At 35.5% G+C, this 72,089-nt stretch overlaps 1 protein-coding gene across 2 annotated transcripts; it reads left to right on the top strand.

Moving 5' to 3' along the window:
* The first annotated feature begins 15,483 nt into the window (after window positions 1–15,483).
* ankrd50 (ankyrin repeat domain 50) lies at window positions 15,484–57,106 on the top strand. Of its 2 annotated transcripts, none has more exons than XM_088637474.1 (5): window positions 15,484–15,776; window positions 17,150–18,013; window positions 32,263–32,492; window positions 50,170–53,726; window positions 54,481–57,106. In XM_088637474.1, the coding sequence occupies exons 2-4, from the start codon at window positions 17,526–17,528 to the stop codon at window positions 53,721–53,723; spliced, it is 4,272 nt and encodes a 1,423-aa protein (XP_088493600.1). In that variant the 5' UTR covers window positions 15,484–15,776; window positions 17,150–17,525; the 3' UTR covers window positions 53,724–53,726; window positions 54,481–57,106. The 2 variants fall into 2 exon arrangements, with proteins under 2 accessions (XP_088493600.1, XP_088493589.1); XM_088637463.1 differs by having other exon boundaries at window positions 16,740–18,013.
* Window positions 57,107–72,089: the final 14,983 nt, after the last annotated feature.

The following is a 72,089-nucleotide window of genomic DNA, read 5'->3' as shown; positions in this document are numbered from 1 at the left end:
AGATAGTGTAAAGTACTGGCAAATCTTAAAGGAAAACCTGCTACAGACTTAACACTGGGTCAGTTTACCTTTCACCAGGACAATAACCCAAAGTACAAGAGCAAAGCTACACTGGAGTGGCTTAAGAATAAGAAAGTAAATGTCTTTGAGTGAGCCAGTCAAAGTCTTTACTTTAGAATAAGTGAAAAATCTTAAGCTGCTGTTCATAAGTGATTCCCAAGCCACTTAAGAGTAAATCTGCCGAGGAGACTAGACAAAATGTGCACTAAGCCAGAGTGCAAGGCAGGTACAGATTTACCCAAAGGGAAATTTGGCTTTAATTGGTGCCAGACTTATTTTATCCTTAGAAGCCTTTGCTTGAGCATTCAGGTTTTAAATTAAATACTAAATTTAAAAATGTGTATACATCAATTCAAAAGATAGGACAACATAGAACATTCTGACAAGTTTTCTAAAGCACTGTGTAAACACTATGATGATTTCTTCATCAGTTGAGTAGAGGCTATGTATCTGTATATCTCTTGACATCTAAACATGTGGGACCTTTCTTGGATAATTAATATTTTAAAATGCAGTTGTTAGTTACAGTCTATTGGACTCCCCTATATGAAAAAGCAGACGAGACCAGCTGGCAATTGTGTGTAGACTCATCAGTAAAAATGTCCACCTCTTCATTCATAGTTGCTGTGTTAATACTGTAGCATTCAATCAACATTTATGAAATGTTTATTATGGTAAATACAATGATGTTGGCAATGGACCAAAATATCCACTAGATCCAAATTTGAGAATTAATTCAAAGAGATCTAAGTATTGCTTTAGTAATTACACAATAACATATGTGAGAGTTTACAGCTGAACACTAATTGCTTCTTATTTATTTAAATCACGACCATTCAGCTTCTCAGTGAAATGCTTTGCAGTGCTTTGTCCATTGTATGAAACTGATAATTTTGCTACAATGTTTTAGGAATATTTATATTTTAGTTTACTTAATTTAGTTAAATCATGCAAGTTTAATTTAGCTTTCATTGTCCATCTACTCTAGTACCATTACTTTGCATTATAAGTCAGGTATTATTCTAACTGCAACTGCACTTGTTTGAATTATTTTCAGAGAAGCATTACAGTGCCACTAAATTGTAGTCTATTGATGAACATTTTCAGAGGGGCTGCAGTAGAACAGGAACTGTCAAGTAGGACATCTTGCTTTCAATAAAATCAATTGATATAGTACAAAAGACTCTTCATTGAAGTGATAATGTCATTAGCAAGACCTTTACAAGGGCACAATAATAATTACCAGAAGTCTTGTGCTATATTAGCATGTCTGTTAAGTTATTGGGAGCTTATCCAGAATGGAAGTTCAGAAAAGGCTCTTTCTTTCATAGCCAGGTGTTGCCCAGTGTGTCAAGGACGTCCAAAGGGACTAACCGTGGGGAGCAGGAGAGCGGAAAAAGACCCATATGCGTAGCGGCGAGACGGGAAAAAGGCCCGGGCTCATTAGTGCAAAGAGTTCAGGAATGCCGTATAGAAACCTATGCCCTCAGGGAGCGGACGTGGGGCGCCCTGGTGCTAGGCGGGTCTCAGGACATCCGAACGTCAATGCTGAACGAGGACAGAGTGCAAGACCCGGAAATATATAGCCCAAGGGAAAGAGAGGGACAAGAAGGACAGCAGACCGGAAACTAGGGACAGGACAGAGAAGGAGCGCCCTCTGGCTGCAGAGGGCGTGACACAGTGTCTTTAAACATACCGGTCAAAACTATACAGGTATATGCCATTTTTGTCTAGGTGGTTTACCTTTCTGGTGTTTTAAACTGTTGGCTTAGAATTCCTTTTGCATTGCATCACTCTTGAGAGTCAATTACTGACCCAGTGTGAAGGACACTCCAATGTGAGAAATTATGCTTATGTTTTTTTTAGATTCTGAAAGCCGCAAGGCTTGTTCAATGCATAACAATTTCTTTGGAGAAGGTAGCAGTACTAATGAATAATGTTTAAATACACTACTTTACTCATATAACTGGTTTATCTTGGTCCACACCCTTAGGGGATCATACAACTGTGGCTTTGCCAGCCCTTCTTTGCAATGAATACTGGACGCTTTGTGATAAGTATGCACCTGCTGAGGGACAGCAGGGCATTTCTGACATTTGATACCCACTATTCATTTCCTATGGATAACAAACATTTCCTCCATTCACTCTTTGCTTTTTGCACAAATGTTTATAAATGCATTAGAATTTTTATTTTCACATTTCTGAAATCTTTTTCAGAAAAGTCTTTATAACTGTAGCAATACTTTATAAATGCAGTAATAAGTGTCACCACTTAACAATAATACTAGTATTAAGCATATAAATAGAAGAATTTGTGTTAACTTTATGTTTAGTTTTAACAACATTACTGAGTGAGTATGCTGTTAGAAGAGCATGTCAGACATTTCAAAATGCAAAACACATGGTTATATTGATCTTATCACCTCCATGCATAATACAGACTGTCTTGGTAATTTTGCCAAATGTTTCAGCCCAGAACAGCACTTAACAAAATTTATTTTCTCCAAGATTAACTGGATGTGCTTATAAACCTGTACATAAACTATAATAAGTTATTTCTACAGATGCACATTAAATTATTATTATTACTACTTTTCTGTTTGCAGTTTTTCCGCTAGAACAGTGACAGTTCCATTCCTCTAGATGTCCCTTTAGAAAAAAAAATCACTTTTGGAGGCTGTTCTTCAGTTTTATCCAATAAAACTGATAAAATAAGTTATATGCTTTTTCAAATCTAAATTGGCATTAGTATGCAAAATACATTTTTATCTATCACTAATTTTGGTGAATAACCCTAAATGAGACAATTTGAAAACAAAAAATGTTCCTGGAAGCCTGCAATGAGATTGGCGCTTCATTTTAAGAAATAGCTCAATAAGGACACAAAGTGTTATTTGTTGCTCTGTAAGTAGATTCACAGTTTGTATCTTTTGATCATAATTTAAAGAAGAATCAATTCTAAACTGTCAAGGACTTCAAACCTACAATAGTATTTGCTGGGAATCCTATTCTTTCTGGTGCTGCAATTGCTGATTGGCAATTTGATTTTCAGAAACTTTTCACAAAAATTAATTGGATTCAGATGGAGCAGACTCAATTGCTTATGAAACATAACTATGTTACATATGATCATGTGCTCCATCCATGCAATTTATTTTGCATATAATAAATATTAGAAATCTGCTCCATGAATTCTCACAATAAAAGAAAAAGATGAACATTTTAAATTGCAGCATTTGAATTTTATTTATTACTTAAACACATATTGGTGATATGCATAGTAATGGTGTAGTCTCAATGGAGAAAAACCTAGACCCAAGGAGAGGGTAAATTTTGTCATAATGCCAACAGAAAATGAAAGTCTTTCAGAGACTTTCCCCCTACTGGAAGTTTTAAATCTCATTTGAAAGTATGTATATGTAAATTTCCTAATTTAATTTTAGTTCAATACTTTTATTAATCATTTTGAAGTTTTCTCATTTTATTTTGTGTTTTATTTTGTAGCTTTCTTTTTTATTTTATGTGAAACACTTTCAGTTGCTTTGGCATATGAAACTGTAGAATAAATATTATTTTTTTTGTTATTACATTATAGCCAACTAAGAGCCATTTCCCAGAATATTATAGAGATATTCTCGAGAATGTCTAATAACAAAAATCAAAGGAATGTGGATATTAGTAAAAAGAAATTCAATTTTTACAAATTTACAGTTTTAATTTAATATTTTAGTCTATGAATCCAATCTGCAGTATGAATCAGAAAAGGTGTGTATTTTTTAAAAACATTTCGTCCCTGAATGCCATAGTAATGAAAGGACAATAAGGGTTTTAAAACCAGTATTCATATACAGAAGCTTGTATAATAGAAAAAAATGAACATGATAAAACTAATGTCACCCTAGTATTTTGTGTTTCCACTCTTTGCTTCACTTACAGCATGCAATTTGTATTAGTTTTTAGAAAATTCTTCCTGGCATCTTTCCAGGAATATCTTTGCCCTTTCTTCAACACATACAGCATTGAGTTGACTTCTTTGCAATGGGAGCCCTTAAGTCAATATGCCACACCTACCGTAAGTGGGATTTAAGCTGGGGCACAGACATGGGCAATGTGGAACTGGAATCTTACTTTTTTGCAGAACTCCTTTCATACACTTTAAAGATTTGCAGTCTTGTCCTGCTAGAATATCTTCTAACACTAGATACAATTTTAATATACAGTGACTTAATTCCACTATAATCTACAAATATTACTAATGCCCAAAGAAGAGAAAACAATCACACAACTACTACACAGCCTTCCCCTTAAAAACATCTATCCACTTTCCTCCTTTTCTTGGAGAAAATGTGTTTTATTATTTTGGATTTCTCTGACTACATTATTTGCTTAAAAAAGTCAGGGGAAAATTTCAATCCCTTTCTTTTGTGTAATGCTTTAAACAAAAAGTTAGTATCTTGATTTATCTTGTGGCTGTTAAAGGTGGCAGAGTGCCTGGGTTCAGTTCCAGAAAGCAGCACCTGTACCATCTTTATGGAGTTTGTATGTCCATCCCATGTAGGTTTCGCAGGCTGCTCTGGTTTTCTCCTGCCTTCCAAAGACACACTGGATGATTAGTGTCTCCAAACTGTTCATGCGTACTTGTTTGAGTACAATACCTACTGTAGTGAGGGACTGGTGTCCCATCCAAGGTGTAGTCACCTCTTTTGTCCTACAGTAAGCTTCTGCGATAGGCTCCTGACTGCTGTCACACTTGTAAGAATAACAAGCTTTCTGGTGATGGATGGATCTTTGGAGCAATCTGAGGATTTTGTCAGGCTGTTTGAACATTTCTTCTTCTACATTTTAGAGAAATTATTGGTTTTTCTTGGTTTTCCACTCCTGAAACAGGCTGGTTGCAGCAAGTGTTTTCTCCTGAGTTTGTCAGCAATAGTCCAGTCATAGTTTGTTAGCAAACTGAGTCATTCTGATAATTGTGCACATTGTCGTTTGGTTAGGATTTGTTATTTTAACACTATTAAGATTGTTACTCCTTAGTGCTTACCACCTTTGCCATTTTATAATTACAATTTTCCATTTTTTTAATATATGTTAGGAATGAAATGAATATAATTGAATCCAAAATGGCTAAATTCTATAGTGACTTGCAATAATTAACAATAAATGACTGTCACACAAAATACTGCATGATGATTTTCCCAAACATACTGTATTTGTCCAAATCTTTTACCACCATTCATCTATCCATTTACTAACCACTTCATCCAAGTCATGGTCACGGGAGAGCTGGAGCATCTTTAGACTGTGGGAAGCAACATGAGCACCTGGAGAAAACCCACATGAACACAGGGAGAACATACAAACTCCATGCAGATAGCAGCCCAAGAATTGAACTGAGAGCTCCAGTGCTGCAAAGCAGCAATACTAACCACTGCACCACTGTATTGTAAATCTGTGCTGGTTATTTTTACATTTATTCCACAGCTGTTTGCTCAATATTAAATCCAATAGTCATTTCATGATAAATTTGTACTCTCAATAGAACATTTAGCAAATACAGTCATTTTTTTAACACTCCAAATAGTTTTATATATGCCTGTATATTGTATCAGCTCTGTCTTTGTTATGGCAAAAATAAACAAAAAAGTAAAAAGGCTTAATATGTTCCTGTGAATCTAAATTTTAACCCAAAGGGGCAGAGCACTTACCAGAATAATTGAGGTTCACCATGTCACATTCTGAAATACACAAAATAAGGAAAATAATACTTTTGAAATACTTGCAAAAATAAAAGTAATAAAAAAAAATATTTTTCCAAGATGCATTTTTGTTTTGGCTAGCAAAATCATCCTTTTATCTGTAGACACTCCTTTAGTGTGTAGATTCTGCTGTAAAACCACGATTACAGAGAACTAATGGCCTGTTAGTTTTAAAAATATATTGACTGATAAGTGATGTTGCAGTACATATGGCATGCATCCATATTTGCATGTTTGAAAAGGCCCATAATTATTGCACTTTTAAATGACCCCAAATCCATTTTATTTTATAGGCTGAGATTTTTCCAGTTGGTATTTAGCTGGCATGAAGAAAATTGCTGCAATTATCCAAATTTGCTTGATTTGCTAGGATGATTTAGTTCCTCTTGAGCTGTCACGTTTAGTAAAACTGCCAGCTATTGCTTTAGTTTAAAATATATTTGTAGCACAAACTAAAGCTAGAAGGCACAAATGAGGAACAGCTTGTTTCTGTTAAATAATGTTGACTATACCTATGGAAATTGCTTGGAATTTAAATTTGTTTGTAAGTAATGACCTTTTGCTGGTTGCTAAGGTACTAAATTAAAACTGTGCTCTATAAATTCTATTTACCACCAAGCATCTTTATCTGTTACCTTTTGTCATCTACGTACACGCTATTCACAGCTAAGTGTTTTGTCAATCTTAAAGCTTAACTGCATTGAGCACTTAACTGTCAAACTGATAAATGGATGAAATTCAAGATAATCCCAGAGCAAAACCTGTACCTATTTTTGCAAAAAAAAAAAGGCTTCATGCTGATGCCACATTTCTTTTTAGTACCATAGTCATCACAATATCCTGTATAACTGAAAAAAAAAACAGATATTTTGTTTATTGGAAGAGGAAGGGAGCATACAGTAGGTAAATTCAAGTCAAACCTTTACAAGATTAGAGGAACATAGAATTTCTTTCAAAACAATTGTAAGTCACCATTTCAGGATCACTTTCTCTTAAGGCTATGAATTCCATCATACTGTAGTTGTTCCACTACTGAATATACTGTACACCCTACAGACTTTCTAAACATACTGGTACAAAATACACAGAAAGGGAGTGACATAAAGATGCAAAACACATTACTTAATTTATTTCGGGTATGATGTCTAGGAGGTGTAAGCAGAGGGCCTCTGACAGGTCGCCTTGCTCTAAGGCCAGCAGCATGGAGCCTCACTGTCCTGTCACTGATGTGGGCATTGTGTCTGCCGGCAGTTTCAGCAGCAGTACAGGTGGCAGATCTGAAGCGATCTCTCAGATGGACCAGTCTGATGTGTCAGTCCTGCTCTGGTGTGGCACTCTAGAGGCGACCGAATCTTGGATGATTGTCTGTCCTGCCGGTCTGCTGAAACCTTCTCTGAGTCAGGACACAGTGTAGCGGTTTACTCCATAGTGTCTGGCAACGCTGGCACATGACACGCCTGCCTGCAGCATGCCAATGGCCCTCTCTCTTGCTTCTGGTGACATTCGAGGCATTATGGAATGCACAGAAAACTGACTAAGTGTGGCCTTTTTCTTGCAGTGAACTAAGCTTTGAATTAAGATCCTTTTTGAAAGGTGACCTGATCAGGCATTGTTCCACCTGGACCTCGTTGGGTAAAAGTGCACCTAACAAGCTTTTGTCTGATTGGCAAGTTGCAATGCCTTACTGCACAAGCTGTATTGCTTTCATTTATTGTGAAGGTACGTAAGCTATAACTATAATATTTCCATTCCAAAAAATGTTGCATTTCATTTTTCCATCTGTACATATTAAACTATGAGCTTCATATGCATATATCAAGATCCATTGCATTTTCTTTGTAAAATAATGTGCCAAAAATGTTTTGTTTTTTAAATAATATAATTGTAAAGAAAACTCCCTTGTGATAAAATACCCTCAAAGAGGGTATCTGTAAGACTTCCAAGATGTTTCAATTTCAAATTAAGCTTGCCAGCACATTGATGGGTATGTTTAGTTAGTCTAATGTGAATCCTCACACATTGTGATCACACAAGACTTATTGAACTAGATGTGGTAAAATGTTTCAGTCTCAATTACAACTTTTTGTTGGTCCTTTTTTTCCATTTTGTTTGTTTTTAATTGATAGTCTTACAATGTCCTTTTTTGGATGTTTCCTCCAAACCTGATAGAATACAATGATTGGTTTCAGAAACATTGTGACCATATATGGTTATTCTTAATCTGATCAGAGTATTTTAAATATTGTTTTCTACAATGCTTAGCTTCAACACCATGCATACTGCCCATACTTACCTAGTAACAGAGCTTAAGTTTGTTTATCAAGACAGCACTCTTGAAATATTCAGAAAAGGGATTTAGAAGTGACTTTTGAAATGTGGAACTATCATGAATGGAGGAGAGAGATTTTTCCCTCTTTCTAATTAACAGTATTCTTACAAATGGCATTTAAAAACATAAGTGGGATTTTTAGCATTTTAAATTGTCCAGTCCTAACCCCTCATCATAACACATTCTTTTTCTCGCAGAGATACTGGGGCTATTTTGGCAAGATTCATAGAGAAAATTAATTCCACTTTTAGTTGTCAGGAGCAGTCTAACTTTAGTAGATATACTTTACTGGAAAAAAGCTTACATTAGGTTTTAGGTCCAGTCACACAGCAATAATGAACAGCCAGTTTACATAAAAGATTTATAAAGCTGAAGAGCTGCCAAGAAAGGATCACAGTGCCATTCACTAATGGAGAGACAAATCAATACCTAAGGTAGTATCAAGCAAAGACAAACTAACAAGACTGCTGTAAAGATTTTAATACTGCAAGTATATTAATATATTAACTTATAGAACCCTGGCTTTTCTTAAATTACATATCTTGACCATTCCTAATGCTAGCTATTGTATAAGATAGCTGATGACCTAGATTTTGCAAAGATGATAAAGATTTAGAAATTCAGAATGTTGGGTATTTGAAATTTCTACCCAATATTTAACAGTCGGGTTCTTTTGGGTGCATTTTTCTTAAAATAACTGAAAGTGAAAAACTGAGTCTATAACAAGTAAATGTACTATTGCTTTTGAGTTTTTAGAAGAGAATTATGCATCAACCAATGATTATTCTACGTTTGAACATAAAGCAATCACTGAGATCTACCTTTAAGACAGGTGCTATTTTTTGTTATATAGCAATAAATAGGTGCTACTATGCTGTACTAATCCGTGGTTACTGGTTCACTTATCCTCAGAAACAAAGGCATACAGGCTGACAATAAGTTTCAGTCTTATTATATGTCTATGAAAACTAAGAAAAAAATCACTTTTATTGAGTCTTTATTTGTTGGGATGTCTGAGACCCTAAAATTCCCAATATATTTTATAGAACTCCATATCTCAAGAGGTGCATTACTACCTACCGCTGTTTATGTGTCTCTAAATGTTGTTTGCCTATGGTTTAAAACCAGGACTTTGCACCTAAGCCAACAAATAGTATACACAACCCTTGAGAAAACAGAAGAGTTCCAACTTCAGATCCTTGACCAATTTTACTTAATCAGCTCAAACTGTCACTTTAAACCCTCCATCTCAGACTTTTATTTGTCATGGTGTTGAAAGAGTTTAAGGACAGGTGCAGACCTGAGCTCAGATTAACTAACAAATTCACTTGGATATACTGACAGTAACAATTAGGTAAAGAAGATAAAGCTGGATAAGTTTGCTATGAAAAAATTAAATTAGTCTATTTACAGGGTGTGGAGTTAAGTGGCATTGAATAAAGACATAACAATGTGCTATTTCAGAATATGTTTTATACAACAGGTATTTAACGTTTTACAAGGGCCAAATTACAGATAATTTATGGCTACAGTTTCCTGCAACACATGGGCGAGTTAATGAGACAAAAAAGAGATAAAGTTAAAGGTTTTTTTTTTCATTGAAATTGGTTAGGGTGACATCAGAAACAACCGAGATGTTTATTACATAAAAAGTATTTGAAGTAAGTAGCAGTGTCAGCATGTGTAGGCTGCAAAGGAACAAGTAAGGGTTTATTACTGTACATGCTGAAAAGAGAAGGAAATAAACACAACTTTTCGGCTGTGGAACATTCTTCTTTGACTACTAATGTTAGAACATGAAAAGTTTCTTTCTGAAAATGTCCTCTTATCCAGCTTCTTATCCATATGCTGCCATTGAGTAAAGTATCAATGTATATTAGAATATGGAGTGTGAAGAGCCTTTTCTAATATTGTGCATGTAGTTCTTATAATTTCTAGGTGTTATTTTCTGCATTATTATTGTCTTTTTTAACTGTGTGCAATTATTTGCCAGGCCTATTTAACCATTACTTCTGCTCATGGTTTTGCCTGGAGACAGTTAACTGACTAACCTGCACAAGAACATGGCATTATGGCTCCTAGGCATTGTATGGTCAGTCAGTGAATTAGCCCTGTAAAGAAGACACTACATATAAAAGCTGAAGAAACTTTGAAGAGTCAGGTTTATTTATGCCTAATTAAAAAAGCACAATATTTTAAAATAAAATTTACCAAAAATGTTATTCTTATTTTTAGACAATATTTATGAGTTCTTCAACACATCTTTAAAGATTTTATTTATTTATACAAGCACCTTCATTTTAGAACAAGGCCATTTTTTTTGTAACATACAAAAGATTTTAAGGACAGGAGGTTGTTAATGTTTTGATAGTATGTATTCATATCATATGCTCTTATGAATGATATAGGGATATTAATATTTCACAGAAAAAAGAACACCACCTTTTTCAGCCAGCTGAAACATATTGGTATGCTGATGGATATTATGACTCAGTTTATCGAGCAATTATTGAGAGTATGCCTAAGTTCCAAGGTTTGATATTACATTACAAAATGATAAATATCAGCTCAAGGAAACTGTTAAGTCAGCATCTAGGCTGTGCAATGCCTGTGATTTTGTATCTCTCATCACCCTGCATAGTGAAAGTCTTTTAGAACATCTTGGTGTAGTGTTGATCATTTTCCTCCAAATTACTACCTGCATCAGCTTTTACAACCTGGTAGGAATTCTAAATCAATTAAAAAAAAACTGGTAATTTCAGATATTTTTAACCTTAAGCTATATAAACTATTTCTTGTAAGTCCTTGTTAAAGGCTTGAAAGGTGTCGTGTAATGTAAAATTTGTATATGAATGATTTTGTGCAACTTCAAGGCACATTACTGGTGCATTGTGTGTCACTTGGCAGATATACTGTAGTATTTGCACTTGTCCATGTATCTGTACCTGTTGTGTGGTGGTGTCTATGTGTGGTTGTTATTTGTATCTTTTATGTTTTTCTATTATTTGTCCTTAATTTCAATTCAAGCCATTGCTAAGGATAAAGCAAAGGCTATGATAATACATTTAAAAGCTGTGCTTTACATTATCAGCAAAACAAATAAGAATTTCATTGCACTTGTGCATATGACAGATGAACTGAATTGAACAGTTTTCATAGGATCTTTTCAGAAAATTGCTGGATGACATCCTTGAATAAAATAAGGCAATCAAATCAGCAACAAAGAATAAATGTCCTGTCATTTCTAATATTTCTTATAATTTCATTATCCTTTTTAAATATATATATAACAGAAGATACAATATACACTATCCAGAAATATAAAAATTAAGAAGATGTTATTTTTAAATGCTGTTCACAAGACTTCAATTGCTACAAATTTAGATATTTTAAATATATTTTTAGATGCTTCATTCCTGTGTATATGCACTACTGAAACACTTACTATTACACCCGATCATAATAACACAGTAGTCTCATGTGTTTTATAATTACTGTAATCCTAGCTTTTCAAACTACTAGGTCTACTATAGAAGTCTTCCCTTTTATTTTAGTCTCTGGTTGGCACACTTCTCAGTTTGTAGAATTTTGTTACCAATATGCAACACAAAAATAAATATTTTCATAGAAAGTGTGAATAATTACAGTATATTTAAGTTTATTTTAACATTCCGAGCTTTACAAAAGTGAAGAATACTGTATACTTTGTATTTTGCTGTTTTATAACTTACAGAATTCAGTATCTACAGTGTAGGCCCGATGTTTCACAATGTTGTAAAAAGATATTAATTTAAAATCATAAAAATACAATAATTTTATGTAGTAACTAAATTGTTAAAGCAAAGCTAGATATTAAGTGCCAAGTTAAATAAAGATGATGAAATATTTTCTTTTTTAACTTATTGAGTTTAATTTTGAGTGATTATAAAATATGCAAAAACACTTTTTGTTTAGAAGCAGAGATATACTGCACAATCCATTGTACAAATGTAGACTATGTGAAATGTTTGTCTGCTTCTTAATGTGTTCTATGGGAAATACAGAGAGAGAATGATTTTAACATTTAAGAAAATCTTTTCAAAATGTGTTTTAGAATGCAAGAACTGCAGCTGAGTAGAAAGGAAATGCTCACTGATTTCATTCACTAACAGGATATTTAACAGACATACAGTAAAATATTCTAAGAGTTTCTTTTTATACAATGCCTCAACATTTGATTTTCTTCTAGAAACTGTTTGATGTATGTTTTGCGTCAGTTAAGAAGGACATTCTTAATAATATTTTATCAGTGTACCTCACAAAACATGTTCTTCAAAAGTGGAAGAAACTGGGTGTATATTTGGTCAATATGACCCAAACAAAGGAAAGTTTACAGGCACTTAAAATATAAGTTAGAGAACACCTGTAGAGAAATATATACAATGCACACATAAATATCTACACCTTATCCCATGTCAAGACTTTGGATGTGGCATATCATTAGTGATCTGTTTTTTCTCTAGATTAGAATCACTTGTTTTAATGTCCCCTGTTAAAACGTAATAATGACACTAATATTATTTATATATTCTGTCAATCTATGTAGTTGGTATGCATCTAAATTATTCTAAATTGAAACATTTTTTCACATAGTAGAAACAATACAAATGTGGATGTAGTACAGTAGGTACTGTATAATGGAGACAAAAATGTGTAATCAGGCAGCCAGATCATAGACTGATGAGAGAGGTTTTATCATTTTAACTTGAATGTCTATACCAGTGGTTGCCGATGCTGTTGGATTTTTTTCCCGCCATGCTCTCAGTTGCACAATCAAACCCTTCATTAATTTGATAATAAGATTAATCTGAAGTGTTTCTTCCCAGCTCTTAAATATCTTGGAGCTTCAAATGTTGTTTTTTCTAAGTTAAATCAAATCCAAAGCTTCTGGCTTGAAACAAAATGCAAATATTCCAATGAAGCAACTTCTTAGGTTAATTAAAGCTTATTTATTATCTTATTAAGATGGAACGGAGTGATATCCACCAGGTGTATGGGCCATCAAGACCATTGGGAAGCACTGTTCTATAAACATGCTCAGGTACAACAGATGCGGTCATGGTATGGATATGAAATGCAGCCCCAAAAAGCATTCAAACACATCTTCATCTATTCAAACCATATAGCCCAAAACACAACCTAATCCACTACCCCAGAAGACAAGTCATGTGGCATAGGGGAGTCAAACGCTCTTAAATTAGAGGAATTTCATCAACATACAGTAGCAGGCTGGTTAGACATTATGAGTCCTGTTACACAAGCAAGACACAAGCAGGACAAGGCACATTTCACATACATGTAGTTATTGAGAGTGTTGTTTTTTCCCTGTAGATATTTTTTTATCAATATGTGCAGTTCAAAGAAAAATATTGTATTCCCTTTCATCAAAATCAAATTCAGTAATGGTTAATAAAACAAACTCTTTCACTTTCTCCAAACTTGTTTTTTTTTTTTACAAACAACACCCACAGCTCTTTTCTTATCGGGTCTTAAGGCCAACCTGTTATAGTGAAACCATACTATTTTAACTAACCCTGTCACTATACAGTAAATGTATATTGGATTGACAGTGTGACACACGCAGCTCTCCCCACCCCTGCCGGGCTCCGAACATGCACAGCGCTACTCAGTAGACTCCGCCACACCAAAAGTTTGGGTTCTCTGCCGTGGTACAGCTCTGCTGCACTGTCTAGATTTTAGAAGGGAGTGACGTTACTTCTGCAACTAACTCTAGATAAACTAGAAAAACGCTCTACATAAACTAGAAAAGGATTAGAAAGAAAAAAGGGATGAATGATGTGATTTGGAAATGCATTGTAAAACAGGCTTCATGGGTTAAGGATGCAAAATGTCCCTTGTAATGAAGTCTTGAAAGGACCATTAGTTCAAACATTAATGTTTGAAGTGACCCCATTAGGTTATTATATGTACAGTTTCTGGATAACTCTATTTTGCAAACACACAAATTCATAACACTGTATTTCTCTGCCAAGATGGCTATATGAGATTCTCGGGTCATTTTGCTTCTAACAACCAGCTACAGTAAATGGGCTGAATTGCTTCCTCTGACATGCACCCATTCCTATGTTTTATATGCTAAGTAACATTTTAAAGATCATTTGGTTTTGGATCATACTCGTTTGGAGATGGTGATAACTATTTACGTTCATGTAGAAGGAATACATGTAAAGAAATGCCAATCTAAAAAAAACAGGAAACTCAAGAGAGCACCACAAGGCTAGTTTTAACTTGCATGAAGTTTATGTAACACTAAGCATGCTTGTGTTGATCTTTGTAAACTAATTGCTGTTTTGAGATGTCTATAATAAGGCACCTGCATTTCAGCATTGAATATACTGTATGGTATTCACAATCCAAAGCTAAGAGCTTTTTTAGCTTCTCTCTGAACTAACTTCTCACATGGAAGTGTGAATTACTATCCCTAAGTATAGACTGTGGTAATTCTAAACTATCGGACAATTATGGTTAACCGAAGAAGTGGATAGAGGAACTACAGTATGTGCAATGTTATAAAAGATAAACTTGAGCTCTAAGCAAGAAACTAGAGAGAAAAATGCTGCAAGCTGTTCAAAAAGGCATAGAACAATCTATCCTCAGAAAGAGTGACTAAGATGTTTGGGTGCGTTTGTCAAAGAATGCGTTTGACGAATCAAGGCAGTGACCAAGAGGAGCTATAATGAAAAGGTCAGGACAGATGTTAAGAGGCCATAGTTATGATGATGTTGTACATTTTGAATTTAAAAAAGCACTTTGTACGAGATGGAAACAGGCTTCATTCAGCAGTGAAATAATAATGACTGTAGCTGTTCATATAACGTATAATATTTTAGTTCTGTTTCGTATAATCTATTTTAGTTAAAGGTAAGTTTATTTCACTAAACGCACTCATTTTACTTCATTAATATAAAACACACCAAGATAATGACAGTAGTGTGTCTTAAGCGTATTATTATTGCATATTATTATTAGTATATTATTATAATATACCTTAGTATATTTTTATTTTGTGTATTAAAGCCATTAAGAGCCATGTTTTGCAGTTTAAGTTAAGATCGGTGACATGAGATGATCCAAAATTAACAACACTCTTGTTTACTGAAGAAAACTGCTACGAAAATAAATAAAAAGTTCCACGTCAACAGAAGAATAAAAACATTAAATGACTTTTTTTTTCCTGAGTCAAACGTTAAAACGGAACTACATTTCCCACAATCCCAAGAGCCCGTTGTTCTGCATCTGTGTCTGCGGTCAGTCAGTAAGGGAGCTGCTTTGGATGTTTGGAGGAGGAGACATCGGCTCAGTCCAGGGCTGTGTTTGATGGCAGGAGGAGCTCCAGCGAGAGAAACAGAAAAGACGGGCACAGACGAACCAAACAGAAAAAGAGGGCTGAATTTGTTACTACCGAGCGCAGAAAAGGAGCATTTGCTTATAAATGGTTTGTAATAAGCGCAACAGAAGCAACGGAACTCCTGATGGTTTTCCAGACCCAAATGAAACAGACCGCTGATTTGTGAACAGAGACGATAAAAGAACTAAAAAAAAAAACAGAAAAGGCAACCGCGGTTAGAGGTGAGAACCATTACAATTTTATCATCCCGAAAGTAGAAGGGAAGCAGTTGTAACAAAGGCTGTGTATTCGAATAATGTGAGATGGTTGTCTAGGGAGACTGTGCTATTGCAATTTAAATACCAATAATGAAGCCTTATAGTATATAAAGAAATTCAGGATGATAGGTGGTTGGCTAATGCAAAATAAAAAAGGGGTGAGGTTTGCCAAATTAATGTATTTCATACCCCTTTGCCTTGTAATACAACATCCAGTAGTTTGGCATTTGTAATATTTTGCGACAGTTCTAGGGAGGGGAAAACTCTTTGTTTACGGGTGGAAACAAATGGTAAAGTCTTATGATTGTTTTTTATTCCTTTTTAGCCATTCCTTCCATACCGTACAAAGCTGATTATGAACCTCATAAAATAATACTTATTCCTAAATTCGATAAGGCGTAAGGCATCTTACTGGTTGACCAAGACATGTTATAAATTACTGTATAGCTGCAGGCTTTTAGAAACACTAGGAAATAATTGCTTTTTCGTTTTTTTTTTGTATCTATTCATTAAAGTAAATCCAAGTGGGAGAACATCAGTGAGGGCAAAATGTGTAGGCGGAGGAAAACGGGTCTCTTTCTGGTTTTTGAGGTTAAACCTCGGTCCATGCAGGACGGATGTGAATGTGAATTATTTAAAATTTAAAGCCACATAGGAAGGAAAGGGCAAGATCAGCGGAGGGAGAGAGAAAGGGGGCGAGACCAGGAGACGAACCCTTTTTCATCCGCAAGAGTGTATGAGGACTGAATAATTAATTATTCAGCACTTGGAACGGAAAATAAAAGGCAAAGGGTGTCATCAGCAATAGCGTGCTTTGTTTTAATATAATCAACGTTTGAAAAATGAACACGTTTCGACCCTGTTTGATGCAAAGAATAACATTCAAAAGCATTTCATGAAGGGTGATGTTTTTTTTTTCTTTTTCAGTGGATTACTTTTCGTTTTGAGGACGGCACCCTTTTAAACGTGAGGAAGATTGTAGGGCAGGGAGCACACACAGATGTCATTTGGGAGATTGCCGATTCATGGGCAGAAGTTTCCGAACTGAACTGTCCAACACAACGTTATGTTATTCCTAAAACAATGCAGACAGTATATCTGTTGTGTGGTATCTTTGCAGCTGTGAGTTACCCACTAGTCGAAGACAAGAACTTTCAGTTGTAACTAAGCCCTGCACCAACTGGCAACATATTTTAGCATTCGCTGGTGCCCTTGCTAATGTAAAGATTCCAGATGTGCAGCATTTTATAAGGACTGAAAACTAAGGTTTGGAATAAAACTGAGCTTTCGGCATACATTGAAGGGCTGATGTCACACATGATATGATTTTTTTCCAGATGCATTGTCTGCATTTAAGGTGATACTCAGAGCAATGGAATTGAGAAAGCCATAAGAAAAACAGCATCTTACAGATGGGAGTCAGCAGCACTTTTACAGAATTTGAACCTCTGCCATAAGTCACCTCAAGGAAACAGCTTTGCACTTTATCAGTTTTCCCATTTACCAAGAGAGAAGCAAATCCAGTTCTGGCATAAGTCAGCAACAAACCAGGTCGTGTGGAGTGAGCAATAATCAGCCTTGGCAGCATATGTGGAGCCAAAGTGGGAATGAGATCAAAATGCAGGCCTGAAATTGAGACAAGCTCGCTTCAGTTCACAGCACTGGAGATGAAGAGAGCCATATGAGGAATTGCTGGAACAGCAGGTTTTCACAATGGCACAAACCAGTTTGCTGCAGGGGAAGAGGTTTTACTGCAGGGAGTGGGTCTTCCACAAGCTCCAGCACTGCCTCCAGGAGAAAACGAACAGCATCCTCGGCGCTAACAGCATTCCCACCAAGCAGGCCTGTGTGGCGAGCCCCCTGAGCAGCGCCAGCCCTTCCTCCAGTAAAGGCACTGCCTGGGGAGTGTTGCTGGTCGGGGGTCCAGGCAGCGGGAAGACAGCCCTCTGCACAGAGCTGCTGTGGCCTAGCTCGCCTCAAGGAGCCCACAGGGGGCTGCACCACCAAGGCCTGGCCTTCCACTTCTGTCGGGCCGAGGACTCCGACACCCTCTGCGTGAGCGGGTTTATTCGGACTCTGGTGGCCCAGATTTGCCACAGCGGACTGATCCCGGGCTACGAGGAGAAAGTTAGAGACCCCGCGGTTCAAAGTGCACTGAGACCCGGCGAGTGCGAAAGGAACCCTGCTGAGGCTTTCAAAAGGTATTTTTACACTTCACTTGCTTGTCTCCCGGGTCTTCCGCAGTCTGTTGGCCGTCTGTTCTAACGCATATCCAAGCCAGGATCATTTTCATGGTTATCAGCTAGGTCTGAAATATTAAAAAGGGGTTTCGCTTAAATTGGTCACTTCAGTTTAATATTAATATTAATCCTTGTGTAGTGTAAGTCATGAGCCCTTATAGACACACTCTTAAAATCTTTCATTTTGATTTTATTCACACCAGTGGTTGGATTAGCTACTTAAATACCTTTTATTGACTAGATATAGGTTGGCTGATTGACTTCTGGTTTAAGTACTTCTACTACTAATAATAACAGATGAAGTTTTTCTCAGAATAACATTTAGATAAAAGTAAGTTTTCTAGTTAGATTTTATGATTATGTATCTATAAAATCAGGAACAAACTAAAACACTTTCCAGTCTGTCAACATATTTGGACATTTACATTTTTTTTTAGGTACTGTTAGGTCTTGGTCTTTTAAAGATGGGTTGTATTAAGATGGGAGGGACTTCTATTTGAAAACCAAATGTCAACATTGTATCAGTAGTACAACCACTTTGGTGTGTGTGTGTGTGGGGGGGACTGTAACAGACAGTTATTCAAATTTGGTGGTTTAAGAACGTTATCCCTCAGCAAAGCAGTCTTCTAGGTGGGTAAATATGTAATATGTAAAATCTGGATGAGGATAAAAGCTTGTCACAAGACCTTTCTACGTTGGTTACTTTCTTTAATAGCAAACTGTTCCCTAGTAGTTCCACATATTACTTAGTGGTTTGATACTGTAGACAAGTCTGAATCCAATATGAGTCTCCAAAGTCTGTTGTTCAGCGTTTTGTAGAAAATGAATAGAAATTGGGTTTTGCGGTTGATTAAAGACGTATTGAAATATTGAAAAAGTTAATTTGCTTTTGAGAATTTTGTGTGATTCTGTAGTTATTTTATGCCAGATGCTGAAAAAATAGTAATAATGTTTCAATATTAGCAACTTGTTTGTCAAGCCATTATCACAGAACCCTCACAAATATTGGTTAGATATGTTTTGTGGCTGTTGTGAACAGCCTTAACATAATTTCCTTTCTTTACCTTTCAGCGTGAAATTAACCTTTACCTGTTGCTTTATAGTAAATGATGCACCGCTCTTGGATGTTTAATTCCTGAAGTAACAATTGTGCTTTCTGGAACATTCTATTCCTTTCTATCCTATATTCCATTACTTCCATGCTATAGTGCCACATGGCTTTAGAAGGTTATTTTTTATGTATCAGCCTAAAATGATCCAAGTTCTAGCTTCTCAGACTTCCAAAATGAATTGATAGAATGCATGTAGATTTACACTTCTGTGTAAAATGCAACTGCTGTGTAATGAAAAAGGTTGCCAATGAGAGGCAGAATAAGCTTTCCCCCGTCTAGGTTGCCAGAAGCTAATTCATCTGAAGCTCTGAACAACCTGATTCCACAATGTGTCACCTTGAGAAACATGGTTGGCAAGGTTGTTCCTGGTTAAAATAACCTGTGAAAGGAGTCAGATTTTACTTGGGAGGGAAAATAAAACACATGTAATTTTGGTGTTGACTGATAACAAGAAGCTGATTAGTATGTGTGTATCCAAAAGAAAAACCCAAAGCAATACTATATAAAAAAAGTCTGAAGAAGATTGATTCACTAATGGTGGCAGCAGAGTATACTATCCTTGCCCATCTACCCAGCCTTTACCATGTGGGTCTCACTAAGACATGAAAGAAAAGTGAAAAGCATTAACACGTCTTTACCACCTCGTCCCACAAGGTGCTAGGCAGTGACCCAGGTTGACCATGATGATGTGGCAACAGTGGTAAATCAGCAAAAAATAAACTAGATTGGGGATTGGAAGTAATGGCAGTTAATTTCTGGGAGGGAAATGTGACTTTTGGTGTTCATTAGGTTCTAAAATAGAAGTGGACATGTTGCACTGTGCACACCCCAGACCAGGGATGCAGTAACTTTAAAAAGGCTGATTTGAATTCAATCCCTCTTGCTGTCAATGTTTTTTTTCTTATTAAATAAGCACCTGGAAGAGATTTGTAATAAAATTTTAGCATTATAGTTTTTTCAAAAGTTACATTTTAGGGTTTGAAGGAGACCACTTCAGGTGTTTATGTCTTGACACCATGCAAATATTTTCTCCTGAGACAAAATCATTGAGGGCTTTGAGGGTCAATCGTACACAGACAAACAAAAATGCGCACAGGTCCTTAAATATCACAGATGCATGGAGGATAAACTTGATTTATCCAAGTGCCTCCAGCAGTATGGCATTTAATAAGCATTCTTCTCTTATCAGGAGAAGTGGACAGATTTGTATCCGAATTTAAATACCTCACAAAAAGCGCTTCAATTTTATAGCACAATAACGGTTTACACTGTTCTTGAATTTCTCTTAAAATTGTCAACACATTGAAGTACCCACTTGTGAGATTTGTAGTTTGAAGAAAATCAAATATGTTTTTAATGGTTTTCAAACATGTTAGCACATGTAGTAATGCATTAGCATTACACGTATTGCAACCTGTGTTTAGCTCTGCAGGTCTGCTAATGCTAAACTACACAGGGGACTACACTCTTGGCTTCTAAATTGGTCACACAATGATTGTTTTCACTGATGATCTGTGATGTGCTAGTCCTTTAAAAATGAAGCAGAATTTACTGTGCTTCCTACATACTTTATTATGCTTCTTTCCACAACCGTTTCCTGTGGCTGAATTTAACCGAGGTGAAGCGCTGTTAAATGGATTATAATTAGTTTTTCATTGTACGTCTCAGTGAACATGTCTTGATCCACACCATGGACATAAAGGGTGGTGACGTTTTTTGTCTTTCAGTGACAAAAAAAAAAGGAAGCCCAGTATATGGCTGCACTCAAAAATGTTATGACTACCTCCAGGGTGTAATTAATTTACCTTGGAAGTCTTGCTTTTGTTGTGTAGAATAATCTTACAGCAGTCCCTTTATGATCCATTATGTCTTTTCTTCTGTATTTTCAGTGAGCACTTAAATGATGTGGGTTTTACCCTGCATATATGGGTGTACGAATAGTTGCCGGTCTTGAGATTTGCTGAGAGTGCACATTTTCAAACCGCTTCTTGCACTCAGTGGTAGGTGTAGAGGCTCACTGTCTTTCCCTAATCTGTGGTTAACGTCTGAAACACAATGCACAGTATAGTCTTAGTGCAAACCAGTTTTTTAAGTGAGTTTTCTTTGGAATGGTTTCGTGCAGTCAAGGTAATCACTGTCAAATTGGCTAAGTCTTCATTCGGGAAGTGTCAATAGTTTATTGCACAGATGAGATCTGAGATGACAAACAAAAAGTCTTTTAAGACTAAACTTGGAATTCATTTACTAAAAATCATACAGTCTAATAACTTATGTCTCAGATTTAATATAGGCCTGCGCATCACAGAAACTAAACTAATAAATGAGTTCACCATATATTCCTGGAATTAACTGCAGCAACCTAGAGCCCATCCTGGAATCCTAACATTAACAAATGTAATTGTGTGGTTCAAAAATGAATAGAAAATATTGAAAGTACCTTGTAGTTCAGTATTATTAGATACACAATTTCTGTGGTACGTGTGTTTCCCCTTTGTTGCTATTGCTTTTGGGAGCGATCAGAATGAAAAAGGCTCAAAGAACATAAATACAGGATCAAAAGGTCCCTGTAGCCTTCATCTGGAGCACAGCTGTGGAAGGTTCAGGGAGGATTAAACCACTCTTTCTGTGACGTGTGCAATACAAAGAACAGCAGTACTCCCAAGTACTCTAGTACTCCATTATTGAGTAGGATCCTGATGTTTATAGTCAGTTTTATTTCAAAGGCCAAAAGCTTAGTACAATAAAGTGTTTGTACTATGATCTTGTTCCTTGATAAAGATGTGGACCATTAATGTTTATATTCGTCTTACTTACTAATTTGCTGTGGAAAAAAGGAAAATGGTTATGTTTAGGGACTGGTTCGTTCCAATCTCGGAAATCAAGGTATTCATGAATCTAAGCTGTACCATCTGCTGGGACTGAATTAGGTACAGTAAGGATTCTTAAGTCTGTTGTGCCACACATACCCACTAGGGGAGTGGAACTAGCCCACAGTTTATATTTGTGGATTTTTAAATGGATTTTTTAGGGATTAACGAGGTGAGATTTTAGACTGGTGAGGGAATCCCCAAGATGCACAGTTCAGCATAATAGTTAAAACTCTATCGTTTTAAATCTGTTTAATTTGCTGTATTAATTTATGTATGCCGGTCTCCGTTATCTTATCATGAAATTTCCTGAGATGATGCATCATAAGAGGTCTTATATCAAATATCATTATAGTTCAGTTTTTCAATTTATTAATTCATGTTCATTATTAGCGAAATATGCAAATTCAAATGACAGAAAAATGTATTGCTCCCTAACAGTAAAGTATAATTTACACCAAGCTGCTTAAAGAGGTTAAAGGTAACATTTTCTGTTTCCATTCTCACTATAAAACTGGACTTTTTCATTAAGTGATTGAAGACGGCTTATATAATGGATTCTTATCAGCTGAATATCGATAATTTTGAATGTGTGCCTTCGATTTAATAAAAGGTAGTATAGATTGTTGAACAAACTCCATGATAGATATATTAAGAAATTCTGAGACTGAATTATTAACACTGTACAGGTTTAGACGAGCATTACAGCTTAACTAGATTGATCATGGATCACAGATACATTATAGAATTTTTTTTTAAAAAGAATCCTGATTAATTTTGTTGTAAAAACATCACAATAAACTCCCATCTAACCTGTAAAATGAGAAGATCTGTTTTTGTTTGGAAGCCATTTATGAATGTTTGCATTGTAGAAGTTAGTTGATGATCCCATATCTGCAGCAATGTAACATTTTGATGTAACTGTAATTATTAATGACATATGTGATAAGTTATCACAAGCAAATTAACCTTTGGGGGTGGGAAATCAGGAACTGACAAGTCGGACTTGTACTTATGAATCTATGATTATTTTTAAATAATGTTCTTTTCTTTAGCATAATGCCTTTACTATGGAAGATTTCGCCCAGTGATGAGGTTTAACTTCATTAACCCCTGACTAATGTATAGTACATTGGCTGAATGATATCGGAGGCTAGAAGCTGCTTACTGCGTTGTCTGCAGTAACTTAATAGCCTGTGACTTCTGAAGTAAAATAGAATATGTGCTTGCTGCGTTGTTCAGTATGTAGTTTGGGTCAATCATGGACCACTGCAAAATAAGAATGGTTTTGATTGCCTCCATTGCTATGAGACCATGCAGCAATTGTTTATGATTAGAGGTGTGAAATGTGGGTCAAATAGTTTCTTGTTTGGGAAAATCTTGATAAAAGTTCAGTTGTGCCACAGTTGACATCGAATGTTCTTCTAGGAATGAAATGTTAATCTTTTTGAGAATTTTGAGTAAAAGAACCCCAGCTTTTTTTATTGCGTGTTTCAAAGCATTCATTTTAAGCATTAGTTTGTTCCTCATTTACAACATGGCTGATGTAAAACTTATTCAGAGTCTTCGTGAATGTTAAATGAGAACACAATTATAACAATAAAAGTATGTTTTTAACTTATTTCTGTAAACAAAAACGTAGTTGAGAAGTTTTAAAAAATCATTTCGTAGCATTCCAAAGTTTGCATCCACTTGCTCTGCCTCTTTTTTTAGTTGAGCAGTGCCATTAATAAACTGAAAGATTAGTAGTTGATTAAAATGTTTCTGTAAAGTAAGTTTTATAACTGATATGGATTAATCAAACCTTGCTTATTGTGTTTCATGCCAGACTTCATCCCTATGAAGTACTATGTTAAGGGTGTAAGCTCTGATAGAGATTTAATGGGAGACATAATAGTTATCAATATTATATGCTGGTTTAAAAATGGATTTTGGCTGGTAATATTTGGTATTATATGTTGAAATATCTATTACAGCATTTAAATAAAACCCTTGAACAATCATGAATATATTGAATAAATGCAGTATTTTGGGCATTGAGTGTTCTTCAGCTGTCCCCACATAAACTAAAATCCTTCTTTTCAACATGGAATTGACCTTTACCTGTGCCTTTTCAGCCAGTGCATGCTGACACAGTTCCCCACTCAACCTTAATAAATATTTTCTGGTCTCTTTTAAAATGAAGTTTATTTCATGGAAATCTGTAGTGAAAGATAAAAGATTTTGCATCTCTCCAGAGATTACTATAAATAAATAAATAAAATTATTACATTATAAGATTTATAGATCTAAGCCGTACACATAAGAATGTATTGAGTGGCCATAGTTTTATTTCTTGAAAACAATTTGAAAAACTTATTTCCGACTTTCTTAAATTTTAAATTGATCAGGGCGCCTTTTCAGTTATCTAAAGTGGGGGAAAAAATCTATCTGAAAATTAATTCACATGAATATGCAGAGAAATATATTATATTCTGTTCTTTCCTAGGCAGTGTTGTATTATCAGCAATGAAATAACTCACTCATATGGCTGATGCATGTGGGAAATAATCTATTAATTTGTGAAGTTTTCCTGGGGATTATCTGACTTTTCCCAATTTAAATGTTCGCTTTTTGTTGGAGTGAAGAAAAGTCTTGAACCCAGCTCAATCCAGATGCCGTTAGCCATGAAGCTATGCAATGAAGAGCAGCAAGTGTATGATTCAGTAAAAAGACCCTTTCGGATATTTTGGGATTAATTTCGGAGTACATAATTTTAGCATGTAATGAGCTGTGTGATTTATCAGCTTTTATCGTTGTAATTTTAATATTGCACATGTTTTTTTCATAATAAAGTTGCAGTAGCAAATTTTACACGACTGAAATTTTTCAACTACGAGGGAACCAAAATGGGTTGAACTAGTCTGAATGTACTCCACTGCAAGTCAGTGTCACAGGAGGCAAAAAGCTCAAGTGTCTTCTATCAGTATTTGCTGAGCAGTATTTTTTGTTGGTCGAAAGAGAATCAAATAGTAACTGCATTTGCTGTGTATCAAAAACTAAAAATAAATCTATAATACTGACAACTTATAGCACATAGTTTTCTAACATTTTACCTTGAACCTATGGACAGTTTCTCTGCAATACTGATGGTCAGATCTTACAATCTTACTTTTAGATCGGTAAGATTAGTCATCAATGATGGCGAAAAAAAGACAATACTATTGCGGTAAAATAATCTAGTTGGAAAGTGGAAAGGAGCACAACCTATTTATGTATTCTGATTTTTAATATATCTTTGTATTTTTTTAACTTCCCCCAGATTAAGAGCTCTCTGAGTTGGTTGATACTTTTTTTTTTCTTGACATCTCATAGGATGTGTGCAGTATTAGTCCTTTTCTTACAGTTTCTACTGATATAATGAAGCATTTAAGAATTTGTCACCTGCTGTTTTTATGTACAGTAGTTACAAAATGGTGTCGTGGCTTGACACATACTGAGTCTTAGCCTTGCTGTCTTTTTCGCTGTGGGTGAATTTTAGGCAAAGTGCCCACTTTGTAAACTTAACTCTGTAAAATGTAAGAGATGGGCATCTTGCCCAGAAAGAAAAATCAGTCCCCGATGTCTTTATATAATATCATAGTGAAATGTATTTTGTGCTCCATTCTCAGCAGTGTCAAATGCTACACAGCAGATGGTTTGTATGCAAGACACCACATTTTTTTTGCTTAATGTGGCTAATTGAACAGTTCAGATTATTAAATAGGATTGTAAACGTATGTTCAGTGGATCAGAACTCTTTCTGCAGAGATGTTGGTATTATCTAGACTTTAAAAAATCTGTGAAACAGCTGTATCCCTTACTTTACCTAGAGGAAGATATTATTCCCCTCTTTTTTCTTAGAGGTAGAATTCATATGAAGCGTTGCAGGCCACTTACTGTTTTGAGTTTGGACCAGGTGAAGTATATGAATGTTTTGTTACTGTAAGCATGGAGTGTTTGCAAAGAATTGTTGCTTGTTCTTGTTGTCATCAGCTCCAGATGGAAAATTTGGCTTGTCTTCTGTTTATTGCAAACCTTCTGACGTCCGTGTCAGAAGACATCTGATACATTGGTTTTGATTGAATGTAATTTGAATGCAGATGCTTTTCAAAGGAAGAATCTGTCTTTGTTTCCATAAGGAGCACAGTGCTGTCAAAATAAATTTAGCTTTCAGAATTTGCTGGGTTATTGCTGATGCTCAATATGTAGCACAAAGCAAGAAAAACAGACTAATGAAAACATTTTCTAGTGGCTTTTCAGAACATTTGTGCTATGGGCGCTAAATCCGTCTTGCCTCTCTCTGGCATTTACATGATTGCTCTCAAGGCTCTTGGGATTCAAGCAGTGTAATGATTAAGTGCACAGGTTGCAGATTCCTCTTATCACACTCTTTCCTACTGCAGCTTGGACATGGAGTAAAATTCCATATGGTTCACATTGAAAGTGCTGAGGTCGTGTTCTCATTTAGCAAGATTGCACAAGAAAACAAAGCTAAGCATGTGTGGAGTTAGCCTTAAAGATCTAGTGAAATATGCATTCTTATTCATTATGATTTATATGATTTTCTTCTATGAGCCATGTTGAGCACCACATAGGCTAGTTAACTCAGAATCAGAGAGTGCTGTTGTAATGGAAGTGAAAGGGTTGATCATTAGAGGGTAGATCTTGTAGGACAGTGGAATGGAGTAGTAGTCAATACTCCAGATTTACAGCTAGAAAATTGTCTGTTAAAAAAATCCAGGTGGGGTGCCACTGTTGTACTTTTGAGGACGGTAGCTTTCTGAGATTTCTTCAGGTAAATGCTTCTCTGTATTCCAATAGAAACCTTCTGCCAAAGAGCAGCTTTAATTATATTTGTTACCTTTCCATACCCTTTCAATTTTCACTGCTTAGGCAAAGTATGGCAGATGATGTGGAAAAAATAATCTGTTAAATTAATTTTTAGGAATAACATTTTATCTGAAATGGTCTGCTTTTAATTGTGGGCCTGAGTTACAATACAAGCCTTAAACATCAACAACAAAAATGTCACATGTGCCGATAGTTTTACAGATTTATCTAAGGCTTTTGGTACTGTGGATCACTCTGTTCTTCTGAAAATGTTGTGTAGTATAAATCTTGGTAAGAACTCCAATCCACGGTGTCAGAATTGCTATTATCACTGTCCAGTGTGTTAAATCTGATTTAACAATCCTTTCCAATTAGTAAAGGAGTCCCCCAAAGTTCTGGCCAGGGCACATTGTTTTTCTTTGTTTTAACTGTGGTGGTCAGACGACCGGCAACTCTCATATCATATAGTTGTGATATGAGATGACCTTCCTTTGTGAAGAACAAATAAAAGTCAATTTATACTGTTCCATACGTTATCCCTTAGTAACAATCCTAAAAAATTCACTTTAAGATACAGTTGTACCATTAATGAATGTCAAAACATCTGGTTGTATAATTCTCAAACTTTCTAGTCTCACAAATTAAAAGCTGAAGTTAAAACTTAGTTTCCTTTATAACTGCAAATCCTGTTTTACATATTCCTCTACAGATGTGCTTGGTGGTGATTTTGATGATGTTTGGAAAGCATGATGTTTTATATCATTCAGCTCAAAACTTTGCCACTGGAAACCCTTATACTCATCTTCGTGATTCTATGATGATTGGCTTTCTCTGGATGCTTGGAAGAATGCTTCATTAGTACATTTTAATTATGAAACCTTTACTGGGAAAACATCTAATGTTTAAAATTTGTTTTCTGCGCCTTCTTGGAATTTAATTGCATTTTTTTGCATTCATCAGATTGAACCTCCTCATAGTAATTACCTACTTCATGATTTAACTCAAGTGCTGATACCCTTCACAGGGAGCAATAAAGTCTGTTGCCCAAGAATGACTCTCCACACCCATAAATGGAAAGTTAAGGTGGTTCAAAAACATCTCCAAAATGTCTTAGCACATCCTTGTGAAAGCCATCTTATGTATGTGTGCAACTCCAGATTCTCTTAACTGTTATAAAACTTCCTCACACAAAAACTAAAATTGCTGCCGGTTCTTTGTCTACGGCCTGACATAATTGAACGATTCAACTGCTGTTATACTGTTGTGGAGTTTGTCAGGTACACAAAATCCTGAAAAGAAAATGCTGCATTGTTCTAACTAAAAGAACTATTAGGTCAATTTAAATTACTACCCAGGTTGGAATAAGAGAAGATACTTGACACTAGATAGATTGAGTTTGAGACTGTTTCTAGAGGTTTATTCATATCTTTTCCTAACTTTCAACAGAGTGCTGACAGGGTCATGGTTATTGTCATGGTTATTGTGTAAAACATACAGGAAACCATAAGTGCTCTATACAAACATGTACTAATCTATGACCATTGACCTTTTGTGAAGGTCAAATAAAAAACTGCATCTTAGTTCCTTAAAGAGTGTATATGTAGTCAGGGTTACTCCAGAGCACATGTAGGAACCCTGTAAATGCTCAATCCATAAAATATTTTGGCCTTCAACCCTTCCTTAAGGTAAAATACAAAACTGCTGTCAAAACAGTTGCAGCAATAGTTCAAATTAAGGTTATTAAGTTATTTTTATGTTTGCCTATACAAGTGCATAAATGTTTTCTGAAAAGTTTACTTTGTTGTAATCCAAGTGTTACAGCCTCCTATAATCTCCATTCCTGGTTTGGTCATTTTAGTTTTAAATAATTCTATTTAAACCTATAAGAACTATAAGGACTGTGTGAGTGCAAAGCAAACTTACTTTAAAGGGCAAGTTATCTAAAAAGAAAAAGAAAACGTGATAGTAAGCAAATTTATGACTACAAATAACTTCTCATGGTTTCAGGTTTTTATTGATTCATCCCATGTCCCCATGTTTCAGTTGTTGAACCCAGTAAACCTTGTGAGTTTTACCTTTGTCCATTATTTGTGTAATTGATTAGTAACAGCTGGGTTGTAAAGTGAAGGAAAACTGGTTTCTGCAACAATTTCAATCTGCATAGGTGGGGGAGGGATGAATCTTTGACTCTGAGTCACACCCCTTCATGCGCAGAATTTGTCGTTAGTTACAGTTATGTGACTTTTGGGGAATCTTGCTTTTGATAATTAAGATGAGAAAGATTCTAAATGAGCAACTGCAGTTCAAATAATCCCCAATCTGTTGCATTGCAGTGGTGCCAGCAGCATATGCACTGTGAATAATGTCACTTGTCTAAGAGAATTCAGTCTACCCTACACGTATCGCAGGAGCAACTTGCTGTAGCAATTAGTAATAGGAGAACAACAGCAGCAGTACCAAAAATAATCTCCATTTCATGGAGAATGCTTGCTCAGTCAAAACATTTGCGTGGCACAGAATATATTGTATATATTGTAGGCCTTTTGAGAAAAGAAAAAAAAGCATATACAGTACATGTATGTAATACCCTCATTTTTTATTTGATTTTAATTTTTTTGAATGTATTGTACTATATTTAAGTATAGCCACTGTCTGCAACTTTTGATAATTTATATCCATTTCAGAATCATTGTGAAAAGTCTTCCCAGCATTGTTAGGAAAGAGAAAGGTACAAAGAGTCACCTTATCTTAATTATCTCCCCATGCGGAGACTTGGAAATAAATCCTAAATATTGGGGCAGTTGATAAATTCAGAAAATTAGTTAATGGAACTTTGAAGTTCTCAAGAACTGTATATTATTTTACTATTTATTGTGTGAGCTGGTTTTATCTGTTTGTAAATGTTCAGATTATGAAAAGGCTGAACTTTACCCATTGGGAATAGGTTTGTGCTGGTCACTATATTGTATGTAGTGGTTTCAGATTTATACATTTTGTATGTATTATGTCATGTGACACTTGACAGTTTTGCTAGCCTTTTGTAGTAGACCTAGTAGTTGTGGAAATGCAAAAAAGAGATAAAAATAATATAAAACTGATGTATTCTCTAAAATTGTATTGTTACATCTGAGTTATCAAAACAAAGTGCTGAGTATATAAACACATCATTATTTATCAGTTTTGCATTCTCGAGCACATTATGGTAGTCAATATCACTAGAGCTAAAGGCTTAAGTATAACAATGTTCTTAATCTCATGGTGCTTTATATTTAAATAAAAAGCAAAGAGACACGAGGAGACAATTTAAGACAAGAAATTAAGTTGAGGTAAAAGTAGGCTTATAAAACATGTTTACAGAGAGAAAATTAACTTTCAAGGTCTAATATTGTCAGAGAGATGATTGCACATATCCTTGGAGCAACAGAAAATGCAATCCCCAAGATCTTGAGCCTAGTCATTGAAGCTGAACGAAGTAGAGTCTAAAGAACGCAAATGGCACGTAGGTTTATAAAAGGATAACAGTTTACTGATGTATTTAGGAGTCAAAACCTTCAAGCCATTAATGAAGAACAATATTTTTTCCTGATGTCCATCACATGGAGACAGTATATGGAAGTTAAAAAAAGCAGAGAGGTACTTATCCATTTTAATATTTTAGTTTTCGTCTGGGCTTCAGAGATCTTAACAAGCTATAACTTAAGAACGTTTGCATACGCTTAACAATACCTGTATAACACTAATCACGCCAGGAAAAGATAAATGCATGCAGTAGCTCTTCCCAGATTGGGAGAAATGTGAATAGATACTAGCGATTTCAAGAACATGGGGCCTTTTCACATCATTGCAACCACAAACTTCAAATGCAATGAAACCAAGATTCTTGACATGTTGAGTCCTTGGAACAATTCCAGTACCATCAAAATCAGACTGAGGTTGACTCAGTTGACAGTTGTGGAGTAGATAAGGAGCATAGCTGCAGTCTTGTCAGAATTCAGTTGTAAAACATTGATTTATGTCCTGTTTCTTATGAACATAAATTTGTGTGTCATCAGCACAGAAAGGAAAATTGATACCATACCTAATAAGAATATAATCCGATGGTAAATTATACATTTGAAAAAGAATCTGACCAAGAATAAGACTGTGGCATGCCAAATGTGACACCAAGAAAAATGCCCTATTTGTGTGTGTTTTTTTTTATTATAGATAGCTTAGATGAAATTTCAAGGCTGCAGTGAGATCCAATAGGATAAGAAAAAAAGTCAGCAGTCATAATGAATCATTAGTAAAACTAAGAAGAGCCTTTTCACTATTACATATGTGTGGTAAAAATAAAAATATCACAGAGAACAACATTTCAACTTAGGATTTATTCAGTAAAATGAGAGAGTTGGTCAAGGGTCTGAATACATTTGCAAGGCACTGTAATTAGTGGATAGTCAAGGTGAGTGAGTTTCTGTCTGGTCTAATACGTCACATTTAAGGGCTGTGAGAACAATTCCTGATCTTAATGATTCATTGATATGCCTGACAGTATGATGTACAGCATCCCCCTGGATGATGCGACGGCAGCCATAGTGCGCCAGAACGCTCACCACACATCAGCTATTAGTGGGGAGCAGAACAGAGTAATGAAGCCAATTCATAGATGGGTATTATTTGGAGGCCATGATTAGTAAGGTCCAATTGGAAATTTGGCCAGGACGCTAGGGTTACACCCCAATTCTTTTCGAGAAATGCCCTGGGATTTTTAATGACCACAGAGAGTCAGGACCTTGGTTTTACGTCTCAGCCGAAGGACGGTGCCTTTTTACAGTGTCTCCGTCACTATACTGGGGCATTAAGACCCACATAGACCGCAGGGTGAGCGCCCCCTGCTGGCCCCACTAACACTTCTTCCAACAGCAACCTTAGTTTTTCCAAGGAGGTCTTCCATCCAGGTACTAACCAGGCTCATACCTGCTGAGCTTCAGTGGGTTGCCAGTTGTGAGTTGCAGGGTGATATGGATGCTGGATCTAAAAAGCAGGTGGTAGGTTCCACTGAATGATCAATTATGATATCTGTTAAATTTAAACACCTCTGTTTTTCAACTCACAGACTCACTAACTTTGTAGAAGTTTTTACTAGGTTAAAGAAAACGTATCATTTAAAGTTTAGGAATCAAAACAATTACCTTTTTAGCACACACTAATATGTTGGTAGATAATCATTTCACTGATATGAGTCTTTGATTGAAACAGTTGCTGTGAGTTTTTATGCTGAAAAGTTAAGCAGTGATTGTGCATTTGCAGTTTGCAAGCTTGTCCTAAGATACACGTCTTCATTAGTGTTGTGACAGTTTTCCTGAGATGGTCTAAAAGCAGTTTTGTCTGTCTACAGGTGTATTCTTCTTCCCCTTCTGGGAGTGAAGGCTCCACAGCAGTCTGTCTTCATTCTTGTTGATTCCGTTGATGAGGGATGCCACTTCGGAGAAGGGGAGCAGAGATCTTCAAGCCCTTCCCGTACTATTGCTGAGCTTTTAGCTAGCCACCACGAGTTCTTTCCTCCCTGGCTGTTACTGATATGCTCAGCTCGGAAGCAGAATAAAGCTGTCACTAAATTGTTTACAGGTAAGCTCCTTTATGGTTAGTGTTCTGCTTTTCTGAACGTTTTAGGATAATGGACGTTTAAAGAGAGACCTTTGTGACCTTCATACAATGTTATAAAGAGTTCTTTTAAAAATGAAATCGAACTTGTTGTTTTTTGGTCTCCAAAGTGTGTATCTTAAGTTTTAGAAAACTTTTGTGAATCTAGGATTGTGATTTTTAAATGATACAAATGGTGGAAGGGATGTGCTGTGCTGTCAAAAATGAATGCCCATCTAAAAGTAGTAAGTGAACTGTTTAAAATACAGATATATTTGCAGGGAGTTTAAAGCGTTCAGATAATGAAAAAAGCAAGCTTGTTTCACTTTCTGTTAGCACATGATACTACTATCAGTTTAATTAAGTTCTGCCTTGTTAAGGTCTCCTGACCTCTTAGATGCCATTAAAAGTGGATTTGCATTGCAGAATGCATTTATAAAGCCACCTTTAAAGGCGCTATATAAGTTTATTATTATTATTATTATTATTATTACTACTTACTTACTCTGTAACTAGAATATCCATGTTATAGAATAAAAAATCCATACACCCTGTTGTCTTTACTTCATCTTAAGTTCCAGTAGCTTCATTCCATTGTTTTTTAATCTTACTGTTGACTCAGGAATATCATGTTAGTTAATAATTATTCCTGCCTTCATTCAAACACAGTCCTGTTGAATGTCAGAATGTTGTTCCCTCTAACATTTAGATAAGGTATGCCATGTTACCCATGGTTATGTAAACCATGGGGAATGCACATTTTGCAGAGTTATGTGAAAACAAGAAACCCGATTAGTCATTGCCATGGAGAATACTGATATATTACAGTATCTATGAATTGTTATATAATACAGACTCTCAGGTACTTAGGCGTTATCAGGTTGATAGAGGACCATCCCACACTAAAGTGATGAGAAAAGGTACTGTAATTATATTAGTCATGCAAAACATTGTAGAGCTCATCTCATGGTAGGAGTGTAGGAGTTTTGTTTCGCAATAATGTGGGTCTTTGTACCTTTACCTATTTTAACCCACTCTGCAGAGTTATGAGTTTGATTGATTGATTTTTTTTATAGGATATTATTTAATTCTGTAGTTGAGTCAACACCTGTTATTCTGTTCAGTACAGTTTAGGATATCTGTAGTTTTGTAAAAATAGGTGAAACTCTCATTTTGTACCCGAAAATATCAGTATCTGAAGCAGCCATTATAATAACTGTTTCAAACAAGAGGAGGACATTCTTTTACACCAACTTGTTTGGTGGTTGGTATATAATCTCAAATACTCCGGAACCTTCAACTGTACTGGAATTGGACCACTTAGTGAAGGAGCTATGATGTCCAATATTTATATTTGTTTTGTATGGATTAATAATCTGAATTATACATTACTGTATTCTTACATTCTAGGGTGCATGTAGTGATGCTGGCATAATGACCAGTATAGGGGAAAGGCATATTTTTACATGCCAACTAAGTAACATTTACTTAGTATAGGACAATATATAGATATGTAGCTTACAGTAGCTGCAATGTACATACAAAACAGCATTTTTAATGAGTCAAACATTTGTTTTAATTCTACAGTTTTATGCAAGAAACAGTTAATTGTTTTCTGCTTTTTTTGCCTGGAGTCCATATGCAAGCTCAGAGCAACGACATTAACCACAAAGCTTGTGACAGTATTGAGCTTGTGGGAGCTTACAGTGAGGAAAGTTTGGGTGGTCCCTATGGATACTCTGGATCCATGAGTTGGAATATTTTTGTCATATGTTGGCAGATATGTTAGACTCTTTGCCAGAAAGTGCAGCAACAAATTGCATAGCTCTGTCTTAATACTTTTTTTTTTCATTGCCTCTCCAAAATCTAACAGTGAAATTATGCCCTGAGAAAAACGGGCTTTCAGATCAAGGGGCAGGGCATTAACTATCCTTTTACTCTGTATACTCTTTTGTATCTCGGGAAACTGATGTGTTAAATATATCCAGCCAAAAAGGGTACTATATACAATACTTTGTACATTTGGCATAGCAGGAATGATAGGGGCAACATTTTTTTTAAACCTCTGATATCTGCAAAGCCAACAGGAAACTAAATGCAAGACTTTAATCTTGTACTTATGAGAATTCAGATTTTACACTCTAAAAGTCGGCTGTAGTTTAGCTTCTCATTCTCCATCATAGAGAATATGTTATAATGAGTGAGAAAACTGTAAGTACTATTAGATTTGTCTTGTTTCATTAGGTCTGTTTTGTAGTCTCTGTCCTAGGCTATTACTAACAGATCGGGATTTTCATTCTAGCCAGCACAATATTGTATAGGCTTTTTGGAGCTTTATTACAGCAGTGACAGAAAGAAATAAGACCAGATGACCAACACTGATAAAATGTCATTCCCTCATACCTTCCTCCAAATATTATTTTCTATTTATAGAAGATGTTGCTATCGTGTATAAAATGTCTTGCTCCTGAACCACTGATAAAGTACCCCATTTGTGATTCTTTTGGCATCTGGCTTGAATTAAGAAAATGTTTTTTTGTCCTGCCACGGTTTCCAGTAGCCATTAATTTTAGCTCAAATAAACAAAAAGAATGCTTTTTAGCTTTTTAAAAGTTTTTTTTTCCTTGACTTTTAAATGCTTAAAACAATTCAGACTGGAAAGCTGGGCCTTGGTGATAGTTCTGAAGTAGTTCTGTATTACTAAGAATAATCTACTGTTCTCTGATGTATTTATAAGCTTTAGGGTCTATCTCTCCAATTCTCCTAGCAACGTTTTACGTTAATCTTTATTTGATTAATAGTGTCAATTATTTTTAGCAAGCCACATGTGGAATTTTTGGATATTTGCTCGTTTATTTTCTGAAGAGCGGCACAGATCTGAATCTGAAAACTTTTTTTTCATGTTTTCTTTTGGTCTTTCAGAAGTGAATTGCTACAGTATGCCTCTAAGGCGACGATTTCTTTTGTTTTTTGATGGACACTCCCAGTCTCTTTGTTGTTCTGTTTCTGCTTGCCACCGAGCCTTTTGTCATACTGTCATGGAATTGTCAGGGAGTTAGGAACACAGATAAATGAATTTTGTCTGTCTGTCACTAATGGAAATTTAACATGCTATGAAGTTTTGTCAGGGTCATAACTCCTCTGTCCATCATTCCTGTAAAGGATAACAAAATTTAAGTTTTTATTAGTAATCCAAAGATGCAAAAGTGAAGTCAGAAATAAAGGGGTTTTTTTGTCAGACAAGCAGCATGCAGTGCTGAACAACAGGAAGCCTGTACTGCCAGTCTGCATTATTGTTAGTTATTTCCTTTGTTTAGTTATCCTGATTATCAGCTTTACAACAAGATGATGCCACAGGATAAATGTTCTTTTGAAAGACAATATTCTGTGCTCTGCAATGGACTGTGGTCCTTTCCAGTATTCCAGGCAGGCCGATTGTTTAGCTGAACGTTAGTGTTAAGGTACCCTGTTTGAGATTCCATTGGTATCTGGTTTGAGGGAGACATTTTCTTTTTGTATTTTCAGACACCACAGTGCAATCATAAGGAATTATTTTTGTGACTTATTAATAGTACAAGGTTTTTAGTGAGAATAAACTGATTGAACTGAGAATGAATACAATTTTGTATAGTCACATTTAAAACTGAATCCAAAAATTTAATTTAAAAACTTGCGCCTTGACTGTTATTACATGTCCAGTGTATTTTGATTAAATCCTTTGTATTTGACTTATGTTGGGCATGTTAATTTCTTTATATTTTAGGCTGGTAAAACAATTTTGGTATTGTATAGAAGAATGCTCAGTATATGCCTTGTCTGTTCGGACACAACATGGATTCTCAGCCACCTCCTCTTATTTTGTAAACAAGACATGTAAAGTGTGAAAGCTTAACCCTAACATTTGTGGAGTGGACAAGATCATTTTGGTGTGCAGAATATTATAATCTCTGATTTCAGTTTCTGGTTGAATTAATAATTTGTCGTTCAAAGTCCTTTTATGGAACTGTTTTTTCTGGAAAAGGTATTGAGGTCTTGCAGTGAAGTAAACTTTCCATAAACTACATTTCCACATGGTTAAGGCTATAAAAATAAACTCTCTTGTATATAAGGATGTTAAAGTAAGTTAAGTACAGTGGTAGATTGTATCTTAATGAGGTTAAAGAAGTTGATTTTGGCTCTTTTTCACGAGTCTACCCTCTGCGTTACCTGCTGTGTTCATAAAACGGAATCGCTGTATTTTTTTAACTTTGGCAAGGAGTTAATGGGCATTTGCTTAAAGAAAATTAAACAACATTCGACTGCAATATTCCAAACTGTAGGTTGAAGATTCTCAAAAGCAAAAGGTGAAAAACAGTTCAACATTACAGTGCTTTCCTTTTTCTCACTGAAGTGCATAAAGAACAGACCAGAAATCAGTTTTTTACATAAAGCTTTTTTACATAAGCTATTCAGTCGTGCTGAAGTTGACTCCCTGGCTTATTTCAGAAAGCTGTTGGATAAGATCCTCAGATCACTTAAACACTAACAGCCAAATTAACTGGATGGTTCTCTCATTTGTAACTTATATGTTGTCATGTTCCTAATAAGTGCAGTGTGTGGTTTTAACAGAGTTGTGTCTCTGTGATATATTTCTAGTATTGTTTGTTAGCAGTCAGCTATCAGTGGGAATGTGAAATAGTAAGCACCTGCTTGGCAAGTGCAGTTAATTTAGTTTGTTTAGAAACAGTGCCAATTTGTGCAGGAAACAGGCCTCTAGCAAAAAAAAATTGGCTTATAAAACAATTGAATCGTTATTTCTGCATGTCTTTTAATTCTCAGTCTTCACATGGATATTCTGTTTTCTATGGAGCCCTGTGAGTGATCCATCTAGGGTTGGAAAAAATCTATTCTTCTCTCCTCTCCATCTTAAATTGTTACTTTTTCTGTATAACTCTATTAAACCAGAACAAGTATCGAATGGCTCTCTTTTCTGTTAACATTGATTTAGTGGATTTATTTTGATTTTTTAATGTAACATTTAACATGATCAGCAAATTAATTTGCTTGATTGATAAAGTTTAAACCTCTGTTATTACAAAATCTGATTCCTTGAAATTAGCATTCGTATAATACCCACTCAAAATTGAAAAGTATGGCTTGGAGAACAGATTGGAGTTGGAGAACTGATGAGGAAATGTATTCCTGCAAGTGTGGGATGAGTCATTTCTGTCAAAGCTTTGACACTAATGACAAGGTGTAGGTGGGTTTGAAAAGTCTTGCACTTTTCAAAATATACCACATCTACTCCATCAAAATCAGTGAATAGACATAGTCTTTGTGTATGAATGCTGTCGTAGACTTTACTGTTTTTTTAATAACTGATAAAAAGTAAGAGGAGCTGATGTCCTAGAACTGATGTCTGTGGTACTCCAGTAGTGGCTCCTGAAGAAACTGTTTGAGCATGCACACACATTGCATTCAATTCCTACAGTTCTAAGTTTGAGGATCAGTCTTATCGTATTTGACTTTATCAAAGCTTAGCTACAGAGTTTGATTAATTCAGCTTATATTCATATTTCAGCTCACTAGTCAGCTAGATTACTATAAAAGAAAAACACCTTGAACCCATATATGGATAGTTTCAATGTTTCGTTCCAGTGTAAGTGATCTGTTATTATTTTTTCAGCTCTTCTGCTATCTTGCTTAATTTGTGCTTATAATTCAGTGCTCTGTGCTTTACCTTAGCTGTCATATTCTCTATTTTATGTATTTATCTTTATCCTCTCTCTTCAGTTCTCTCATTTTAAAGGCTTATTTTTTAATAACGTGAACCATTGCTTTAGACTCTTATCTAGTTTTGAAATATAAATCAAAAGTGGTTGCATTTTGGTCACGATTTGCCACTTCTTCATGCTGCCTTTCTCACTCTATCTTGAGCATTTGAAAAGATAAAATCAACAATATTACTCCATGCTTATATTTATGTACTGTGTAATTAAATGCATCTCACCTTTGACTTTCTTTTTAGCTTAAAACAAGTGTATAAGATATGAAATACATATACCAGAAGTGAAATGTTCCATAAGTGACTGTCCTTTGGTTTATGCATTAAACTGAGGTTATTAAACTGACTATTTTGGTCATAAAGATTCCATGCCAGTGTTAGAAAGAATTGGGGTTTAAACCTTGGTGTCCTGGCTAAATTCAACAGTCTGCCTACCAAAAGAATAATTCAGTTGGTGAAGTAATTTCTCACTCTTCCACCTGAACTACTGTGCAGTAAGGCTGCTGGCTCAAAATGGCTGCCACTCATCACTCAGGTGGGCACTGAACTTAGGTGGTGGAAGATGTAAAAGTACTTTAGTGTCCAATGGGATGAAATGCACTGAATAAATTCAATACTTTATGGTAATAGCAAATTGCTCCAAACTCTTTTCAGCACCCAGCAATGCATTCAGAAATTAGAACATGCAGTATGCCTGTGGGTGCTTGCAATGGGCTGGCATCCCTATCATGAGGACCTAGGTTGTTGGTCCCACCTTGTGTTCTCTGCTTTCTGGTTTTGACTTTGACTAACTGACCCTCTAAGGTTTAAGTGGTTACTGAAAGTGAATGAAGGGGTATATTTACATCTGAGCTGAAATTCCAATTCTAGCAGATGAAGCCGCACAAGACAAGATTTATCATATGGTTATTTTGATTACATTTTATTAAAAATCGGCAGAGCTTTGAATTAACACTATCCACAGGAATTAAATAAGTTATCTAGGTAACAGAGCAGTTTACATTGTGTATATTCCATTTATTTCTGAAATTTAAAACATTTCTTTGGATTTGTTTTTTAATGTGAAGCTCAATATTATTGCTCTCCTCTAGGAACTGGGAGTATAATTATATGCATTCATTGATTTGGAACTCAAACATTTAAAGCCAACATTTGATGCCTAATTTTCAGAGATATCCTGGTGAGTGAGGTCTGTCTCGCCCATGCAGTATTCATTGTTGAATACATTTGTTGTTCTTGAATTGGCATATGTTATGAATCACCTTTGTTTAACTGCACTTCAGTCTGCTGACACACCTATAGAAGAGGCCTGTAGCTATCAATACAAACTATAATTACCTTTAATTTTTATGTTGACATAAGCACTTTTGCCTTTAGTATGCTGCTGTGATAAAGCAAATCACAACTTTTAATTACAATAGCACTGTCTGTTGTTTCTCCTAGGTGTATTGCTCCAAACTATTCAACCTTATAATGAAGTCTTTTTCTTCTTATTCATATTTAGTGCATCTGCTGTGTAATTGCAATTTTGCCATTTTTATGGTAAACCTTTAAGTGGACATAAACTGCCAAATCCAGTTGAAGATTATGAATAGACGCTTTTGTCTTGCCAAGTCATTCTAAGCAGTCTTTTTCTGTTTTCACATTCTCTGTAGCTCCTGTATGCCAACACGAATGAGGCTTTTTACTTCTTGTCAGCAGGTGATAATCTTAATTTTATATTGTGAATCAGAAATGAATATAACAGTTACCTCCTTGCCCGTAACTGAAATGCTTGCTCCCTGCTGAAAGTTACATGACCCCTTGATCGTAGGTGACTAAAGTTCCTTGAAAAGTAGGTTGTTGGTGTTACATTCCTGACTTTTCATCCCCTGTTCTTGTGGCAAATGGAAGGATTTTTCTTAGTTTGAAGGTTCTGACTTATTGCCATTACAGACCATTTTCAGATGGTTCAGATGGTTTATTTCTGCTGGTACCTGTGGGGTTTCTCCTAATGGATAGTGATAATGAGTGATTAATGTCCATTCATCCCCATATGAACATTGAACTACTTATGGGTAAGAAAGGTGCTGTGTAAAGTCTGGTGACATGAAATCCAGAAACTCTTGTTGCACACAAGTTTTATTATTAGAAATTAATAATATTATTATATAAATAATTAGAAATTATTAGCTCTTAATGAAGTTCTCTGCCTTGTTCAAATTGTAGATGCAGGTGCAAGATGCAGACCGGTTTTGACAATCTTGTCACTTACATATCTGTTGTCCAAACAGTTTTAAATTTGTTAAAACTTGTTTTGTCTGCATGTTTTTTGTGCATTTAGAAAAGGTTTTTGAGGTTTTAGTATTTGAAAACTTGTTGTTCTTTTATTGTAAACCAATAACATGAAATAATAAAATGCAAAATTTGTCTGCCAAAACTCTTAATTGTTTTTTTAAATCAAGTAATCTTCAAAAATGTCTATGTTTAGTGTTAGAAATAGACTTATCTAGTAGTCTATTTTTTATGCTGAGAGGGCAGTTTATTATTTTAATATTTATCCTGTAGCAAATGAATCATTTTCATATGTTAAGGTTTGCTTGCTGCTGTACAGTGATAGAGCAGGCCAGAATTTTTTTCTGTTAAATACTGTAATTTGCCATGCACAGTCCTCCCTAAAGAGCTTAGTAATTACAGGTCAGGTCTTTTTTTGAGTACAGCACCTTGCAGTTGAACTACAGAATTCAGACTTTTTTTAGCACAATACCAGAATATTTCCTTATTTGGTTTTCAGCAATGAAAGGCCATTGATTCAGTACATCTTCCATTTATAATGTTAAGGTTTTATATTCGAATTACAAGTGCCATGCAAATGTATATATTTTATTTATCCAGATGGTTTGTAATTAAGCATTTTAAATGTGAAGAAAAAAATAGTTTGCACAAAGTGGTTGTCATCTGTTTATTGAAATGCAATAAAATACAGCAGTCCTGTGCCTATTTAACTCTAAGGCCTTTTATAATTTTGAGCAAAAGTGTTTTAGTGACTGGGAGGCATCCCTGAGTGTCCAAAGCTCCACATGCATGCCAAGAATAACTTTACAAGTACCTGATATAAAAGCAAGCTTTGCTGTATTCTAAATCCTGTATGTTGAACTGCTGGCCCAAAGTAATTTCAGATTCCATTGCAAACCAGTAGCAGGGACATGTTTGTTTGAAGTTTCTTTACTGCTAAAAAAACACATTTGTCTTTAGAAGCAGAGACATTTACAATGCTGTTCTAGAATTCTAGCAAAGTATTCTGGGTGTGTTCTGTATGTGACAGCAAAGCAGTAGCAGAGAAAATACAAAAATTCTAGTACAAAAGGTTGACCAGAGGTCATAAATGGCAATAAACTCACATTTGGGAATGTTTCAGTAGCCTGCAAGTTACATACCATGAATATAGAAATTGCTTAGATCATAATGCTTTTTTAGTTGGACTTTACTAGAAAATGTTTTTTTTTTCCTTTATTGTAATACACAGTAATTTAGAGAAAAGCAAAGCTGTTAAAAACCAGCACCCCTATTGTTGTCATCCTACATACGCTTGATAAAAACTTAATTTAATTAAAATGTAATAATTTTAACTCCAGATCATGTTTGTCATGTAGTTGTTTGAAAATAATCCAACTAAAGATGTAGTTCTCAAAAGCAACTGTGTGGTATGACAAAAGAGATTATCATGATAAATGTCTTGAAATTGTGAACTGTTATTCACCATGTTTTGTGTGTGCAGGTGAGCTTTACACTAGATTTATCATAGGGTATAAAACTGTACTTTAATATACCATTGGTCTTAATGGGAGAATGGTATATATATAATGGAAATATGTGTCCTTCCATGGCCCATAAACTGTTGATCTTGAGTTTCACATAGATCATTTATGATGAATCTATTTTCATACATTGCATGTCATTTATATGACATGACTGCCATCAGAAAATACTTGATGCTGAAAATGGCTTGCATGTTTTCGGAAAACAGATAATGACTTCATGTATTTAGTGTTGGTAACCAGCTGACAAATCACAGTTCTTGTCATTGTGCATGTTATTCTTCTTAAACAGAATTTTAAGGAGGTGTTCAACCAAAATACGTAATCAGAAAGCAAGATTTACTTTTCGTTAGTATATGTTTCACTCCGCTTACATTACCATTCTCCTACATGTAAATCTGTTGGATCTATCACTTACTAAAGGTGCTTTCCAGATTTTCCTGAAGCTAGTATTTAAATATTAGGACTTGGCATGTCTGAACTTGACAGTGTGCTTTAAAAACACTTAATATGAAATAAGTGTTTCATTGTAGAACAGAGATTATTTTTATGCCCTCTTGATGTTTACTGTGAAGTACAGTTTTTAGGTTTAAAATCATTTACAAATTAAAAATAAAAATTTACTACTAAAAAGTTGGCATTTCCGTATTGACTGACTCAACATCCAGAAAAGGTTCTGTAATATTCTCATTATGTATTTATGTAAGAGAGGGACCATGTCCATATTTATGCCAACATTTCAAAGATAATATATATTTATATCAAATCTCCAATTAAAACGTTATAAGGTGCAGTGGGTTCTTACTTCTGAAGGTTACGAAGATCACATTACATTCATTGTCCTGTAAATTGATCTTATTCTTCATTCATCCATCATACCTACTGAAGAGCATACATGTGTCCTGAGTGATTAATGGAAAAATGGATTTAGAATTGTTTTATTCTTCTAAGAGTAAATCCAATAGTTCTCTTTTACATGATTTCTCTAATCAATCAAAAAGCTTCATCCTGTAACTTCATTTTACAAGTGTTTTCAGTTATAGAGTCACATTATTGTGTTACAGCATACTGTATGAAACCAATAATAAAATGTATGACTATTTTCCCGGGTTTTCTCATAAACCTATATCCATTTGTTGATAAAGCAGATATGTTTTCATCATAACATAAAATAGTGAAAGCAAGTATCAATCTCAGTCTTTTTTTCAATAAACATATGAGCAAAGAATGCAAAGAAGTATAAACTCCAAGTATCATAACTCCTGACTTATTTTGCAGCTTTTGGAAATGTAAAGAACATTTAAGGTTAGGGACAGGTTAAGGTTAGGGGAGAGCATTTCAGAGTATCTTAGAGCTGTCGATTTTTTTATATAATCCATCTTCTGTTTGGGATTATAACTGAATTTAAACACTAGTCATGGATGTGGCTATCACCTTGCTCTGGGATGCAGAAGGAAGAGCTGAATTTTATATGCCAGCAGTTGGAAAACCACAGGTCCTTTTATCATGTGGAAGACTAATTAAACTGGGAAATCTGGAATTTACTTTTGTGTTTGTTGGCTCAAGGCTCATTTCCAGTTTTTGGCAAACAACAACCGATTTTGTTTTGTCCAGAGATGGGTTTCATCCCATCGTATAGCAGACTGTGAATAAGATGCTTTTTTGAGTGGATTATTTTTGTCTTGTTTCTGTATATTGATGTTGGCATTGTCCCTTTCAAACTGTAGTATAACTTTATTGAAGACATCATCACTAGACATGTATTCCCTATTGCTAAATCACAAGCTCCAAACAAAGCATACAGTGCTGTGAAAAATCCTGATTTCCTCTGTTATTGCATATTTTTTCACACTGGATGTTTTCAGATCTTTAGACATAATCTAATATTAGATAAAGGGAACCTGAGTGAACAAATAACACTTTTTTTATTATGATTATTTCATTTATTTAATAAACAAAGTTATTCAACACCCATATCCCCTGTGTGAAAAAGTAATTACACTTAATAACTGGTTGCACCACCTTTAGCTGCAGTGACTGCAACCAAATGCTTCCTATAATTCAATATGTCTTTCACATCACTGTGGAGGAATTGTAGCCCACTCTTCCTCGCAGAACTGCTTTAATTCAGAAACATCGGTAGGTTTTCGAGCATGAACTGCTTGTTTTAGGTCCTGCCACAACATCTCTATTGGGTTTAGGTCTGGACTTTGACTAGGCCACAGCAAAACTTTAATTTTGATTCTTTTCAGCCATTTTGATGTGGACTTGCTTTTGTGTTTTGGATCAGTCTTGCTGCATGACCCACTACGCATCAGCTTCAGCTGATGGACAGATGACTGGACATTCTCCTTAAGAATTTTCTGATATAGAGCACAGTTCATGGTTCCTTCGATCATGGCAAGTCGTCAAGGTCCTGAGGCAGCAAAGCATCCCCACACCATCACATTAACACCACCATGTTTGACTGTTGATATGATGTTCTTACTGTGGAATGCTGTGTTTTCTCTACACCAGACATAATGGGACCCATGTTGTCCAATAAATTGCACTTCTGACTCATCTGTCCAAAGAAGCTTGGGGATTATCCAGGTGCTTCTTGGCAAATGAGAGACGAGTATTTGTTCTTCTTGGTTAGCAGTTTTTTCCACCTTGCTACTCTCCCATGAAGCCCATTTTTGCCCAGTCTCTTTCTGATTCTGGAGTCATGAACATTGACCTTATCTGAGGCAAGAGAAGCCTGCAGTTCTTTGGATGTTTTTTTTAAGATCCTTTGTGACTTCCTTGATGAAACGCTGCGCCTTTGGAGACATTTTGGCAGGTCAGCCACTCCTGGAAAGTTTCATTACTGTTCAAAGTGTTCTCCATTTGGAGATTGACTCTCTCTGTGTTTCAGTGGAGTCCCAGAGCCTTAGAAATGACTTTGTAACCTTTCCAGACGGATAGATATCAACACCTTTTTTTCTCATCTCTTCAGGAATTTCCTTTGATCATGTCATAATGTGCTTGTTGAATCTTTGTGCTGGCAACTTCACTCTGATGGTAAGGGTAAAAATAAGTGAGGTTTATATTGAACAGGACTGGCTGTAATCAAGCCTGCCTGTGTTCAATCGGCTGACTCTAAATTATCCCTTTAATTGGGTTGATTTAATTGGGCAATTTCTTTTTTCACACAGTGCCAGTTGGTGTTGGTTAACTGTGTTCATTAAATAAATGAAATAAGTTTAAAAAAAAGTGTTATTTGTTCACTCAGGTTTTATTCATCTAAAATTAGATTTTGGTTGAAGATCTGAAAACATTCAGTGTCAAAAGTCTGCAACAATAGAGGAAATCAGGAAGGGGGCAAATAATTTTTTACGGCACTGTATGTCAGCTAAGAATAAAACTGTGTAAGCTAGTTATTCCACTCTCTTTTTACAGTCTTATACATGTATTTGGCTGACACTTTAGGCCAGACAACCTTATGGAGATTACCTGTTTTTACATGTAAATTTTGGTACCCACTCATATAGTATAATCTGTGTAAAGTACCTAGTTCAAGGCTACAGTGTGTTCACCAGTTATTTCAGACCACAACAATCTGATTAAGAGTCTGTAGCCCTACCGGCTACTCCCCTCTGCCACTGTATTCACTGGATATAAATTTAAGTCTGCAAATTATTTAACTCTGGTTCTGATGTGAAGACTAGAGGTGTCCAGTTAAGAGCCTACTTTCTGCTTTTTAAGCATAAACACTTAGGTAATAAAGCAACAAATTTAAGGATGTATGTTTAAAATGTTCTTCAGTTTAAAATTCCACATTATATTTATACGTTTTTCCCTGCAGTTTTAGTCAGAGCTTAGCATATTGTTCTAAGCATATTTTCCTTTTCGAAGAGCCTTGGTTGTTAGTCATTAATGATTAATGAAGTATGAAATGGAAATAACTAAGGGACACTATGGGTAACTGAGGGGCATCAAGTATATTGAAAATGAGGGCTTCCAAACAGGTCTGGGTCATGCATTAAGTAAATAACATCCCCTTATGCTCAGGATTATCTATAGAAATTCTGGAAAGGGCTGGTTGGTTAATATTAAGTACCCGAAAGCCACCGTGTTAAGTGGCTTTATATTGTTGTTTCCATTTTGTATCCACTACTTGTAGATCAGGAATAAAGACTTCAATAGCTCCTATTCCGAAGTGAATATTATATTTATGCTAATGAAGACCTTATTAGACTTTTATAATATGACTTCCTTTTCAAAATTAAGGTTTGCAATAATAAAGCACATCTGAACAGGTAAGACATCATTAATAATGACTGTTGCAGCTCGTATTCTAAAGCCATATGTATTTTGTCACTATTTTAAGATCAGTTACACTACTTGATCCAAGGATTGCATTACAGAGAACTTTTCATTGGTATACCAAGGTGAAAACTATGTTGAAAATCTAACATATGCTTATTATCCAGAAAATGTAAACATTTTAGACCTTCAAGTATAAGGAAGCAAATACATGTAATTTTTGTGTAATTCTGATACTTTGTGAAGTTAATTTGTACAATATGAATTTAAAACAAAATTCAGATCGTCCACACTTAAAGAAGTAAGGCTTTATCTTGCCATGAATAATAATGTGAGATTCAAATACATTAAAATGTCAATTAACAGGTAAATACACCATATGTGGTAATAATTGTAGTAGCTTACAGCTTTAATCTGAATTTCTAGATCTGTTATCTATACCTCGTGAGTTAGAAAATAGCTTTATCAAAACTTCAAGTAGGCAATAGATTTTCTATTATTTATAGGAGTTGTTAGAATTTCTTTTGTTTTTACATATTAATATCCCTTTAACAATGGTTTGTATAATTACGCACCTTATGCTATCTCAGTATAGAAGGTATACTGTCTTCACACACCCATAGAATTTGCACATTATATTCTGCGGAGCCCAACCTTGTTAACTTGAAGAAATGAAACATCACAGTCCTGTTATTTTTTTCTACCATTTGAAGTCCGGAAGGAATTAATCCTTGGAAACATTTATTCTAAAAGGTAAACTCGATGTTCTAAAAGGTAAACAAAAGGTACATTTTCAAAATATGCTAAAACTGCAAGATTTCTACAGTGGGAGAAAGAAATGTCAGTCTGCATTTGCCGTCAGAAATACATAAAATGTTTCGTTTCTTGGTTATCCTTTTGCATGGCCTCTATCCTTTTTCTCCAAGCCAGACTGTTTCCTGTTCAGCCTGGATTCTTCCCAAGTGTTCACTTAAGTATTAAGCAGCTCTGTACCGTTAGATCATTGTAACTGGAAATAAATGTAGGCTGTCTGGAGCAGTAATGGAAAATAGTTTCTGATGATAAAATGGTAATGCGGCTGTATATGTAGAAGTCTGTGAAGTTCACATTTTAAAGTTAATGCCACTGAATGTCTTAGGGTTTTATTGTTAATTTTTATAATTTGAGGTACAGTACTCCTATTATAAGCAAGATGTTGTGAAATGTATCAATAAGTGTTATCAGGCTGTTACTTAAGTTACCAGTGTATACCTGTTTTCTGCTTGCCCAGGTACTATAGAGTTGTCACATACAAGAAGAATGCTTTGTAAAACACAAGGAGGATCTTTGAGTAATGTATGTGGATTTAATTAAATAAAATAAGTGTACTTTACTTAATTCTTGAGAGCAAACGGTTTTTACTTTCTTTCTACCAAATACTAAAGAAATTCTCACCAGTAAGCATTATTTCTTAGAAACTATTTTGTGATCACACTAAGTGTTTGGAATAGAGGCATGGAAAATAGTCACTGTGTTTTCTTTAGGTTAGATTACTTTTGTTTAGCCTAGTCATCATAATAGAACTATTTTTTTGTGTTGGACATTAGGTGTTTTCTTTACAAAAACCTAAACCAACTGGATCAAGTTCCAGTCAAGGTCTGCCTAACAGATGAGCAGTTTTGAATTTAGATTTTACTAAATTTTAGGTATGATCTATTTTCTGTAGAAATGACAAATCGTAGAAGGCTACACAGTATTTTGCTGATATGCTAGAATGTATATTTGAATTTTCTTAGATGTATAGTGATATTAAATTTAACGGTCGATTTACTGTTTTTATAATGACTTTGTGTTATCTTGTATAACAGTTACAAATTTTGTCCTTTTCACAGAAGATAGTTTGCAGTGGATATTAAGAGAGGAAGGGTTTAAAATATGGCTTAAGGTTATTTTGTAAGCAAATCTGCTGCTTCATTAGAATAAAAAGATGTAAACATTAGACTTTCTCACCAGAAATGGGGAATCTGGATGCACTTATTTAATGACCCATGGGCTCTGTAGAATGTGAAGATTTGCATTCAGAGCAGAATTGTTTTTGGTCAATGAGAGAATTCAATAAATAAGAGAATGCAGCATTTCTTTTTCCCACTGAATACACTGATTACATTTAAGAAATATGTGAACTATGCCAAAGCAGTGCAAGTGAATGTTTAGACTGTGTCCCTTCCCCCCATTTCCAAGTTAAGGGAGACCCTGGGAACAGTACAGCTTTATGTAAATACTCCTCTGTCCTTGGACTTAGTGATATGTAGAAGTTTTTATATTGAGAATTGTTTTCCGTGTAAAATGTGATTATGACCTTATAAACACAGAACAAATAATTTCTATCTTATGGTATTTAGCGGTTAAAAATGGTTGAGGACATTTTTTTTTTAATTCAGATACTTATTGCTTAATGTCTCCGATATAGTTTTGATTACAGCCAAACAAAAAGTATGATTGAACAGGTGGTGATGATAGTTTTGGTGGTTATGTGATGTTTTTTTTTTCATTCTTCAGCTTTACTGCTTTCTGCAATACAACCTGGTGTTGTTTCTGAAATGATCTTCCTACTTCTTTGTGCTTGTGTATGTTGCTAATTGGAATTTAACTGATTGGTTTGGATTGAGGTTAAGCAACACACGGTAATAAGTAGTTTTATATCCCTGAAATATAACTAACGAGTAAAAGACGGGAAACCATAAACTTAAAAGCATTACAGTGTCTCTATCAGTGTTTTTAATTTCATGCACTATTCATTATTATCATGTAATTTGCATTTCTGGTATCATAGAAAAGTGAAAATGTGTTTCATGTAACTGCAAAAGATTTTTTTCAGACAACTAAGATGATAAAACAAATTGTTCTAGGGAGGTAAATGTAGGGCCTGATGGTCTGGTTAGTAATTCACTGACTATAGATTAGATTTAAACTGTTTTTTGACAGTATTTCACATTATACAAAACCTACTTAAAATTAAATATGCTTTTAATTTTTAGTTTTATATTATGTAGATTATATTGCATAAATAAGCAATATTTTATATTTCATATGTAAGTATTCAATTTGTCTATATATATTATACATAGGAACCAGGCAGAGGTTAATTCCACATTAAACAGTGAAAGGATTGATCTTTATTGTGGAATTAACCACTGTTTGTTCCTTTCAGCTCACACACTGATGCAGCTCTCTATTTTAACCTGTTAAATATAGATGTTACAGTAGCAGGAGGTTTCACCTTTTGTGAATACGTAGAGCCTGGGGTCATAAAATGTGGATTTCTTTGAAGTATTTGATCCTGGTAGGCCTGCTGGGTTATGGTCTATCTTGTTCTTAAGCCATTTGAAATCTGACTACCAGTTGTATGACAACATCAGAAAGTAAAACTGGATCTGACCTCATAACAGCAAACTATTAATTTAACTAAAAACCTAGCTGGGCCAAATGATTTATATTTGTAAACTTTGTAATATCACTGAAAAATGTAGAATGTGTGCTGCATATAGCAGGAAATTCAGTTATTAACATTTAAGTTTATAACATTTAACAAGTGCATTTAGTATAAAATATTTTTGTAAACATCAGGTTAATAATAAAAGCATAACACTGTGGAAAAACGTTTTCTGTTACTAAAAGTGTCATTTATATATATTTATACAAAAAATGTCATATCTTTTTCGGAGGGCCAGTACTTTTTAGACCATTTCCTAAAAAGCTCCACAATTAAATTAGTATGTATTGTCATGTGAGTAAAAATTCATCTGTACTAATTTTTTCTGCTTTTCTCTCATAGGATTCCGTAAAATCAGCCTTGATGACCTTCGTAAAGCTTACATTGTGAAGGATGTGCAACAGTATATCCTACACCGATTAGACCAAGAAGAAGCACTGAGGCAACACCTAACAAAAGAAACGGCAGAAATGCTGAATCAACTCCACATCAAAAGCAGCGGATGCTTCCTGTATTTGGAACGAGTGCTAGATGGAGTTGTGGAGAACTTCATCATGCTTCGAGAGATCCGTGACATCCCTGGAACACTGAATGGGTTGTACCTGTGGCTTTGCCAGAGGCTTTTTGTGAGAAAGCAGTTTACAAAAGTGCAACCCATCTTGAATGTGATTCTTGCGGCATGCAGACCGCTTACTGTTAAGGAGCTTTATCATGCAGTCTGGACAAAAAACATGTCATTGACATTGGAAGAATTTCAAAGAAAGATGGATATCCTGTCAAAGCTGCTCATCGATGGCCTGGGAAATACTAAAATCCTTTTTCATTATAGCTTTGCAGAGTGGCTGTTGGATGTAAAGCATTGTACTCAAAAATATTTGTGTAATGCAGCAGAGGGACACAGAATGATGGCTATGAGTTATACCTGTAGGGCCAAGGAGCTTAAACCACTGGAAGTGCAAGAATTTGCATTACACCTGATTAACTCCAACTTCCAAATAGAGCCCTATCATCTTGCACTCTGGATGGTATGGAATGGAACACCTGCTAAAGACTCTTTGACATCCTCCATCCCAAAAGAACAGGAGGTTTTACAGCTGTTGGTCAAAGCTGGTGCCCATGTCAGCAGTGAAGATGACCGAGCGTCATGTATCGTCCAACAGGCCTTGGAAAGGGAGGATTCAATTCGGACTTTACTTGATAATGGAGCTTCTGTAAACCAAAGTGACTCAAGTGGAAGAACTTTATTAGCAAATGCTGCATACAGTGGCAATCTAGATGTGGTTAATTTATTAATTTCTAGAGAAGCAAATTTGGAAATTGAAGATGGCCATGGACAGACAGCACTTACACTTGCAGCAAGACAAGGTCATACCAAGGTTGTGAACTGCCTTATCGGGTGTGGAGCAAATATCAATCACACTGATCATGATGGTTGGACAGCGCTAAGGTCTGCTGCATGGGGAGGACACTCTGAGGTGGTTTCTGCACTTTTGTACTCTGGCGCCAAAGTAGATTGTGCAGATGCTGATAGTAGAACAGCCTTGAGGGCTGCAGCTTGGGGAGGACACGAGGACATTGTGTTGAATCTGCTACAACATGGGGCAGAAGTCAATAAAGCAGATAATGAAGGAAGGACCGCACTCATTGCTGCAGCATATATGGGTCACAGAGAGATTGTGGAGCATCTTCTTGACCATGGGGCAGAAGTAAATCATGAGGATGTGGATGGGAGGACTGCTCTTTCAGTAGCTGCCCTCTGTGTACCAGCAAGCAAAGGGCATGCCTCTGTAGTCAGTCTACTTATAGACAGAGGAGCAGAAGTTGATCACTGTGACAAAGATGGCATGACCCCCTTATTAGTTGCTGCCTATGAAGGACACGTTGATGTTGTTGATTTACTGCTGGAAGGGGGAGCAGATGTTGATCATACTGATAACAATGGGAGAACACCTCTTCTTGCAGCTGCTTCTATGGGACATGCATCAGTTGTCAACACCCTTCTCTTTTGGGGAGCTGCAGTAGATAGTATTGACAGTGAAGGAAGAACTGTACTGAGTATAGCATCTGCTCAAGGGAATGTGGAAGTTGTGCGAACTCTGCTGGACAGGGGACTAGATGAAAATCATAGAGATGATGCAGGCTGGACCCCACTGCACATGGCTTCTTTTGAGGGGCACAGGCTAGTATGTGATGCGCTTATTGAACAAGGTGCCCGATGCAGTGAAGTTGACAATGATGGGCGGATTCCACTGATACTTGCTGCGCAAGAAGGTCATTATGATTGTGTACAGATACTAATTGAAAATAAATCTAGCATTGACCAGAGAGGCTATGATGGAAGGAATTCACTCAGAGTTGCAGCTTTGGAAGGACATAGAGACATTGTTGAGCTGCTTCTTAACCATGGAGCTGACATAGACTGCAAGGATGCAGATGGACGTCCTACTCTATATATCTTGGCTCTTGAAAATCAACTAGCCATGGCAGAATATTTCTTAGAAAATGGAGCAAATGTAGAAGCCAGTGATACAGAAGGAAGAACAGCTCTTCATGTTTCCTGCTGGCAGGGGCATGTAGAAATGGTGCGAATGCTGATAAACTACCATGCTGATGTGAATTCTTGTGATAATGAAAAGCGTTCGGCTTTGCAGTCTGCAGCATGGCAGGGTCACATCAAGGTAGTACAGTTATTGATTGATAATGGAACTCACGTGGATCACACATGTAATCAAGGAGCAACAGCATTATGCATTGCAGCCCAGGAAGGACACATTGATGTGGTCCAGCTATTATTAGAACATGGTGCTGACCCAAACCACGCAGACCAGTTTGGACGCACAGCCATGCGAGTGGCTGCAAAGGGAGGGCATTCACAGATTATCAAACTTTTAGAAACATATGGGGCTTCTAGTTTGAATGGTTGTAGTCCTTCTCCTGTTCACACAATGGAACAGAAGGCTCCCATTTCTGTAACTGGTAAGATGCAGTCTTTAACAATAAAATCAAACAGCTCTGGCAGCACAGGTGCTGGGGAACTCCAGCCTTCAGGTCGTGGCTTATCTAATGGACCTGTACACGCCTTCAGCTCTCCTTCAGAATCCCCTGACTCAACTGTTGACCGGCATAAGTCTTCTCTCTCCAACAACTCTCTCAAAAGCTCAAAGAACTCTTCCTTGCGAACAACATCATCAACGGCAACTGCCCAGACTGTGCCAATTGATAGTTTCCATGGGTTGTCCTTTACTGAGCAAATCCAACAGCACTCTTTGCCTCGCAGTCGAAGCAGGCAGTCTATAGTATCACCGTCTTCTACAACAAAGTCCATAGGACAACATCCCAGTTCACCCTCTAGTGAATATGAATGGAGTCAAGTAAAGCCAAGCCTAAAGTCAACCAAAGGAAGTAAATTAAATAATGCATCCAATGGCTCAAGTAAGGGTAGTTCAGGGGAGAAAAAAAGGTCCAAGAATAGTGGCTCACAAAGTCAGGTGTTAGAATATGAAATGACGCAGTTTGACAAAAGGATCGCTCTAACAAAGCCTGCATCAAATGCTGGAGTGACAGTGAAGCAGCTCCTTCCAGAACCTCAGTGTAAAATAGTTGTTCCCACTCAGCAAGAGGTGGGAAGGTCACCACAACAGTTCCTTATCCAACAGCAAAACAGTACAGAAAAGAAAAGGAATGGCATCATGACCAATCCCAACTATCACCTTCAGGGGAATCAAGTTTTCCTTGGGAGAGTGTCTGTCCCAAGAACTGTCCAAGATAGAGGGCATCAGGAAGTACTAGATGGTTACCCCATAGGGGAGACAGAACTTAGCCTTAAACAAGCCCTGAAACTGCAGATTGAAGGAACAGACCCAAGCTTTAACTACAAAAAGGAAACTCCATTATAGCTGGTACGTTATGTCAAACATGGACTGACATGTTTTTTAAAAAAGAAATTAGAAAAAAATTAGTATCTTTTTGCTGAAGGAAGAATTTAATTGGTAGCTTAGTATCATGTCCAAAAAATACAAAAAGGAAGGCACAAGGAAGTTCATGAAAACATTTTCCATGTAACTTGGTGTTCGTAGCTCTTGAATCTCCCCATGACTTTTGTATAAACCTTTATCCTATTGTACATTGAGAACCCTGGGACATGTTTCTGCTTGATTCTGCTTGTTAAGCAATACTGAAATGTAGGGGACTGCTATTGAGTCAAAATAAGACTTGACAAAAAATATCTTGTCTGTTTTATTTAAATATTTGACAGAATAAAGTTAAATTATTAATCTGAATTAATGTAATTTTGTTTTAGAAATGCTTACAGGGAGCAAGATTTTTTAAATTTGGATGCTAATACTTTTTAAAAAGCAGAGGCTTTGGTTCTGTGTATTAAATTGTCATGATTTGGAGGTAACGCTTCTTTTTCAACACCTTGTCTGCTATGAATTGATTCTTCTGGTGGTAAAAAACAAGCAAAGTAAAGTCTATTCTCAACTCGAATGCTTCTTTGTTGATTACGACATCGTATGAATAGCTGTTAAAATATATTTTGTGAAAGTTTTAAGTCCCGTATAATGTCCATATCTCTGTTGCTGAGAACTGTTAATAACATTTTTAAAATAGATAACTGAAATTTACAGCTGATTTCCTTTTATTCTGTTTCAGATGTCTTCAACAGTATCCGCCATACAGACATTGGAGAGAATGTGCCAAAGGAACCTCTTTTATCTGCAGAAAACTGAATTTATTTTCCACTTTTTACAGAGTGGGAACTTTGAACACCTCGAAAGCCTAGGGAAGAATGTGATTGCTGCACACTGATTACATGAACTGATACTGCAATGTGCCTACATCTGTGATGGCCTTTTCAGTGTAACCCTGCACGCTTTATAATTTTATTTAATGTACCATATATTTAATATGCAGAGTATGCACTTTTTTTAGACAACTTCTGTTTGTTTCCTAACAAAATAATTGTTGAAAATGCTTTTTTATTGTTTTCCTTGCCTGCAAATATACATTTCTAGAAATAAATGTACTGCCTAGTACAATACTGCAACACCTCACTTTTGCATTTCAAGATATTTCATCGCCTAGGGCAGTGTTACATGTATTTATATACTCTGCCTTTCTGATGTCAAAACCTCTCTCTGTGGACTTGAAACAGTGTTCCTCTCATAAGAAATCGTACATTTCCTATAGATCTTGTGTGTTTTATGTTAACAGAAAACGTAACTTACAGTATGGATATAATCAACACTATTTATTATGGAAAAAGCCACTTGTATTGTGTATTATACCATGGTGCTGTCATGATCATTTCCCTACAGATATGTAAAGGGGCTGTGTTGACATCCATTAAGCATTTTTATTTTGTTCATGAATACCATAGTATTACTGGGTCCCCAATAGCAAATTTCAATGAAATCATCAGGAACAGTTGCTTTTGATTTGTCCCAGTGGGACTTTAATTACTAGATATGTCAGAAAAGATACTTAAAATAGTGTTAGATTTAAGCTTCTTAGTGTGCGCCAGTATTTGAGGTTAGAGAAATTAATTTCATCAGTAACACTGTTCTGTATGAAGTTGTTTTCAGCAGCCTATGATATGTGCATTGCAAGATAAGATATGTAAGCTCTTTTTTTCTAAGACTTTCCTTGCTGTCGTAATTACAATAAGACATTCTTGAGAATGCAGCAGTTTGTGGCAAAAAAAACACTTTCCCTTTTCCATGGGTTGGTAAAGGGTATTTTTTTTCTGATCCCTTGAAGCTTTAAACTTCAATAATATTCTTGTTTTAAGCCAGTGTTGGATGTTTTATGCTTGTCATGTCTCTGAAAGTCAATGGAAAAACAAAGAGGAAAAAGTATTGGTTTCAGCGGCTATATTTCATATCCCCAAGCTTTGACTGCCAGGAAGTAAAGGAGCTCAGAATTAGAGCACAAGGAGCTCTGAGATTCGGAACATCTGTTTCTTGTGGACCTGTGAAGGGTGTGTGCGCGTTTTTGTGTAATGTCATAGTTTTTCTGGCTTTAGTTTCACGAAGATGGACTATCAGTATGCCACTGCTTTCCTAAATTAAAAACAAAGTGGAAAACCATTAATGTATGGAGAACTATGTTTATAAAGAAATAAACTGTGGCCATCTTTCAAACAGATCTGTATAACAGCTTCAAACTAAAGGGTTCTGGTTTTTGCTTAAACTTGCAAGCTAGCAAGGACTGGGAAAAGCACATAGGAAACAGAAGGGCCCTTTAAAGGCCTTCTGTCCTGGACAGTATTTATGATCATTTAGCCAAGTTTTGAACTTATTTTTCCATCTTTTTTTTTTTGTTATGCAAGTATGTTTTTCATTTTAGGCTGTAAGGATTGCATTTAAACAGTATGGTTGTAAATAGCATATAATGTACATTGAACTTCACATTTTAAAAAATATTTTATTTCTTGTATTATATGAAGCTGAAATTCCTTATGTATATTAAAGTGCTTAATAAATATATTTGCTTTTCTGCAGGTAACTGTTCAGACTCTCCCTTGTTTATAATGCTGACACTTTTTTTAATCAATAGCCCTTTATAGCATTCACATTTTTTCATAACCACATTTTTTCCTGTCTATTTTATAAATCACAACATTCATTTGTATTCATATAATGTGGCCACATTATAAAAGCTTAGATTTATTGTTAATTATTATTTAGGTTTTTCATTGGATTGGTTGCATATTATTGTCACAGTGCTTCAAGGGGACACTTATCAGAACTTATTTTGTTTTATTTTATATGACATTTTCCCTTCTCACTGCAATTATTTCTGTATTAGCATATACTTAACACACATCAGTGAGCAGTCTAACATTGTTTCAGAATGAAGGTGTAAATATCCAATAAATGTGTACTTTGGCTGATCTAATTAAATCTGAAGTCAGTATTGTAAATATAAAAAACCTATGCTCTTCATTTTCAGTTGGGCAAAAATGCAGGAATGGTTCTGTTCCATGATGACTGCCCTTCCCTGTGGCCTTTCCACCTTTCAGTAATGTTGAATTTTTTTTTAATTATAGGACAGAGGGCTGAACAAAGAGTTTCATGCTCTTGACATAATGTTATAGAATACAGAAAAGCATATATAGTACAGAACAGCATGGCTATAAACTGGTTTATGTTGCAGGGGAAAATGTTTCTTGTGCTCCAGTAGCAATATTGCCCTGCTACTTTGCAGCTGCCATTATTATCCTTGTTACATTTTCAGTTTGTTTTACAATAGAATAAAGCCTACAAGAAATGGTTGAGCTCATGTTTTTTTTTTCTTTCTTTAATGTGCCTCTACATACTGTACACTTCATCATATGGTATGAGCAGGCATACAGAATGCAGTGTTTGAATCTTTAGGTTTAAAAGACCATTCAATTCTAGCACAGCTGTAGATCTTGTCTGTTCATACACAATTCTCATATTTAGTGCTGCACCCCAATGATTATGAGAGTTCACATTTATGTTATGGCATGTTTGATAAGATTATCAGAGGATAGCACATTTCACAGTTGCTTAGCTTTTTATATCACTGATTTAATTCTGTATTAAGCCATTAACCTTTGGCCTTACATGATACCTCAGTCCAGCCCTAAGATGAAAAAGTATTGGATATGGTCATGAGGTCCACCCCCATTATTTTATACTGCACAGATCTGAAAGAGCAGTCAGTCATAACACACTCATCGAAGTGCTAACATGAAGACCATTTTGGACTGATAATTAAAGACATGGGAAGCTAACCAAACATAACCTGTCGATGTGATGTGGTCAAACAAACGTGTACATAAATGTTTTGTCAGCACAGTATGGGTCTTCCAGATGTTGCTCATTTACAGATCACTGGCACTTTTGATCTGTTCAATTAATAACTCTTGGCCCTGGTAATGTCGTTTTATTTTAAACACACTTTTAAACTTTCTTCCTCTTTTTCGCTTGTCTTTTTGTGTATAACCTATTTGATATCTCTTTGCTCCTAGCAGTCACTGACCCAGTTTGTTCAATTCCCTGACTGCTGTTGTGCCTGTGACAGCATGTTTAATTGCTTCAATTAATCCATCGGGGTTTGGGAATTACATTGAAAATTTGAGAATGACTTAGGTGAGTAAACTGAAGAAGTTATAAGCATTGTAAGGCAATTAACACAAATATGACATAAAGAACAGGGACAATGAACAAATTTCTATATCTTCCTCTAAAAACTGCTATTTTTTCTACAAAAGCTGTTTAAGCAATAGTGTAAACTGCAAGACAGATTAGGACCTGGAAATGTTGATCTATTCTGGATAGATGGATCTCTTCCAGAATATCTAAAATTAATTTGCCTTCCAGATAGTACAAGACTGGAACAAGACTGCACTTATTATCAGACATTACCTTTCTAATTTGGGGGATTCACAGTTATACAATTTAACAAATTAATCTTGCAAAGAGCTTTAAATTGCTTAGGGAACAATTTGTTTTTTAATCACATGATCATGTTTTCCAAGTATAATGTATACAGTACAGTATTACTATAAATTATAACGCAATTTAAACCTTAAATAAATTTAAGAATTCGAAATTGGAGACTTGTATGCTGGTAAGTATGCCCTTATTATTGTAAAGAACATTATTTTAATTAATAATTACCTTATTTTTAAATAATGATACCCTGAGCTTTTTAATGCTAGTTCAGTGCCTGATATGCATTGGATCCACAGGCCTCTTCAAAATAGCCCTTGTTCTAACCCATATATAAAGGCAAGTATTCTTTGTTTAATGAAAAAATATTTTGAAAAATGTGGGTTTTTTCTGTGTATTTGTTTTAGCTAGACCAGATATTTGTCCATTTAAGATCATTTTTAGTAGATGGAATTGACATTAAACCAAAGGACAGATAGGTTCTTCTTTATAGCAGAAATCCACTTAAATTCATTGATTTGTTGCATAAATTGTTGTGTAAAATGGTACAGTATGGTGTTTTAATCTTTTTAATCTTGTTTTGAAGTTTATTTACACAGTTTCCTTATTCGATTTCATAGTGTTAACCGCAAAGTATTTTTAAAATATTTATTGTCACAGTACTATAATTACAAGACTCTGCATTTCATTGGTTTGAACATGAAACATACAGTATAATAACAAAATGCTGACCTGAAAATCCATAAAAGTGTTTTAAAAGTACTTGGGGAAAATAACAGTGAAAATGTACAGTGAAATGTTCAATAGCACAATGTTAATACATTGTCAAAAAGAATAAATAAAATCTTACACTCAAACAATAACAAATGTGAAGTGGTCTCATGTCATGAGAACAGACAAGCATGACTGAGATAATGAGCAAACCAAATGTTGCTGAAGTCATATTTTCCTGAAAAAAAGTATTCATAAATATTTCTAGCATACTTTTGCCAATATAAACATCTGTTTCAGCTGGTTTCTTGTTTTGTATTACAGTATTACAGAAGGCTTGTAAAATAAGAATCAAATGGAGTATGATTATTTTTATTGATTCTAAATGAGAGTTCGAATTTCATTTTTAAATTAGGTTAGGGTATTTTGGATGGAATATTATATTGCATTACTTTTTGCATGCTGACATTTTTCCTGTATGTAAAATGATGTTGTGCGTTGTTTTTCTGATTTTTAATTTTTTGGTCTGTGACAACATTAATTAGTGTTTGTTCCCAAGGTATTTCCAATGACAAGAAATGTCTGACATCCTCTTAAAACATAGGGATAGTTTTGTCTATATTAAAGTTTGATAGTGCTTTGGTATATATAATAATGGGCTTTTAACTATGTATCAACATTTTGTTTTCCTTTTTTACAATGCCAAAAGCTGTGGGATTACAGAAGAGACAACCATGTTGTTGAAGTCGATAACCTGGCAAAGGTATCTATGTTGTTGCTTTAACATACCAGTAGGACAAAGGTGTTGATTCTGATTCTGGTTCCTTTCTGTTTTTGTCATTACTGGTTTTCACTCATTCAAAAGGTGAAATCACCTCCTCATCTATGCCAGCCTCTCACTTGAGATTATTTTGTTATGAAACAGTGAAAATCACTTGAGCCAGTCATGAATGATGAATATATCGAACTCAATGACAAAGCACTGGATCAGTAGCAGAGCAGGGTTTAAGTATAGTGCGCTGATGAATAAATCACCAGTTAATAGGATGAAGGAAGCTGTGACAATTGGTTCAAACAAGTCTAAACAACCCTGGTTGAAATGCAGCTCCTTGTGGGCATGTGCCCAATTTCTTTGAAAACTGAGGGCTGTGAGCTTTGGCTCGCCTTGGCATAACAGTTAAAAACAGTGTGTGCCTATCCACTTCAGTTATGTAGGCCTGCCTTCAACTTTCTTCAAGCCCTTACTGCACTTGAGTTCTTGAGTTCTCTGTCAGCAAGACATGGCTGTTTCCAACATCTAGCCTTGTCACAACAGGATCCTGATCCTTTTTGATGATTTTGTAAACTGCTTTCTTCAGCTTTTATTTTTTCTTTACTGATTATTAAAACATTTCAGTCACTACTTTTTCTGTCTATGGGATAATTTGTTCCATGCTCAAAGCGGAATCTCTTTAACCTGTTGCCATAAATTCTCTACTATTTCAGTTTCTGTACTAATTTTACTTCTCTTAACTCTGTCTCATTCCTTAATTATCTATTTTTCTTTTGTCTTGGACTCCACCTGTACAATTTACAAAGATTTGAATAATGCATAAATAATATATATGAATAATATTGTTATATGTTATGGTAGGTGGTTATGGAGGTGTCTCTAAGCATCTAGAGACAATGGGTAACACCTTGCCTTTGCTAACATTTCCACTTCCTTGAGCTTCAAACCAAAGGATGTTTACTTGTGCTGCGTGTGAGACACACCGATCAAAAGAATCTCCTGGTTTACGTTAGTTAATTAAATACTGCCTAAATGATTATGAGTGTAAAAAGTGTAGCATATAAAACAGATCAAATCAGGAGAGAAAAAGAGAAGAGAGAAGGACAGAAGAGAGAGAGGGTAGACAGGAGGAGACAGAATATATAGCGTGTGCCAGGCAAGAGGTCCTTGTCAAGATAATCTGAAAAAAACAGATTAAAGCTAAATACTTGAACCTTGCTAAGAGAGTTTGCAATTCTGTGCAACTCTGAACTCTGAATTCCGGAGCAAAGAATCCCTAGGTTAAAGTCACCCTCTCATGGTTGTGGGTGCATTTTAAATGAAGGAGATATGTTCCCTTTCCTTTGTTGGGACCCGGGTTTGGAGAGAGAGATTTAACTGCAGGTTAAATATATTTAGTTCAGAAGGCAGCTTTATCTTATTCTGGCCTTTGTAGGTGTTAGAAGTTTGAATACTTCATAGCACTCTGGGGTTTTTCTGTTTACTGTAGACATACTGTAGGCATCTGAAATGCCTGTAAACGTAACATGTATCTTTACGTTGTGTGTGTATGGTAATTTTTAATAAATATCTGTTTGACCAAGTGTGCATGAATTATTTCTCTTTTCACCAAAACTATGTCAAAGAACAAAGAATTCATGTTCCTCTTACTATATTAACCGCTCGGGTATATTCTTGGAAAAAATCAAGTAGGGGGTTATGTTTATTTAATTTTTAACTAATCCACATCCACATCCTCGTTTTGTAACCTCCATCTTGTAACAGTGCAGTATATGACTATTGTAGTTTTCTAAAGGTTCTTTCAAATGTATGTAAATAGCATTTAGGCATAAGCAATTAATTACTTGATTTAATGTTTTCTTTTTCCTCTGCTTTTCTTTTTGACTCCAGTCCCTAAGTATCTGTCTTGCAGATTTTCTTTGCGTTTTTTTTTTCTCCATCCATTGTAGCTTAAATAAATATACACCCTTTTGGGTTTTCACATTATTATTATTACCACAGGCATGTTGTAAAACTTCAATATAAGAAACAAAGCATTGAATCTGGTTTTGAAATTATACATTTTAATTTGCCTTACCGTAAAGCGAGTTTAATCATGTTAAAGCAATAAGAGGTTGATTTGTGTTCTGTTCACATATAGCAGCTATTGTGGTTTTGTGTATGGGCTTTAGAGCTGCAGGGCACACCATTTGTGATGTAAAATAAAATTATTGTTCACCCATCATTTCATGGCTGTTTCTTGGTGTTTCATTTTTGTTACATGAAAAAGATACATAGCATTGTGTTAGATAAAACAAAGCATAAAATATGCTATGAAATATTACACCTTAAATGTCGATTTGCTTATAAATTACATCTGTAAATCACCAAATAATTATATTTAAAGTGCTTGCATAAGGTATACACAATTTTATACAATATGCTGTATTAGAATGGTAGTATACAATACCACAAATGCATAATCCAAATGATCTTTGATGGATTTCAATTATAACAATAAAAGAGAAACAGAAAACGCAGTAAAAGAACTACAAATGGCATAAAATACATTCCTTGTTACCTGGGAAGTTTTCACAGACCATTTAGATTATTGCATTAGTTTATGTCATGTCGTTTGCCAAACTGCTTTATACCATATGGTGTCGCGGGAAGCCGGAGCCTACCCGGTAAGCAACGAGCGCAAGGCAGGGTACACCCTGGACGGGACGCCAGTCCATCGCAGGGCAAGTGCAAGCCAGTCATACATGGCGACAATTTGGAGGCCACGGTAATGCCCCGACACCGGGATAACTCCCTACTCTTATCGAGAAATGCCCAGGGATCTTTAATGACCACTCAGAGTCAGGACCTCGGTCTAACGTCTCATCCTAAAGACAGGTATTAGTTCATTTACAGATATGTTTTCTTTGAAGCACTTAATCTGCACAAGCAGATTTAACAATAACCGAACTGAATAAATGTAGTATAGTCAAATACATTGCATACTCCTTTCTTTTCCTTTTCCTTTTTATTTTTAAATAGCAAATGCTATTTCAGTGCAAAAGTACAGCTTACTTTTATAAAATTGCATTTAACATTGAGCACTTTACTGGGTCTTTCTATTTTTGCACATAAAGTATGAATTAAAAGAATTAAAATAAATGTTTTTTACTAAATAATTTAAGAGTGACAATGACCACAAAACTGGTTCTCCTATCATAACTCTTCAAAACCAAATCATATATTTGTGCTGACTGGCCATTGTATAGGCGTGCAGTGCGGCTGACACTATTTGAAATTCCAGCTCCCGGATGGCTTGTGTTCATGCCCTTTAGGAATGCTGGCAAGGGATCTTTCCCTTGCACTCCTCCACACATTATTCAATAGCTGCTGCCAGGTTCATCTGAGGACACTGTTGACACTGATGAGATTCAGGACAATATTCTGCCCCAGAGATGACAATTACTGTACATGAACAATTAATGACAAGAGTGTGATTTTATTGAAAAAATAACGGTTCTTAAAATTGGCTCATAAGGCTGTGTCTCTATAAGCAGTAACAAAGGTTGTAAAGGACGGTAGATGATACCTTTATTACTAATGTCCAAGCTGTCTAAAATTATTAAGTCCCTGCACTATTTATATTCTCATTCTGGAGTTCCACATTTAATCATTTTTTACGGTTTTGATGTACTGTGTCAGTCTTGCTTTTTTGTTGCACAGGGGCTGTTTTGGCACTCTTAAATTACTGTACAGTACTTACAGCATGTAAGCTGAGGGAAAAATGGTTAACATTTCTAAACTAAAAATAGATATTTTAAGAGCATTTTATGCATTTATACATGTAAATAGAAATAATAATTATAAATGAATGACATTTTTTAAATATCTTTGATTATAATTACAAAACAGAACAAGTGTCATAATTATGAAGTAACTGCTCTAAAGAAAAAGAAAGAGAATTGTGGTGAAAGAAAATTCTATTTATATTTGTGATTTCTGTGGTTATATGTAATGCAAGTTGAAGTACGAAAAAAATATTTTACAGAGAAAATAATTATATTTATAATATAAATCATATAATTAAAGAGAAGCTGTTCAAAAGAGAGAAACTACATGTCTTGTTAGTAGAGCTGTCATTGCTGCACAGCCAGCCTATACACACACTGTTTATATGCTAATATTGCTTATGTTACGGCCTCTTTAGTGGTCGTTTTTAAATATTTTCACAATTAAACAAATTTCTCAAATAATTAGACTATTATTGGACTACTATAATTAAATATTTTCTCTACCTATTACCACATTGAACCTTTGATTACCTGACAATATTTTGAAATGTCTTCTTAGGATAGTGAGAGAACTGCTTTTCAGGTAATTGTAATTACACATTATGTAGACCTCATAATAAAAATCATGGCTTCTTTAGGATTCACACCACTAGTTAGAAGCTGACAGTAGCTATGCAAGATAATCAGTCTTACAAGTGAAAACAATGCAGGCATTCTGTTGTTGTCACAAAACTAAATTTACTAATAACTAAAAACAATGCATAAACAGTGTAAAATGTTCCTGTTTTTTCAGAAAAATGCATCCTTATTTGAACAAATTCCTTTTTACCCATTTGTTAGTTATTTCCTTTTGTCTGCAGTACAAAATAATTTTGGTTGGTGATTTTGATATAACAACATACACCTGCGGCAAGAGAGCTACAGTACAAATGAAATCATGATGAATGGTAGATCATTACTGAATGATGTTACTTCTAAAATTTTAAAAAAATGCAATCAACTGACATTTAAGCCAAATAACAAGGGTTGAAGTAGTCGAAGGGTCGAATAGTCATGAACCAATTACACCAAGGAACAAGAGCAAAGGTCAGCAGATTAACATATAAATTAAATGCCATCTGAGGTCTTGTCCCTAAGCTCTGTTCCACTCCATCCACCTTTAATGTGTGACAGAAGAATGAGAAGGCAATGGGATTAAAATCTTATATGTAATGTAGGCAGTAACCATATTAATATATCATTTTTTTATAAACAGTTTCAGATCATATGTTAAAAATGTTTTAAACACAAAAGGTGAAAAAAAAGACCACATTTGTATTTTAAAGTTTAACAGAATTTAAAACTAATGAAAATCTCTGGAGGTGAAAGAACATAAGAATGGTTAAAACCAAGAGGAGTTGATTTAGCCAGTCTTTCTCATTTGGTTTTACAATAGCTGACTCAAAGACCTCATCCAATTACTTATTGAAAGGGGGTAGAGTGTCAACATGGGTGGAAAGCCTGTGTCCTACTCCGACAACACTTTGTAAAAAGTGCCTCATGTTCTGTGGTTTAAATGCACTTCCCCTTGTTTCCAGTTGTGTCCTCTAGTTTGTGTTTCTCTTTTCAGGAAAAGGTTAGTAAGAATTTTGAATTCTCGAATCAGGTCAACTTGTAGTCTTCTCTGTTCAAGACTAAAAAAGGTTCAGCTCAGGGAAGTATGTGGTATCTTTGTGTGGATTGTATTTCGGTGACCAAACTTGGACACCGTATCCTTAATCAGGGTTTTACTACACAGTGTACAATTTTAACCAAACCCTGGTTTTCAGTTTTTTACTTGGAACTATGTATCCTAATATTCTGTTTGCTTTTTGTATTACTTCCTCACAGTATCTAGAAGATAAAAATAATTATCAATATAAGTCTCTTCAAACTTGGCATGCATCTCTGCCTCTCTTTGTTGTATGTTTGCTTCATAGGGATGTATTTTATGTTGTTGCCTGTGAAGGAGTGGTTAAGAATGTCTTTCCTGCCCTCTCTCAATAGAAAACCTGGTGGTAGCCTACACCTAGGCTGGAGCTGGAGCTGGCCTAATAGATGATTGGCCTTTCCTATGGGACTAGCTTGAAAAATGTGGTATAGAGCCAAGTCAGTTGTTCTCTTCTTCTCTTTTATCTATCTCATCCTTCAACAAGACAAGAGGCAGCACCCTTGTGAGTAACCACCCGCTTACAGATCCAAGATACCAGCACTTCAGCCTACAGTTTGGGGACTAGAACAGTAGGTAAGTCTGCTCACAGAAGAAACCAGTTTAAGTCTAGGGAGGAAAGAGCTGTGTTTCTTTTTTATAGCAGGGGAAAGATTTATTTCCTTTTTAGCACTCACCAGGCTGTGCTCACATCTCTGGGATGCATTATCTCCGTTAGAGAAATGGTTCTCAGAATTATGTGTCAGTTTTAGAAAGCAGACTGCCCTGTGAAAGGCCTTTTGTTGTTTGGAATTCAGCATGTCCTCCCTTAGCTGCTGTGTTTTTTTTAGCAGTAAGTCTGGCCCATCTCTGAAGTGTCAAGTGAAAGTAATTTAGGTCTATAGCAAGCCTGTACTCAGGGACTCACATTTTGTAAATATTATGTTAATAGTAGTTTGTGTGCTAGTGTTTAGTGTTGTAACTAAATATTAGCTCATCTATTTAAGTCTACTTTTTCATTACTCCACTCCCAATAACAGAAGGCAAGTTATCTGACATCTTAAATTAGAAAATGATTATTTGATTTATTCTTTTACCTATTATACACCACCATATCCCCCCCCCAAAGTGTAATAATATATTAGATAAAAAACGTTTATACTGTAAATTAGGATGTGAATTAAGAGCATAGAGTAGTAATGTGTATACAATATACACAAAACGATGGAATGAGACACTGTAAGACAGTTTGGTCTCTCACAGTGCTGTAATTAGATAAGAGATAATTAATATATACATATACACGTACTGTACATACAGTACTGTGATGAAATGGCATCCCATTCTGGGTGTGACCTGGCTTGTGCCCAATGTCTGCTGGCATACCGCACCCCGGTAATAGACTAAGCAGTTATTGAAAATGGATGAAGCATGCACATACAGTATATGTGCTATATATGTATTTTAATTTTTTAAGGTTATTACTAATACATATTTGAATGTAACAAAAATACACACAACAAAAATAACAACACCTTCAGTGTTTAAAATGGTGTATAAAGTTTTAATTGTATTATTATTATCTAAAGACAGAACTATAACCAACCAAAATTATTCCCACTTGAGCCAGTCAAAAACTTTCTTATCATCATCTAATAATAATAATGTAATGTAATATAATGTTTCTTTATTAGCCCTATACAATTTCTTGCATTAGGAATTCGTCTTTTCGCATACCCCAGCTTGCTCTCCATGAGACACAGACACATTTGCTTCAATATTATTACACTATTATTGCACAAGCCAGGTCACACCCAGAATGGGATGCCATTTCATCACAGTATGTAGAGTACGTGTATATGTATATAAAGTATCTCTTATCTAATAACAGCACTGTGAGAGACCATAATATAATATCTGATAAAGGAATGACACAGAGATTGAACTATCTGCAGGTGTGTGATAATATTGAAGCAACGAATATAAGCAGATACAACAAGGTCTTTAAAGCCTGTCCGATCATGGTTTACTCATTTGGTCATATACACCCTCCTCCAGCTTTTGTATTAGCACTCCACTATACAAAGTGGTGTCAGAACAAATCAGAAAAATGGAATGCTGGCTCAGAAAAAAGTGTATGTTCTTTGTCTTTTAACATCCCTCCAAAATGAACTCTTCTCAATTGCCATTTGCATCACTTCAAACAGAAGACTTAATTGCAGTCAAAAAGTGGAATACTATTCAGCTAATCCACCTCTTCTCAGGTCCTAGGTCAGACATGGTTATAAGCACCTCTAGTACAGCACATTTAGAATGGGAGTGGTAAGGTAAATGAAGGGATTGGTGAATCATGCAGTTTTCTCGATCATATCATAAATCAAGACTTAAGTTTTAAATAAAAGAGGCCAAATGTGTAGTTTGTCTGCATGACATCTAACAGTAATACCCCAATATAATGACAAGAAAGCATTTATTATTGGGGAATCTACATGGTAGATCAACTGCCATTAAAGCAACCTTTGTTTTGTTTTCTGCAGAACAAGCAACTGCTATAATATAATATCTATTAGCAAATCTACAAGTATCCTGTTGTTTTAAATGAGACTCCTGTATAGATTTTTTCTTTAGCTGTAAATCTATCCAGCTAGCATGCCTGGTAGGATACTTGCCCTGGACAAAAGAGAAACATTAGTCATAGAAATCAGTGATGAAATTCAATGAGAAAGATGAATAAATATTTCTTTATTGAATGAAGTAAGTTTACCAGATGACAAGCAAAAATGGAGAGATAAAATAACAGAAACAGAAAATCCTTAAAAAGGGTACCACTACCCAAAACCATCCTAGACAATAACAAGTACAGGAAACCACCTCCCAGAAAAGATTCCAACAAAGGAGAAGTGAATTGAATTTGGAGCCACTCCCTATCCAGGCCCTTCCTCTCATCAAATCGGTTGCACTTATACAGTAACTCTATGGCAGAGCACTCATGCACCACTCCTTACAACACGGCCAAAGTAATGGACCAAAACAACTCACCACAATAAGAAATAAAAGAAAATCTGATATACAGATTCCTCAGAACAGTGAATGGGCTGGATCACCTGTTTTCCATCAGAAGCAGTTTTCATTCAGTTTCATGGATAGGCTTGAAAATTCACACTTAGGGCTCGTCAGGGCCTCCGAAGGTGGATTACCATAGATTCGGTTTGATCACTCCACCTCCCAACCACCACATTTCAAAGCTTGAAGCGATATAAGGATTGTTTTTTAAGAAACTGACTCGATTTTCTAACTCAGCTCCCCCTGGAAGAGCCAGTATAGAGATGTAGCTATAACATGAGCAATCTTCCATCTCAACAGTCTTGTGTTCCAGACTCTCCAGTTTCACTGTCAAGGTATTTTGTGACTTTTTTGTTTCTTTTGGTCACCTGAAACCAAGTTCAGTTTTGAGATCAGTTGCTGAATTGCAGACATCTGAGAGTTTACGTCTGTCTCTATTACAAAAATCCATGAGCTCAGTGCCACCCTCTCGGTTTTAACAAGCAGAGCCTGCTGCTCAGTTGACTATGTGAACAGATTGACTCTTTTTAGTCAAATCCTTTCATCTTCTTCTTGACTAGGAAGAAGCAGGCAAAGATTGAATTGTTTTTCTAATCCCCAACATTCCACATGGTAGGTAGGTGCTGCCCTAGCTGTGGCCATTTGATCTACCCATTAGCAAATTATCATTGGAAAACGTAATTTCTTTTTGTATAATGATCATGTCTTCAAAAGAGTTAGTTTGCATTGTTGGAGGAGGATGTTGATAGGCAGTATGTGACAGAAAATAGAAAATAGTTACAATACAGATTAAAAATAGCTTTAAGAAAAAAATAATTGACAGATTCCTTGATGTCTAAATACATTAAGGCATTTACAGTAAATAGAAGAACAACACCATCCAAGAAAATCAAAAAAGATCAGACAGCCATAATGGGTAAAATGGTGTTGTAGTGGTTAGCATTGCTGCCTTGCAGCACTGAAGACCTGAGTTATTCCTGGGGTGCTGTCTGTTTTGGGTTTGTATATTACCCCTTGGTTTGTGTGGGGTTAATTGACTTCTGAGAAAGCTGGTAGTGGTGTGAGTGTGTACATCTTTGTGTCTGTGTGTGCTCTACAATGAACTGGTGTCCCATCCAGGGGATGTATCCACTCTTGTGCCTGTTGCTTGCTGGGATAGGCTCTGGCTATGGATAGGTTTGAAAATATTCAAATAATAATAATAATTTACTTATTTTATATCGCACTGCTTTCATCCCAAAGTGATTTTATGTATAGGAGTAAACCCTATAAGAAGAAGATCAGCAGAGATCACATAGGTACAGATGTGAGTAAATGCTCCATCAATTGAATTACTTGGGAACTTTATGTATAGGAGTAAACATGTAAGTCTAGACTGGGAGTTTATCCAGAATTTTTTTTGATAATACTCCTGTGTGTTTGGACAGTTTTAGAAGATTTTTAACAAACCAAGCAGTGAGGAACTAAGCTCAATGTGTCATCTGAAGGACAGAACCACAAAAACAACAGCACGGTGACCCTGGTCATACTGGAACATCTGGAAATTCTGGCTCAGGGCAAAGAGTGCCACCTACTGACCCACCTGTTGCAACAGAAACCTGATTTTCCTTGGAGTTCTTCCATCTCAGTAGTAACTAGGCTCAACCCTTCTTAACTTCTGAGAGGAGATCAGGCTATAAGGAGTTAAGGAACAGCTATACTTATAGCAGTTTGCTATAAAAGAACACTATTTTCTCAGAATTGCACCAGAAAATGCTTTAAATTTCTATTTAAAAAACTACTTCTTTGCTTTGGTCAGCCTATAGATTTAACTCTAGTAGAACAGATAGTAAATAAATGCTGTGAGTGATGAAGTAACAACAAATGTCCCCTGTTCACAAACATTTTTAAGGATGTCATTTAGGAGACTCGTTTGTCACTGTAACTCTTACAAAATTCTCCACCCTCTCTACCACCTGAAAGCCATTAATTATAGGGTATGATTCCAGGTTTCCATGGCATTAGTCACTAGTACAAGACATTTTACTAGTCTACACGCCCATCAACAAGGCCCGCAGGACATATTAGGCTGTAACTGAATGTCTAGATGAAATTCAGCTACATATGTCAATATTCTGCTTTGACTAATAACAGCTGTTGTCATACATTATCTATATCACAGGGTCTGTCAAAAGTATTCATCACTCTGGGACCTTTTCACATTTTTTGTGTTACCATATAGAAACATAATATACAATATTTAATTTGGATTTTTTGCCATTTAGTCCCAATTAAATATTGTACATTATGTTATTTTGTGTCGCTTTGCCATAGACAAACAATAATCTAGAATATCAAAGTGAAACTTTACATATTGTCCTTAAATTAATTATAAATATACAGCAGAAGCAAAAAAAAATGATTACATAAGTATTCACTCCCCTTGAGTTGGTAGAAGCACCTTTAAATTATAAAGGTTTTTGGCTATAATTATTGATAAATTATAGCCATGAGTCTTCTTGGATAGGTCTCCACTTTATGTATGTTTAATACATATGTGTTTTTATATAATGTAAAAATATAATCTGCCTATTCAATGCATTTCAAAAGTATTACTACCCTTCCCATGATGTCTTATTTTGTTTAATTACAAATGATAAGTACACAATTTTTAAACTGAATCTAAACTTGAATCCTGAACAGAATGTGTTTATGGGTGTAAGCAGTTAAATGTCAGCAAAAATTAAAAACTAAAATATATTAATTGGGTTAGTTTTTGGGTTAGTCAAGAACTAAAATATGTTAAGCAGGTGGGCAACTATTTTCAAGTTTTGCCAGATTTAGTTTATGACTCCACTCAGGGACATTCACATTCTTCCTATTAAGCCACTCCAGTGTAGCATTAGCCTGGTGCTTTACTAGAGGTCATTGTCCTGCTGAAAAGTGATTTTTGTCCACAAATCTTGTGTTTAGCACACTGAAGAAGGTTTGCCTCTAGGAGTTGCCTTTATTTTGCTCCATCCAATTTTCTCCCTGTTTAAACACATTTCCCAGTGATACTAATGAGAAGCAGCCCCATAGCATAACGCTGCCACCACCAAGCTTGACATGTACTGTAGGATTGGTGTTGAATGGGCGATGTGTTATGTTGAGTTTATGCAAAACATAAAGCATTGCATTTTGATCAAAAAGTTCCTTTTAGCTCAAAAAGATCCTATTTTGTCTTGTCTGACCACAAAATCTTTTTCCATGTTTCCATATTACTGAAGTTCAGTGAAGTGCATACGTACTGAAGTACAAAAAAAGGTTAATTTCATTCTGAAAAGAGAAGAAGCCTTAGCATGCTGACACAGTTAACTTAGAACAAGTAATAGGTTTATTCCATGCTGAAAAGAGAAGAAAGAAAGCTGTGAAGCTTTCTTCAAGTATGAAATGCAATACGTCTTCTTCACCACTGAAAAAGGCTTCACAGCCGAAACGTTGTGTTTTCTCTCTTCTCTTTTAAGCATGGAATAAACCTCTTACTTGTTCCTTTGCAGATTATGCATGCTGACGCAGCTACCCACCTGAACTATTGTAAATCTGTGGCTGTCCAGTGTTCTGCATTTATTCTTCTTCAGTGTGCCTTCAATAATTATGTGTGAGAAAAAAGAAAAATACTTTGGAAACATTTGGAGATAACAAAGTCATTTCACTAAGGTGTGAAGTAACAGTGAGTGTGATGTGTGTAAAGATAAAAGGAAACTAGAATACAGTACTTATTTCTCTCAATTACATATTGTACTTGTATTTGTCCAACAACATTCAAAAGATATCATAATATAATGTATTGCTATATGGACTCTGGAGGTGAAGAAGGCCTAACATGGCAAGCAATG

This window comes from Lepisosteus platostomus, chromosome 1 (genome assembly GCF_059453375.1).
Source record: "Lepisosteus platostomus isolate fLepPlt1 chromosome 1, fLepPlt1.hap1, whole genome shotgun sequence".
Taxonomy (NCBI): domain Eukaryota; kingdom Metazoa; phylum Chordata; class Actinopteri; order Semionotiformes; family Lepisosteidae; genus Lepisosteus; species Lepisosteus platostomus.
This window is presented reverse-complemented; position numbering and strand designations above follow the sequence as displayed.

Coding starts and splice junctions, on each gene's coding strand:
- ankrd50 (XM_088637474.1), top strand. CDS start 17,526: ATGGCACAAACCAGTTTGCTGCAGGGGAAGAGGTTTTACTGCAGGGAG. Junction 18,014..32,262: donor CCTGCTGAGGCTTTCAAAAG/GTATTTTTACAC, acceptor GTCTGTCTACAG/GTGTATTCTTCTTCCCCTTC. Junction 32,493..50,169: donor TGTCACTAAATTGTTTACAG/GTAAGCTCCTTT, acceptor TTTCTCTCATAG/GATTCCGTAAAATCAGCCTT.